At 31.1% G+C, this 70848-nt stretch overlaps 7 protein-coding genes, 1 long non-coding RNA gene and 2 pseudogenes across 28 annotated transcripts; 7 read left to right on the forward strand and 3 right to left on the reverse strand.

Moving 5' to 3' along the window:
• Positions 1 to 4713: 4713 nt before the first annotated feature.
• LOC149519772 (uncharacterized) lies at positions 4714 to 9401 on the reverse strand. The gene is made up of 6 exons (XR_016339460.1): positions 9306 to 9401; positions 6948 to 8023; positions 6558 to 6626; positions 5938 to 6026; positions 5611 to 5842; positions 4714 to 5095 (listed from the first exon to the last, which is right to left on the reverse strand). It is a non-coding gene; the product is annotated as an uncharacterized LOC149519772 (long non-coding RNA).
• A 1247-nt stretch (positions 9402 to 10648) lies between these two features.
• Positions 10649 to 14786, forward strand: LOC111283278 (uncharacterized). 3 transcript variants are annotated; one of them, XM_022871732.2, is made up of 7 exons: positions 10649 to 11109; positions 11270 to 11340; positions 11681 to 11789; positions 12110 to 12192; positions 13241 to 13399; positions 13950 to 14051; positions 14330 to 14786. In XM_022871732.2, the coding sequence occupies exons 1-7, from the start codon at positions 11037 to 11039 to the stop codon at positions 14480 to 14482; spliced, it is 750 nt and encodes a 249-aa protein (XP_022727467.2). In that variant the 5' UTR covers positions 10649 to 11036; the 3' UTR covers positions 14483 to 14786. The 3 variants fall into 3 exon arrangements, with proteins under 3 accessions (XP_022727467.2, XP_022727468.2, XP_089614690.1); XM_089758564.1 differs by lacking the exon at positions 10649 to 11109 and adding an exon at positions 11438 to 11470 and having other exon boundaries at positions 11283 to 11340; XM_022871733.2 differs by lacking the exon at positions 11270 to 11340 and having other exon boundaries at positions 10680 to 11109.
• Positions 14787 to 15704: 918 nt separating this feature from the next.
• LOC111283279 (uncharacterized) lies at positions 15705 to 17596 on the forward strand (annotated as a pseudogene). The gene is made up of 3 exons (XR_016336928.1): positions 15705 to 16407; positions 16720 to 16881; positions 17418 to 17596. The product of XR_016336928.1 is annotated as an uncharacterized LOC111283279 (transcript).
• Positions 17597 to 19818: 2222 nt separating this feature from the next.
• Positions 19819 to 21385, forward strand: LOC111283277 (putative aspartic proteinase GIP2). The gene has a single exon (XM_022871731.2). It carries the CDS (start codon positions 19952 to 19954, stop codon positions 21245 to 21247), a length of 1296 nt encoding a protein of 431 aa, XP_022727466.2. The 5' UTR covers positions 19819 to 19951; the 3' UTR covers positions 21248 to 21385.
• Positions 21386 to 25243: 3858 nt separating this feature from the next.
• LOC111283825 (stem-specific protein TSJT1-like) lies at positions 25244 to 27842 on the forward strand. Its single transcript, XM_022872452.2, has 5 exons — positions 25244 to 25640; positions 26302 to 26542; positions 26659 to 26779; positions 27091 to 27200; positions 27600 to 27842. The coding sequence occupies exons 1-5, from the start codon at positions 25339 to 25341 to the stop codon at positions 27660 to 27662; spliced, it is 837 nt and encodes a 278-aa protein (XP_022728187.2). The 5' UTR covers positions 25244 to 25338; the 3' UTR covers positions 27663 to 27842.
• Positions 27843 to 28631: 789 nt separating this feature from the next.
• LOC111283482 (small nuclear ribonucleoprotein SmD1b) lies at positions 28632 to 31654 on the forward strand. Of its 3 annotated transcripts, none has more exons than XM_022872068.2 (5): positions 28653 to 28797; positions 28938 to 29014; positions 30207 to 30398; positions 30516 to 30610; positions 31428 to 31654. In XM_022872068.2, exons 1-4 carry the CDS (start codon positions 28784 to 28786, stop codon positions 30575 to 30577), a joined length of 345 nt encoding a protein of 114 aa, XP_022727803.2. In that variant the 5' UTR covers positions 28653 to 28783; the 3' UTR covers positions 30578 to 30610; positions 31428 to 31654. The 3 variants fall into 3 exon arrangements, with proteins under 3 accessions (XP_089614692.1, XP_022727803.2, XP_089614691.1); XM_089758565.1 differs by having other exon boundaries at positions 31486 to 31654; XM_089758566.1 differs by lacking the exon at positions 31428 to 31654 and having other exon boundaries at positions 28632 to 28797; positions 30516 to 30934.
• Positions 31655 to 34253: 2599 nt separating this feature from the next.
• On the forward strand, positions 34254 to 36806 carry LOC111283480 (protein trichome birefringence-like 11; annotated as a pseudogene). Its single transcript, XR_016341018.1, has 4 exons — positions 34254 to 34703; positions 34830 to 35217; positions 35347 to 35505; positions 36232 to 36806. The product of XR_016341018.1 is annotated as a protein trichome birefringence-like 11 (transcript).
• Positions 36807 to 37191: 385 nt separating this feature from the next.
• On the reverse strand, positions 37192 to 37903 carry LOC111283481 (antifungal protein ginkbilobin-like protein). Its single transcript, XM_022872067.2, has one exon. The coding sequence runs from the start codon at positions 37814 to 37816 to the stop codon at positions 37403 to 37405; it is 414 nt and encodes a 137-aa protein (XP_022727802.2). The 5' UTR covers positions 37817 to 37903; the 3' UTR covers positions 37192 to 37402.
• Positions 37904 to 44022: 6119 nt separating this feature from the next.
• Positions 44023 to 47494, forward strand: LOC111283642 (uncharacterized). 14 transcript variants are annotated; one of them, XM_089758569.1, is made up of 8 exons: positions 44023 to 44142; positions 44247 to 44333; positions 44826 to 44881; positions 45067 to 45124; positions 45549 to 45630; positions 46060 to 46283; positions 46876 to 46962; positions 47153 to 47494. In XM_089758569.1, the coding sequence occupies exons 6-8, from the start codon at positions 46194 to 46196 to the stop codon at positions 47363 to 47365; spliced, it is 390 nt and encodes a 129-aa protein (XP_089614695.1). In that variant the 5' UTR covers positions 44023 to 44142; positions 44247 to 44333; positions 44826 to 44881; positions 45067 to 45124; positions 45549 to 45630; positions 46060 to 46193; the 3' UTR covers positions 47366 to 47494. The 14 variants fall into 14 exon arrangements, 12 of the variants coding, with proteins under 12 accessions (XP_089614695.1, XP_089614693.1, XP_089614705.1 ...); XM_089758567.1 differs by having other exon boundaries at positions 44247 to 44881; XM_089758568.1 differs by lacking the exon at positions 44247 to 44333 and having other exon boundaries at positions 44052 to 44142.
• A 2174-nt stretch (positions 47495 to 49668) lies between these two features.
• LOC111283544 (aluminum-activated malate transporter 8-like) lies at positions 49669 to 53073 on the reverse strand. Of its 2 annotated transcripts, none has more exons than XM_089757965.1 (6): positions 52659 to 53073; positions 52393 to 52533; positions 51440 to 51616; positions 50567 to 50679; positions 50293 to 50436; positions 49669 to 50179 (listed from the first exon to the last, which is right to left on the reverse strand). In XM_089757965.1, the coding sequence occupies exons 1-6, from the start codon at positions 52939 to 52941 to the stop codon at positions 49841 to 49843; spliced, it is 1197 nt and encodes a 398-aa protein (XP_089614091.1). In that variant the 5' UTR covers positions 52942 to 53073; the 3' UTR covers positions 49669 to 49840. The 2 variants fall into 2 exon arrangements, with proteins under 2 accessions (XP_089614091.1, XP_022727865.2); XM_022872130.2 differs by having other exon boundaries at positions 51440 to 51712; positions 52659 to 53071.
• Positions 53074 to 70848: the final 17775 nt, after the last annotated feature.

Raw genomic sequence — 70848 nt, forward strand, 5'->3', positions numbered from 1 at the left:
CTCTACCTATAAAACCATAGAAGTGGTGCCACTTCAACAAAAAGAATTGAGGTCTCTCTTATAAATATTTGTGAATAGAAGAAGCACATAGCTATAATAGTACTAAAACAGTTATAAACCTCTAATAGAAGAATAAATAAGTATTATGTGCGTTATATTTTCAATTCTAACACTACAAATTGAGGTTTAATCTACGGACACCATCAATTTCGTTATAATTCTAAGATATATATGCTAATTGAAGGTTTAAATCGAAAGATAACTTTTTATATTCATAATATTTATTTGTGTGAAAGGTTAAAGATTAAGTACCAATATTTTAAACTAGTAAGGGATTGTTGGTAGTTTAAAATGTGATGCATCCCACATTGGATAGAAAGAATTAAGTATTGATGAATAAAATTAATTTTTGTATTAATTATACTCATATTTTAAATAATTATATTTGAAAAAAAATAATTATTATATAACAAATGGTCATAACTATTTTAATATAAATAAATTATTGTTCATAAAAATCATGATTATACAAAAGGTTATAACCATTTGAATAAAAGTTTATGTCTGATCATTTATTATACATAAATTTTTTAGTATAATTATTTCACTATTTATGATTGGAGAGTTTAAGGTTTTGTTATATTCTAGAGGCATAAAGTGTTCTTGATGCCTCAAAACAAAAATTCTTTAATATTATTTCTATTCTCTTTTTTTTTTTTTTTTGCCTAACACTTAAACACTCTATCATGCATGAATTTTTTTTTCTAGTAATTATTAATGTAAGGTTAAAAAAAAAAAAAACTAACTTTACCATAGATTGCTTCTCATCATTTAGCTACTTATTCACTTTAGAAGGATTTATGCTTTCCTCATCTATAATTTTATAATCAAACTCCATCAATCTGTATCAAGTTATTGAAGTTAAGATTTATATATGTAAATAATTAGATAACTCATTTACTGTTAACTTTATAAAGCATAATTTATCTTTATCTCAATAGAAATTTATTGTCATTATCCTAAAAAAGGAAAAGAGATAGGATGCACATAAATTATTTTTAAAAAGTAGTATAATTAAATTACTTGAAAAATTTTGTAGTTAAAGTTCTAAAAGACTTCATAATAAATCTTACTTAAAATAAGGGAAAGCTCATCTCAAACCTGTTTAAATATAAGCTTGTAAAAAAATTGAAAGAAACCGAAGGAAATTAACATCATATGACACTAAAAGTATCAACTTACCAAATTGCAAAACTAAAAAACATCTATACTAAGTATGGAATATAATCTATTCTGCAGAAAATAAAGATACATTAAACATATAAAAACTATTAAAGGAGCAATTAAATCTAACAATCTTAGGGTGCGTTTGGATAGGAAATTTTGAAAAATTTTAAGCATTTTGAAATTTATCAATTTAAAATAAAAAAGTTTATAATTGTATTGTTTGGATAATTATTTTTTAAAAATAATTTAAAGTATTGGAATTTGATAAGATAAAAAAAATAATGATATTAGAGATAGAAAAGACAAACTACTAAAAAAATATGTGCAATTTGGGTGTCATTAGATTTGAAAAAATATGTAAATATTATTAATAATATGAAAAATATTTAAAAAATAAATTTTATAATGAATTTTGTAGTTAAAATTGAAAAAAAAAATGAAAACAAAAACAAAAGTTGCGTAAAAAAAATGAAAACATAATAAATGTTGATTTTTTACTATAAAATCAAATAATTTCATAAATAATTTCATAAATTTAGGAATATATACTATTTTCATTTTCTTGGAAAATGAAAAACATGAGTGAATATATATTTGGTAATTGAAGATGAAAACAAATTTTTAGAAAATAAAAATAAAAATGGGTTGAAATATGAAAACAGAAAAAAGATGTTTTCAATTGTGAAAACAAGAGATATACATTACTTTTTCTTATCTTTTGCAAGTTATCATATTTGAACACTTTTTAATGTCATTAATTAATTAATATATATTATATTTATAATTAGATAACATTAATAATAATATCATTAAATATTTTATTTATTTCCTTTTTTATATTTTTAGAAAATAATTTTTATTTTTATTTACCAAACACATTTTTAGAAAACAAATAACAAAAAAATTATTTTCTAAAAAATAAAAATAAGAAATAAAAGAAAATATATATCCTTTCGGTTGGGGTAGGCCTTGACCGGTTAAACACACCCCAATTGCCACCGTTTATATCCTTTTCGTAGCATTTGATATCATTTTAAAAATTATAGTAATTTACACATAGTAATTAAATCATTATATTTGATAAACATTTGATGATTTTATGTGACAATGATCTTGAATCACAGAAAGTGATCATATTATTATCTTGAAAAGTAATTTAATTTTTATGCAAAAGGGTGAGAAACTTTTATTACCGAAATAAAGTAAAATGTAAAATTAACAATCGTTAATATTGCTCATTTAATGTGAGTTCAAAATTTCCATTCTTTTAAAATTATAATTATTTTATATTATCATTTTTTATATTTTCAAATTAATATTCATTTTAACAAGTTCAAAAATAATTTGTAAGTTTTTTTATATATAATTTAATTATTTTTCTTTTCTTTTATTATGAATTTAATATATTAGATTTATTTTTTAATTCAAATATTTTTACATAATTTATATTATAAAAATTAATTTACCTATCAACAATATATTTATTAATTTAATAATTTAATAATATTTTATTATAAAATAAATAAAATATTACTAACGTTTTATAAATTATTATCTTTAAATAATATTAACATTATTAATTTATGTAACTATTACAATATGATAGTTGTTTTTATACTTTTAAATAAAATAATATTTATTTTTTAGTAATATTAAATACAATAATTTTTATTTCATAAAAATTAATGATTGTTAATTAAATAAAATAATTTTAAATTATAAGTGATAAGATCATGTTAATAATAAGATGACTTTGATGATTATATTATTATAGTGATTTTACAAAACGTTATCTTTATGCAATAGAAACGAGGGAAAAGGTAGGAATTGTGAGAAAAAACTTTTTTTGACTAATGATTTGGGTTTGAGAATTGAATAATCAATTTTGCTTAAAAAATTAATTAAAACAAAAATGCAATATGGAAGAGTAAGAAGGTGGGGAGTCGTAAGAATTTCTAAATAGATGAAAAAATCCCCCTTTGGCTGTCGTGTTGAGAATTGAGGATTTGTTCAGAATTTCTAGATAGATGGAAAAACTTTCCCTTGGTTGCTGTGTTGAGAATCGAGGGTTTCCTCATTGCGTTTTGGTTACCAACAAAACTCTTCCTAATGACAAGAAAATAAATGAACATGAAACAAAAACGCTAAGACAAAACCCAAGATTGGTAGAGTGTTCTATCATTTGCTTTGAAAAGTTGCCTGCTGTTAACAACCTAGAAACCGTAGACCAAAGTATACACACACACATGTAACTGTGAGACATGATAGATTACGAACTCATTTGAAAGCTTACGAGACTCAAATTAGGGGTTATTGATTTTGGGTTCTACAATTAAATATCAAAATTATTGTATTATAATTAATATTAATATATTAAATATAAAAAATAATTTTTTATTAAATTTATATAAGATTTTATCAAAATTTAAAATTTTATAATTTTTATATTTTTATGATTTTCGTATCATGTAATTTATTACATCTAAAATTATCAAATCTATAAAAAAAAAAAAAATTTGCTGGAATTTCAGAGCAATTTTGGAAGATGTCTCGATCGAACCAAACCGCCCTTAAAAATAAAGCATGCGTCAAACCATATCTTGTTGTAAAGCTGTAGTCTTTTACTTTGTTCCCCAACTGCTAACTGTGCCCATCTTGGAGACCTTTTTTCTGCATGCTTTGCTTTAAGCTGAGTGGTGGGTTGATTCTTCATCACTGATTAGATCCTTTAAACGATCATTAAAGAAAAATTCGAACTTTACTTTTGGACTTTGGGGCAGAGAATACATAAATCAATCACAAAAGTCAAACATAAAGATTTTTTGAACCAACTTTGAAGAAATTTGAAGCAACTCTTTATTCACGTTTCTGATCCTTTGCTTCTATCCAATGCGATAAGATCATGCCGAAGGAGTTCTAGGAATTGCGACTCAGAGTCCAGAAAGCAGCAAAAAATGTAGCGATTCAATCATTGATGGGGAATTTTCCATATGAAAACAATCCCATCCCATCGATTCGTGAGGCGAAATCGGCAGTGAGCAGTTGTAGTCTTATGGGTGGATTGGTTTGGCTGCTATGACTTATCTCCCAATACTAATGAGTAATGATTGGCAGGATACGGTCATGCAGATAAAGGAGTCGCTTGAGCGTGAAGAATAATGCGATACCACTCGATAAGGCAAAGTTTTTCATGAAAACTGTGTTACGTAAATGACAAAATTAATTGATGGCAAATCTGTAGCAACTATCCCATGTTGTGACACATATGGCATGTTGATTAGGAGCTGATCATTTGAGGCATTATGGACTATACCTTGCCCTACTTGATGTCAAAGTTAGTTGCATTCCAACATTCATATGATCTTTGCCACTTGGAAACCATTTCAGTCATTTTTGGCAGTACTAGTGATGATTGACTTTATTGGCTTTATGTGTACCCCACTCTATCCAAAGGATCTATGCACATTTTAGAAATCTAATTTCTAGGGCCTTGGTTATTGATTGGCATTTATTAATCCTTAAAATCTTGGAAAACAATGATTCCAAAGTTTTCCGAATTTGCAATGCAGATCCCTTACTCCTTTATTACTTTGGATTTTGCTTTTGTTAAGAGTATGAAGACAAGGCAAAAATGGAGGAGTGTTAGGGCCAAGATTTGGTCCAAATAAGACAATCTAAATAAAGCCCAGAAGCTTGAGATTTTGTATTTGGGTTAAATGGCTCATGTTCCATTGACCCAAATCAAAAGAAAAGGACATACCTCGGGGCCTTCAACCTTGTCTAATTCCCAATGGTCCTGCATTTGATTCCAGACAGAGATAACTGAGACTCCAAGTCCAACCATGGGTTCCCAAAAGAAATCAGCTAACTGAATGTAAACATGGACAAAACAAACCGGTTGTTGGCAGACTTTATTTGAACTCAAAAGCACATTAGAAACAAGAGAAGCAGAAAAAGAAACACGCACTAGCCATATTTATGCCAGTACTTAATCATAACAACAGAAATTATCTAAATTTAGATTAATACGGGTTCCTCTTTTTTTTTAAATGGTCAGTTATATCTAGCAAAGGTCGTGGGATCGAGGGCATGGTCACATTTGAAGCAAGGTGGCATTGGCTGAGGTGGCAACCGCAACCACCACCACCACCACCACCACCACCGAAACACTACAGTCTAATGGATCTATTCTGGGCTTTGTTTTGACTACCGTTAATTTGCTTCCACTTATCAATTATACGCTCCCTTTATCAGAAGCAAGCATGCAAGGAGGATAACATTAGCCGTTGTTTTGGAAACTATTTTTGAAACTACTATAATCGTTTTGGTTATATTTTCCACAAAAGAAATGGAACTTGGATAGTCTTTAGTTGGAGTAATTACCTGGTATCTGACCATGAAAGTAGTAAAAATACTACTAACTAAATAAGCAGATAGGGCAGTGGCATATGGACTATCTATGTAACTCTGTGCAAGCCGTTACATGATATCATTTAAAGTCCTCTGCTCTTTAATAGCTAGCTGCTGCTGATGGATTTATCTCTAGTAACTTCCCCATCATCCATTCAAGAGTTTCATTTATCATTTGTTCATGGAGAACATAGTGACCATATACCTGCAAATTTTTGCGGGAAATTTTATTCAATTCAAAAAACATTTCCAAGATTCATGTTATAACTATCTTATATAGCAAGGGCATGAGACTAATACCTCAAGAAAAACAGATTAGAAGGCGCCTCCCAATCTGCTTTGACTTAATTCCTGTACTGTAGAATTTCCACTTGAATGCAGTGCTACAACTACAAATATATATATTATAACTTGGAAAGATGAATAAATCCAAGATCAACAATTTGTTTCATGCTTGATATCATTGCAATTTACACCGTTGCATTACAGACTGACTAGCGTGTTGGGAAACATGAAAAGGGAAAAATGTAAGCAATTAGAATCTAGAAGGATTGATTGACAGCGTCCACCCCTAATCTTAGATCATCATGTCCCTAGGTTTTCTTAACCCACAAAGCTAATCAGTTAAACATTTAAATAAACCTAAGGAGATATTCTGCAATATGCCTTCATACAATGATGAGTGACAACCCATAGCATCCAAAAACAAATATATATAGTAAGCAAAGAATGTGACCAAAGAGTGAAGATTGAATGTTGGAGCAAACTGCATCTCTATTGCATATGATCGTAATGAAATGGTGTAATGTATAAACAGAAATATTCACGTAAGCAGTTTTCTACTTTTAATTAAAAAAGAAAGGACATGCATAAATTCGCACATATAGCATGACATTAACAAAATCAGACAAAAAAACTACCTTTATTTGCAACTGTAGAAACTTGACATGATCAATAAATCATCCAGTGCGGTTGCTTGACCATGCTACCTAAAACAAATGTGACAAATCAATGGATGAAAGAATTTTCCACAAAAAAAAGGGACCAAAGCTCCTTATGTGCAATGTTGCCGCTGTAACTCTTCCATGGTTCCTTCGGTAGATTTTTGTGCATTTTTTATGCAACTTAAACGCAAAGACAGCTAATTTATGAGACAACTATGAGTAAAATGCAATGGAAGATGAGCGAGAAAGTCTTTCCCAGAATACAAGGAAAATGAGATTATATACTGATTTAGCCTCCTAATGGAAAAAAAAGTAGATGTGCACCTAGGTTTTTCACTTGTTCATATAGATATAGAAATAAATTACCTCTTAAGAATTTGGAAGCTGTTCCTGCAATGATTGATAATTTCAGCAATTCGTTAACTGCACTGCTGTTTATATAGAAGAGAAATAATAATAATAATAATAATAATAATAATAATAATAATAATAATAATAAATGTATGTAAATGTTTGAAAATCCAAACTAAAACAATGAGACAGCGTCCAGATTCCAAACTCATGCATATCCAAAGATGCAAGGGTAATAACCATCAATGTGTGCGTGCTCAGATTCACAGTAGTACTAGTTTGTTTAAAGGCTAGGATCGATGATAGCTTTCACGATCACTTGCAGCAGCTCTTGATTTGGGTGCACTGCAATGTGGTTACGACAGGGAACTGGGTGCAGAAATGGTTTCTTCATCTGGTTGAAGTTGAAAAACATTACAATCATCTTCGTTTGGTTCTCGCATTCAGAAAGCATGATTTCGCTGATAGACATGATGTTGCATTATCAGTAAATCCTGCTAATTCTAAGTTTGAGCAGGTTCTTGCAGCAAGAGTCTCAGATGGATGCAACATAATTATGGAACTCATACTCCGAGTTTGGAAATTTGCACACAGATAATCTATATTGTGGCCTCAAAAGTCTTTCCTGTCAGACATAATCAGTTTTTTGAAATTAATAGCGAAAGTGTTTTATCAAATATAATCGCTACAAGAAAGAAGATGAGAACGATCATTTTTATGAGGCAGTATTCTTATAGGCTTGTTGAAGCTTCATGATTGCTGATATTGGTAGTGCAAGCAGATAGCTTTGACTTCCCATGCTCTGACTTAAGGGAGTAGCCGTTGGGTCCAGGGCTGTAAGCCTTTTCTTCATTGCTATGGAGCAATTCTCTTTGAATCTCAGAGATACCATCAAGAACATGTATGCCACCAACTGGACAACCAATGCTCTCTTAAGGCATCTGCAGTATGAACCCTTTCAAGATTTCCTGTTAGAAATTCAACGTAACAGTTTGGTGTTTTTGGGACAATCAATCCACTGAGATAATGACTGGGGACTGGGCTGGTTCGCACTTCTTCCAGCTGCCACAGGAAAGAGTGGTTTGGATCATCTACAAAGTCATAAGAGAAATCATTGGCACTCCCACCAGAATTCAGTAACATCAAAGGGTTCTCCAGACCAAGTTGTCCCATATCCCCAGAAGTAAAATCAATCTATCCTTAACTAGTAAAAAATAGATAATAAATCAAATACTACTAAAATAAAAATACTTATAACTAGTCCATCAACGTATTGCAGTAAGAAGCATGGAAAATGACACTTAGTCCCATCAAAAAGATAAAAACTTGAGCATATTGATTATTTTAGCCTATAGCCAAAGCTTGCTTAGTTAAATATAACAACAATATCATAGCAACAACCAAGAACCAAAAATAATATAGTTCCACCTTTTGCAAGTGAAGTACAAATAAACACATACTGCATGGCCAAATTTTCAGGAGGCACTTGGACTATGCATGATTATGATTTAATCGGCATTTGGATAAAGAACTATAGGGATAGTTGAAGATTGATAATCAGGAAATGGGAATGTGGGTGGTCAAAACAAAGTGGGTGAAATAGATAAAAGAGCCTATAATGAAATGAAACAGGTGCAATCGATCTGGAAGTACTATACAATCAAAGATTTAACACCATCAATTATTGATTACACTAAGAAGCCAAGAACATGTTCTCCCGTTCACTTAGTTGAAATCAACTTAACCAATTGCGAGAAATTAAAACAGGGCAACAACATGAATCCTATGGATGGCTTCAAATATAAGCATAAAATGAACATAGTAATAAATGTATCTTATCTCATGAGAGACAAGTTTATGTCAAGAAAGAGTTCTAAAGTTAGCATTTAAGAGCTGTTTACACTCCACAGAGCAAGGGAAGTCAACAGGGAAAAACCAAAACTTGGACTGAGAAAATGACAAAAACAACCATGAATTTGCTATAATTTTCTCCATCTTTTTTCACAATCCAAAAAATAAAACAAAATTCAAGAAAAAAAAAAGATTTTTAAAAAATCACCCCGCCAAAGCAAAGAAACCCTAACAAACAATGATAAACAGCCAGCTCGTATGCAACCATATTCAAACAGGAAGCAAGTCAAGAACACAAACTTAAAAAACAAAGTAACAAGTTTCCTACTATTAAGATTAAAAAAAATACCCATCAACGTGAGATCAGATAAAATGAACAAAAATAAACAAAAAAAGCTTAGATTCAGAGTTGAAGAATGCTTCAGTCATGAATAGTTAAGGCAACTCAACTATAGACAAATGCAACGTGTGTAACTAATTATATTCATATATTTTTACAAAATAAAACTGAGAGCAACTTACATTGGTGATGAAACAATGGGATTTTCAGAAATTTAGGGTTCAAGGGGAAAAAGAGAATAGAGAAAATGGGCAGTGGGCACGGCAGGTTCTTTGGCTGTCACCTTTGCTTGGGGCATTGGTGTCGTATGTACATTTTGTAAGAGGTGGTGAAGAAAATGGTGAAATTACTATTTTACCCCTATACTGTTCTAGTGGCAGCCAGGCTGGCCATATCAGGCCCAAAACTTTGGAAAGGCCCATGTTCTTCATAAATTTATATTTTTTTATATAATTATATTAAAAATTACTATTTTATATTATTGATGAAAATTTTAATTATATAAGCTGATTAAAATATCATCACGTAATCCTTTTATTTATTAAATTTTAAATATACATAATTTCATTAACACTATTTTAGTTAATTTTTTTTTGTATTTTTATATATTTTAGGAGGTAGGTTGGATTGGATTGGTGGATTTGTTTGTTCATAGCCAATGAATATATGTATATTTAATTAAAATTTAAAAGATTAAAATATTAAAAAAATTCCTGAATTATTTTATTTTTTAAATAAATTTTTATATTTTTATGACCAAATAAATTTTTTATTTTTTGATTTGTATTTAAATAAATTTTTTAAATAAAATAATAATTTCTATTAACAACTTATTTAAATACAAAGTAAAAACTAAAAATTTATTTGAATTTAATAAAAATAAAAAAATTTATTTAAATAAAATTAAAAATTAAAATAATTTTTTATTGTCTTAGTCAATTCAAAATACATTCGTTTTATTTTCTTATATAATTATTCAATTGTGATAACGTATTTGTAATGTCTTTCGTAACAGCAAACTCTTGCTTGCTTCTAAAAATAACTTAGTGATTTTCCGATTGGAAATTTGGAAAAAAAAAAAAAAAGAACTGAAAATCAAAAGGATAGGAAGATTTAATTATATAAAAATATAAATTAAGGATGAATTAAGATTTAGTTTAATTTATATAATATATTTTAAAAAATAATATTCAGTGAATTTGAAATTTAAAATTTAATATTATAAATTTTATTATTTTTTAATTATATTTTATAAAAAATTAAAATTAAAATTAATTCTGAAAGACAAAAGTGAAAAAGATAAGATTTGAGAGAGGCTTAATTTCACCACTAAGCTAAGTAATAAATCAACCATTTCAAATTTCTTGCATTTAAAAACAACAAAAGCAATTTTTTCAAAACAAATAAAATATTTATTCAAAAATGTAAACCAAAATTAATATAATAAATAACTTAAAATGTAATTAAATTACTTCACGCAATTATAATATTTAATAAATTTATAATTTTAATTTTAATCCATACAATTTCAAATATAATCTTATCTCAAACTCCTGTCTTTGGAAAAAAAAAACAAACTCTTATTCTTACGGAAAGAATCAAAGAGAAACGACCTTGTCAATTTTCAGCTACATCAAAATTGTAGGTGGGAACAATCCTCAAGCTTCAACACCGAACCGACTGAGTATAATATCAAGAAGCAAGTTTCATTTTAGGATTCAAGCTTTTCTACGTATTTTGGCCTGAAATTCATTAGCATTTAGCATCAGAAAGGGCATATTCCTCTGTTTCCCAGTTCTTTATAAGGATAGCCTCCGTTTGCTTTCCTCCAAAAAAAGGTCACGAAAATAGCCATCAATCACAGTTCTGATCATCGCCTAAATTAGTCAATCACCAAAGATTCAATCACAATCATGGCTACTCCTGAGGTTCTGCAAAGAGAAGACGACCTTCTCCTGTCATCTCCCATGATCGAGCTTAGTAAAGGTAAAATTTTTATCTATTCTTTTTGTTTTATGTTCATGATGAACTGAAAACCCAGATTGATTATCATATTATGTCGATGAAATTATACCCTTTTTGAGAAAAGTTTAAAGCTTTCCCACTTGGGAAAAATTCAGTGATGTTTGTTTTAAATTTTCGGCAGGAGAAAATGGCAAATCTCGTGGGCTCTCGATTGAGAAGAAGATTGAGCTTCTCGAGAGCTTGAACGGAAAAGTAACGTTCTTTATCACTGCCTAATCTGTCCATTGTTTAGAATAATGTCCCATTTGATATATTGATGATGAGATCCATTTTGTGGATTCAATATCAGAAAATAAACGATTGAGCTTACATTGGTTTGGTGGTAAGTGTTGGAGTGTTGTTTAGCCTTTTATTTGCAGATTTCTAGGAAATTTGAAATGTGATCCTTCTTAATGAAAATTTTGCCTAAAAACTGTTTTTGAACTAGCTCATTTATGAATTTCGCTGAGTTAATGGTTTCATTTCTGAATTTGTTTAGGATATTTCAAGAATAAGCTATTCATTCCCCTAAATGATTGTTTATTTGCTGCAGATTACAAACCGGCGTTCTCGGAGATGGTTAAATGATCGTTTGTTGATGGAGCTTGTTCCCCGCTTGAATGCAGAAGAAATCAGAGGCTTATTTGCTCCACCACCATGGGGTAATGACCTGTCCTGCTGAAGATCTCTCATTTTACTCTATGTACTGTGTTACTAACCACCAAGTCTTGCCTTCATGAATCATGATGTCTAATACTTGCTTTCAGATATTAAGAATATGGGCAGGAAGCATCATTATATGAGTACAATAGTAACTTAATAGGTCAATGATGATAGCTGAAGGGATGGGAACATTATTGTTGCTAGCATACTTTAGATAGATTTGTCCTGTTCACTGAAACCACAAGTAGCCAACCACAGTAGTTTCTTTTGCTTTATTCCAGGTCTATTATATTGATATGGACTTGTAATTCATTCACAGGTGATGATGTGCCACCATCAGCATTTTGCATGGCTAATGTGGGAGAATGGGACAAATTTAGGAATATAGACATGGATAAAGAGGTCATTTTGCTTCCCTTATTCATGAAAGCTTTTTCAATCTTTTAAAAAGTTTCTGTAATTGAAGAAGATATCCTGAACCAATTTTCAATATTGGGAAATTATCTCTAAAGGTAAGTTTATAAAGTGAAAATTGTATTTCTTTGCATGCCTCTGCTTTATTTGCAGCAATACTTATTGTTGGGCTAAAAGCCTCCAATCCAATCACACCAGCGGAAGCGAAATCAAACAATAAATCAAACACACAAGAGACAATAATTTAACGTGGTTCGGTCCAACTGACCTACATCCACGGATGAAAAACAAGATCTACTAGTTGTAGAGAATTACAAACATACATCAAATCATCAATCTCACTCAATAATCAATACTCATAAGACACTCTCAATCTCCTCTAGTCCTATGGAGTATTCTCAACCCAAACAAATACAAACCCAAACCTTTGTGCACCATTTCAACACAACCAAACACATACCCATATGCTCTCATACATCATACCTATGTGGACCCTCTCAATCTCTTCTAGTCCACTCACAAACAAACATACACACCCATAAGACATAGAGCCCTAATACTCCTATGGGGTGTCTATCCCACAAAACCCTACAACTCTCTTACATCTTTTTCTCATACCTAATCCTGTAGAGACTTCACCTATTTATAACCATATAAACTTGCCCATTAAGAATCCCTCTCCTCTTAGAATTCTTCTCCTGTAAGTCAAACTTGCCTATTAAGAATCCCTTTCCTTTTAGAATTCTTCTCTTGCAAGTCAAACTTACCTATTAAGAATCATCTTTCTCTTGGAATTCTTCTTTTGCAAGTCTTCTTGTCCATCAAGCAATATCTGATAAATCCCAAACAAATCTCTAACAAATCTCAAACAAATCTCTTATGGGATTTGAGTCAATATTCCCAACACTTATGTATCTCTTAATGTCATTTATGTTGTAAGTTAAATTTACTGTTTATAAGCTAATCTGGATTTTAGTGTTGGATTGGCATGTCTGTGGCAACATGCTTATGCTATTTGCCTCTTCCTCTGTGTTAGGCTAATATTATTGGTGTCATTAATAATTCATCTACAAAGAAGAAATTTCACACCGATGGTGATAAGATGGCTGTCTTGAATGCATGGCAAAGAATTGATTGTAGAACAAGGGAGGCTCTACGACGTAGCTTTCTTTCAGAGCTTATTGCAGGCTATGAGGTACATGATTTTGCTTTTGCTTCTGACAGAATGCTTATTATTATAGGGGTCTTCACTCGACCTTTTGCTTTTGATTTGCTTACAATACTTTAGCTACCACCTCATTTGCTTTTCCAACGTGCAAGGGAACTGGGGAGGACTGGGCTTGTTTAATGTTAGCATGTATTATAGATCCCAGGTTGATATTTATGCTATAATCAAAGGCCTAAGTTTTGGTTGAAAAGGCTTAGTGCGGTTATTCCAGGCTCCAGATGTGTCTCGTGAGAGTTGGGTTGTATATGCTTGAAAGGCTTTAAAAGCAGATTTTTGGTTGAAAATTTTTTGCCCTTGACTACTAAATAAGTAAACAACTAATGTATGAGAGGGAAATATAGTTTGACATAAGACCAACCTGAGTTAGAATAGTCTCCAGGCTTTGGCTTTGGTGAAATTGTGAAAGGCTGAGGTGGCTGGATATCCAACTTTTGTATATTTTTATGTATCTCCATAACCTTGTTTAAGTACCTAATTTTTTACTCTTATGTGGAATAAACTTCCTTTTCACTTTCAGGATAGCATACGGACATTCATAAAGGAAAGTGGGGATGGAGATGACCTCTCATTACAGGTCCAAGATCCTTTCCATAGATTGTTGCTGCATGGTGTCTGTGAGGTAATCCTTTGCATCCATTTTCTTTTTCTTTCAAATGTAGAGGCTTCATTAAACACTAACTAAGCAGTTAGGCTTTGCAAAATGCTGTCCAAACTTGATGTTGGGCTATTTCTATTAATATGGAAAATATTGTTTAGAAAAGAGCTCTGCTATTTGATTCTTGTATTATCTGCTTTAGCAACTCCTTATGGTGGTTAAACTTAAGTATGCTCTAACCAGTGCATTTTTATTGAAGATTTCTTGCGTGGTGGAAGTGTACTAACCCTTTCCTTGAACAGTTTTACAACTTGATCTCAGTAACGGTTACGCAGACGAAGGATGCAGAGTCACTGAAGGTAACAAGGATAAAGAAAAAGAAGACAGGTGTAGTTGATCTCCCAAATATCACATTGTCCCATTTCCTGAAAATGTCAAAGGAGGGCATTTGGTAGTTCTACTGCCAGGAGTTCTCAATTCATGTTCATAAATAAAGAAGTTGTGTACAATGCTGCATTCTAACTTAATGCATCTTGATGATGAAGTAATATTGGCATTAGTCATCACCTGTAAATGTAATTTTAGACCTATAGCTTTGTAAAGCTGGGGTGGCTGAATTCATAATTTCTTCCAGTCAACATAACATGTTGACTGCAGGTTTAGGGTTTAGTTAAGACATGATTCTTCAACATTGTTGTTGTATTGTTGTTGTACTTTATAATGGCTAATAGACATGATGCTTCAACATTGTTGTTGTTAGAGATGTAAATGATACATTAGTATTCGTAAGTTATTCGGGTTTAATTCAGATAAAACTTGAATTCGGCTTGGTTATTATTTAGTCAAGCTCAAGTAGCTTGATTTATCGATCGAGTTAAATTCGAGTATTCTTATATTTAATCCTAGTTATTCGTGAGTCTAATGAAGTTTTTATATTTTAATTATTTTAATTGATAAAATATATCGAATTCGAGCTTGAGCAGAAATAATTGAATTTTTGTCGAATATAAAAATCGAGTTTATTTTTACATATTAATCGAATCTAATCGAACGAGTTCGAATAGTTCGATTTTTATCTCAAGTCGAACTCGAGTTAAAAAGATAAAACTCGGTTGAGTTTAAGTCAAGTTTCAAACCTCAAATTTAGAGTCACGCTTGAACTTAATATTGTATCGATTCAAACTCAATTGATTATATTTCTAATTGTTGTACTTTATAATGGGTAATCTTGTATCAAATTTCCTCATCAACAATGATTGTTTTTGTGTGCCTATTCTACGGCTGAATAGCTCATGTCATTTGTGGCATCTAAATCTCTAAATCATGTTCAAGTTTCCATAATTAAACTTAAATTGAAAAATCTGAAATAGATAAAATTAAATAATAGATTGGGTAATTTTAAACATAATGTAAAAGTGTTTAAAATTTTAACAAAATATATATGAATTTAACAAAAATAAAAATATATATATTTTGGTTTATTTTAGTATTTAATACAAAACAAATATAATACCAATACATGAATAGTTTAGACTATTAAATAATTATAGGTTATTGGTTTTTTTTATTTCAATACAAAACAGAAACAATATAAATGCACAAGAATTGTTTAGACTAATAAATAATTATAAATTATTGGTTTTTATTTTAAATACAAAATAGACATAATATAAATATACAAATGGTTTATATTACTAAATAATTATAGGCTTTCGTTTTTCTATTCCCAATTCTTATAATCAAAACTTTGTTGGAATTCTCCAATTGATATTGGATAGAGCATGTCAGACCAACTGGAGGGAAAACCTCTCACCTCGCAAGGATATCTTGTTTCCCCACATGCATCATTTATAGCTTCACAATAATTGTCATATGCTCCTATTAAATGCTTCGTGGGTCGACAGCTAGTTCAATAGAACACGAGCACTCGACTTAATTGTAAATTGTAAGTGGTAATATAGGAATGGACTGGGGGCACAATGCCAATTCATTTCTACTTGGATTTTGTATTGATTTTTCATTCTTTCCTTTCCTTTCCCAATTTTGTGTTACATATCCATATTCTACTTTGCTGCATGTTAAGCTATGTGGTCATGCAACCTTAGCATCTGCACACACTCTCATTATGGTAAATTCAAACATAATTGAATTTGACACACTATCTGGAATTCTAACAGCTAAAACGGTTCCAGATGTTAATCCAGCCTATGTCTCCAATATACAGAATGGTGGAGTGCTCGAGTATTTTCTAATTAAACTGAATTTTCCTAGCGTTCCCATCACTGAATTCAATTCTGCTGAGGTTTCAGCTATTTCGAAAGCCTTGAATGGTGCTCCTCCGATTGTTATCAAGAGGACAACTACCGCAGATGATCTCTTTGTAATTCTTCCAATATTTTGTTTCTTTCTTTTCTCGTCTCAGTTTGTCTTTTCTAAATTAGATTGATTTACTTCCAATTTCTTTTAAGACAGGTAGAAGTAACTTTTGAAATAGAAGTATGATTAAAAGGAGTGGCATAAACCATCATCTTGTTTTCATTTCTGTGCTTATTTATTTATTTTCATAAGCCAAGAGCACTCTTATTGCTGTCAGGTTTGCTGTTATTTTTATGCTTTCATGTTTGTTATGATAGTGTGGTGATGGGGGATTTGTACTTAGATCTCTTTTTCTGAAAGGACCATTCATTTGCAGGTTGTGCTTCCATCCAGAAAATCTGTTATTGAAATTGAACCACTGTTTGATGACACACTGAAATGTCCTGGACGAGGCTTAATTGTTTCAGGGGTTGCTCCTCCAGATTCTAAATTTGATTTTATTAGTCGGTGTTTCTGCCCTAAATATGGTATTAATGAGGTGATATATTACACTTTATCTCAAACAATTGCTATTTCTTCTAAGCGTCTACTTTGTTTAATTCACTTATCCTACACTTTGTGAGGATATCCATGGAACATATAAGATGCTTGACTCTAATGTATTACGTTCTCAGAAAGAACTTTTTGATGTTAATTATCAAATTTGTCTGCTGTAGCTGATAAGCATCAAAGCCTGGAAAAAGAAATGAATGATTACATGCAAAAATAAAGAAAATAAGTCAATTGATGCCAAGTTTTTATTTTAGCAATAACATTCCAAGTTTTGTGAATGTAAAAAGTACTTGATAGCTGGTTGAGTACCGACCAAATTTTATTCTGATAGAGGCATGATAAATACCGGCATTCATGCATATATGCTCAAGGCATCTATAGCTTGCCCGTTTCTCTTTGTCCATTCATTGATGGATCATTATTTGTCTAGAAGATGGGTTGTACAGATGCTGCCATGATAAAACTAGTGCAGACGTGCTTATATTAAACAACTTGTTCATGTCTGTTTCGCATATCGATCAGGATCCGGTTTGTGGGAGTGCAAATTGTGCATTGGCACCCTATTGGAGCCAAATGCCGAGAAAGTGTGATTTCATTGCACATGCGGTATCTCTCCCTTTCTTTTCCTTTGAATCATTCAATGAAACCAATGCTGCTGTCACTTACACTTTCATATTGATTTTGCGGTTTACTTTGCTTAGGCATCACGTAGAGGTAGAATTATACTTTACAGATAATTTCAAATACGATATAATAATACAAAATAAAAATGATACAGAAAAAATCATATATATATTTTAAAAAAATGTATTTCATGTTTATTCGTATTGATGCAAATTTCAACACGATATAATTCATGTCATATATGTGTTGATTCGTCTAAACACGTGATACAACATAAATAACACATTTAATTTAATTTTATCATACAAGTATACGTTTAATATGTTTAATATGTTTAACACATTTTTTTATATTTATTTTAATTTAATATAAATATATAAAAATTATTTAATTTTTAATTTTTTAAATTATGATACTTAATTAGCTATTTAATATCATATAAAAATTATTATAAAATTATTTTTTAACATTAATAATATAAATATAACATAAATATTAATATTAGTCTTATATATTATTAGTTTATTCTTTAATCTTTAATAGTTTATCATTTTGAATTTGATACTAAAAATTAATATAATTATATAATATAAATTAAAATTAAAATATATATATTAAATACGTATTAAATGAGTATTATATTTTTTTATTTTTTAATATGTAAATATTTTTTATATTATTAATATATCAAATTTATTAAGTAATAAATTATGAATAATTTATAATTTTTATTATTATTTTATATATTCATATTAATCGTATTTATTGTATTTATTTATATATATTTATATTAATCATATATATTTATATTATTTATATTTATTCATATCATAATTAAACGATTTAATTATTTATATTAATAATATTATATCGTATGTCACATATATATATATTAAATATATTATATTCATATTAAAAATTTAAATATATTTTATAATTTATATTATATTTATATTTTAATAATTCATAATATCAAATATAATATGAACCACACGCATTGTCAGGTTTAGGCGGAATGTTGAAGATTCATTTAGATGAGCAGAATCGTAGAGTACTTCTGCGAGGAAAAGCTGTTTCTGTGCTGGAAGGCTTTATTTTGGTATGGATGTTAATTTCTGTCCTGGATATCTGGCGTATTGCAGGTTCTAATGATAGTTCTGTGTGCGATTCCCTGTAATTTTAATTAATAGACTTTTAAGTTGTGGTCTATTCTTGATTACTTTGCCGTGGGACAGCTGATAATATGATTCTCTTTGATCTCTACCAAATACGGCACCAAATGTAATGAGATGTCATCGAAATTGAAAACTTATCTCTGAGAGCACCGGATGATTATTTAGTTTATGAATTGAATTTCTCTGAGAGCACTCTCGCATTTGAGATTGACGTGCTTTGAATTATGAAGGACTCACAACATTGTCACTGCATTATTTCATTATTATTAGAAGACGAAAGAATTCATATCAGCAGACGGGGAAAAACTTTACAGTTGGTTTATTACTATTTTAATCAATTCTCACATGTTGACAGAAACCACAATAGCACTTTTAAATCGAAGATATAGAACTTATCTAATTCAAAATATTTCAAGAAGTTTAGATGATGCTCACGAAATCGAGACAATTTGTTATCAAAAGCAACAGCTACAAGATTTCTTACGATTACAACACGCACTAATGCTAGCCGCAATTTTCCATTTCAATTGTTTTGAGGACACAGAGATACTTGCTGCTCCATTATAATAAATGATACATATTACAAAACTAATCCTTCAATCGCTGAAGGAAACTATATGAAAATGAATTTATTCCTTGCACGAAATAAATTAAGCCAAGTCAACAATCTCCATTTTACTAATAGTGGTTGTCTGCTTTATACATGCTCATGGTTTAAATATTTCACTAAAACTATCATCTAATAGCTTAAATAAATCAACTGGAGAAGAATGAAGAATCTGAACTCAAACTCACTCTTACAAATCAACAATATCTTGATCTAATAGTAAAAAGAGGAATTATTTGACATGTAAATTTGGTACAAACAACCCTACTCTTCATCTTCAAAATAAAAAATCTTTAAGATAAGGAAATGATATTAATAATAGTAAGAAGAAAAAAGCTCTAATCAAGATAATCAAATGATATATAATTTCTTTGCTAACGGATTAGGAAAATGGTCAAAGTCAAAAGTCCTCTTCCAGGCTACCGCGTCCGGAGAGCCTGGCGGACTTTGCTTCTAGCTGGCAGCCTGCTTTGACCTTTAGCGGGCTCTCGGCCCTTCGCGGTGGCTTGTCCGGACGCCACATTAGTTGACATTGATTAAATTGCAGGGGTATATCAAGTCATCAGCAAATCTATAAATAGAGCTGCAATTCTACTTGGTCTCCATCCATTTCCCTTTCATCTCTCCTAGTACAACATATTGAGATTAACATGGCTTCTCTTCAATATTTTCTCTTCACTTCTCTGTTACTGTTTTGTTCCCCTTCATTAGCCCAACAGTCTTTCCGTCCAAAGGCCTTGGTAATTCCTGTCTCTAAAGATGCCTCCACACTTCAATACCTGACCACTATCAACCAAAGGACACCCCTTGTGCCCGTAGACCTTGTGGTTGATCTTGGTGGCAGATACATGTGGGTTGATTGCGACCGGAATTATGTTTCATCAACATACCGCCCTGCCAGGTGCGGTTCAGCCCAATGCTCATTCGCTGGAGCAAATGGCTGCGGAGATTGCTTCTCAGCACCAAGGCCAGGGTGCAACAACAACACATGTGGTGTCAGTCCTGATAACTCTGTGACTCACACCGCCACTTTTGGTGATGTTTCCCAAGATGTTGTGTCTCTCCAATCAACTGATGGGAAGAATCCTGGAAGAGTAGTCAGTGTACCTAGGTTCCTTTTCGCCTGTGCACCGACTTTCCTGCTTCAAGGTCTTGCTAGCGGTGTTGTGGGCATGGCTGGGTTCGGTAGAACTAGGATTGGACTTCCTTCACAATTTGCTGCTGCCTTCAGTTTCCACAGGAAATTTGCTATTTGCCTCTCATCCAATGGTGTTATTTTCTTTGGCGATGGTCCCTATGTGTTCCTCCCTGGAGTTGATGCATCAGAATCCCTTACTTTTACACCACTCTTCATTAACGCTGTTAGCACAGCCTCTGCTTTCCCTCTGGGTGAACCTTCCGCTGAATATTTCATTGGCGTGAAGTCCATCAAGGTGAATGAAAAAGTTGTCTCATTGAACACAACATTATTGTCTATTGACAGCGAAGGTGTTGGCGGCACAAAGATCAGCACCGTGAATCCCTACACGGTCCTGGAGGCTTCAATCTTTAAAGCTGTCACTGAGGCCTTCATTAATGAGGCTGCTGCTAGGAACATCACCAGGGTTGCCGGTGTGGCTCCATTTGAAGTGTGCTTCAGCTCAAGCAATATTCTAAGCACACGCTTAGGTGCAGCAGTGCCATCAATAGATCTTGTGCTGCAGAATGAGAACGTTTTTTGGAGGATTTTTGGCGTAAACTCGATGGTAGAGGTTAGCAGGGAAGTGTTGTGTCTTGGGTTTGTTAATGGTGGCTCAAACGCAAGGACTTCCATTGTTATTGGAGGGTACCAATTGGAGGACACTCTTCTTCAGTTTGATTTGGCAACTTCAAGGCTGGGATTCAGCTCTACCCTCTTGGGCAGGCAAACTACTTGTTCCAACTTCAACTTCACATCCAACGCTTAGATGCCACGCCCCTGGTCAAAATATGAATATAGAGTACCAAACAGTATAATTATGTCTACTTTTAAAAAAAAAATTGTAATTCGGATATATAGAGAAAGAAATTATAAATAAAAAATTTTAATTAAATTTTAAATCAAATATTGCATAAATTAATTGATAAGAATCTTTAATTAAAAAAAAAAAATCCACTAACATTTAGTCAAAACAAAAACCATGTGCTGTTATTACTCTATCCAGAGTTTTTAGTGAGTTCACTGTGAATGGATAGGATTGTTGGGTTTCTGAAATAAGGAAATTCCTAAAGATCATTCATACATAGATGGCAGAATATATATAATATTGTTCCGTTTAATTAAATAAAATCTGGTGTACTGATCAATCATTCTAGAAAAGTGTTTTGGATTGGTTCTGACTTTTGATTCCAGGTTCCACGCTTCTTCCAAATTTGAATAGTATAATTTCAATAGTTTATGGTTTTGGAAACTTTCTTGTTTTTCGAACGGGGATAAATTTTTTTTTTTTTAATGAATGAATGAGGATAATTTTATGTATCAAATCCAGAAAAATGAAAAAAAATTCATCAGAATACTATATATCTGTTACTATATATATTAAAATAACCTTGCTTAAGGTCTCAATTGCTTGACGAGTATATATTAAAATAACCTTGCTTAAGGTACTAGTTGCTTTGCTTGACATATATTAAAAATAATGAAAATTTGATAAAAAAATAGTCTAATATTAAAAATAATGTAAAAAATTGATGAAGAATAGTCTATCTTATACCAATAGTATTTTATTTAAAATTATTGTAATATAATTAATTAATTTTAATTCAAAATTATATTAAGTCATTTAAAATTTTATATAGAGTCTACACTTATAAACGATAGACTTTTATATAAATTTTTATTAAGATTAAATAATTATAAAATTATAATAAAAAATTATTGTTGACATGATCTCTTATCTTAGAAGTGATTACGGTTTGAATCGGATCAAATTCGATTTAGTTTTTTCATATAATGCATAATATTATAATTTTTTTTAAATCTAATCCGAATTCAAATTGATCTTTTATTAAAATTGATTCGATTTGAATCAAATTCTATTAGTTTGATTCATCGATTTTTAAATTTTAAATTTTTTATATAATATTTTAATAAAAATTTTAATATATTTAAATAAATTTATATATAAAATAATTATTTTTAATTTATAAAAATTTAAATATATATAATTAATAAAAAATATATAATTCAGTTCTATTCAATTTTTTTTATTTTTTATATTCTGATTTAAATTTAATATACATATATATATTTAATATTTAATTTTGATCTGAATCAAATAAAAAAATAAGCTTGAACAAAATCAAATACTATAATTTTAAATTAATTTTCAATTTTTTCAATTTTTTTTCTCAACCCTGTATGCAACCCGGCCAAACTCTAATTCCATTAAATTCTTGTCAATTTTGGGTGAAGTTGGTTTAAACATATGGGACCAAGGAAATGGCCAGCCACCTGAAGAAGGAAGTGGACTGGGGCTAGAAAATGTGTGGAAATTATCTTATTTCCATTTTGCCGTTTATTCTAAAACCTATTCAGAAAGATTTCCAAATTTTTAAACAAAAGATAATGAAATAAGTACAACATAGAGTAAATTCGCAGGCTCACCATACTCCAAGCCAATTTTCTGAGATGGAGGCTCAATTTAATTCGGTTTTTGTATAATTGAATAGTAATAAATCTTGCTCCTATATTATTTTCATTTGTTCATCATTGCAATTTTCAGATTAATTAGCATGCCTGTAACTTTAAATAACATTCAAATAATTCTATTTGTTTTAGTTACAATTTAGATTTTATTACACTTTCGATGCATTACGATTAAATTTATTGTATTTTCAGTTGAATCCAAACGTTTATTTTAATAAAATCAAGTAAAAATAAATTTTTTATTAAATTTTTTTAATCATAATTATAATAATTTTTTTAATCGTAATCATAATAAATTTTATTATTATTTTTAATTTTATTACGATTAATTTTATCATTCATTTAATCGAAACCTTAATTTTTAATTAATTATTAAAATTTGAAAACTTCACTTTTAAAATATGTTGTGGCTTACTCAATATGATGATCTAATCAATAAATTATTATCTTAATTGTAATAAGGTTAATATTAAATCGTAGGTCTCAAATTTAAATTTCAATAATAATTTAATAAATGTAAAAAAAAAAAAATGATGATGATGTATGTGAAAAGACCATATGACCTAAGCCCGCCTTCTTTGCGTATAAATGTTAAGATTATCTATTTTCAAGAAGTGTTTTGGAACGCAAATATAGGTATATGCTATGTATGCTTGTATGTTGTATATGTACATGATACATATGATTCTAATAAAACCGCATACACGAGATTGAATGTACAACCATTTTGACAAAAAGCACATGGCAAATAACCAATGAATATCATTTTGATTTGTTTATGCAATGTAGACCGGATCAAATAAGAATCCCAATCGTCTTACGTTACATTTGATTTATAGTTAACCATGATTATTTAGGGAAATTAATCAAAGTAGGATCCTTGTGGTTTACATGGGAGAAGTTGCCATCATGCTAAAAGATGTAAAAGCAAAAAATAAAAGCCAAGAGAATTGCTTCTCATATGTGGATCCAGGGGCCTGGACAATCGTATCATCTACATATATTAGCCGCCTGGCAGATCCATAAATGTAGTGGATGTCCCTATCTCTTTCCCTCTTGATTAGATTCTATTTGATCAGAGATTGTTTAATTAGATTTCGTGTATTCCTGATGAGATTCCCACTTTGATTGAATTTTATTTTCTGTAATGACAACGATTACACGGATTAAGGCATTAATTGGCTTCAATCTGGAAGCAAAGGAAACAGATAAATAGACTGAGCAATTAAAAAAATTAGGAAATGGAAAAGCGTAGCAAGCACCAATGATTCCCTGCTTTAAGGAACCAAAACAATGAGCAGACTAATTGAGATGCTAAAGCAAATTTATTAACTCTTATTCAACAGGTCTCCCGTTGAATCTTAACACCTGCATTCTTCATTCTTATCCCATCTTCTCTTTATGGTTTTTCCATTTTTTTTTAATAAAAAATTAAAATAAAAAAGAAAGATAAATTCCATCTAAGTCTTTAAAATTTAAATATAATTCAATTCAAGTCCATTAAGTTTACATGTGGACACTTTACCCCACACTTTTCAATTAATAGGATAAAATTTTTTTTATCAATTATCTCTTAATTATTTCATTAATAGTTTTATTATAATATCATTCTATCTTTAAAAAATTAATATCTCCAAATATTCACATAAAATAATAATTTATAATAATAATTTTTGTTATTTTTCTTAAAAAATATAAGATATATTAATAATATATAAAAAAAGATTTTTAAGTGCAAAATATAAAAACAAAATTTACAATTATAAATATGTTAATATATAAATATGTATAATAAAATGAATATATTAAACATGTAACAAATATTCGATATAGAACAAATTAAAAAAAATGAATATGTAGCATATAATAAGAAAAAATGTTTGGTTGAAAAACAAAAGCAAAAATTTGGTTAAAATTTGCTTAATATATTTAATATATTTATTTTGTTTTACATATATTTACATATTAGTATATTTATAATTGTAAGTTTTTTTTATATGTTGCATTTAAGAAATCTTTTTATATTAGTAATATATTTTATGTATTTTGCAAAAAAATAAAAATAATTTATTCTGATAAAATATTATATTATGTGAATATTTGAGGATATTGATTTTTTAGGAGTAAAACAATGTTTTATTGAGATTATTAATAAAATAATTAAAAGATAATTGACAGAAGGGCCTTTTTGTCCTGTTAATTAAAAAATTTGGAACGGAGTGTTCACTTTTTAAATTAGTATATTTGAGTTGAATTATACTTAAATTATAAGGATACGATGGAATTTGCCCTTAAAAAGGAAAAAGAAACTTTAAACACAATGCCCTCAAAAACTGTTTAAACCTTGTCTGTTTTCTTATAAATGGTTGTATGATATTGACAATGCCACTTCCCTGTTACCAGTCCACATTCATAGCAATTTGCATTTTGCAGAACTCCCGAGAGAGAAGCAGGGAGATAGCGCATACGATGCTAGGTGTCTTTGGCAGTGAAATTGTAACGCCACCAGAGGAGCTGGTGGCTGCAGGAAACAGCAGTCCATCCCCCAGAACCACCGCTTTGGCTTTGATGAAACGCTACATCAAGTCTAACCCCTCTGCAGTTTCCATACAAATTGGTGACCAAGCTAGCTTGGCTTACTCTCGCCGGAATGAGTCTCTTCTACAACCAAGGTAAGATACAACATCTACAAATATCCAAAAAAAAAAGAGAGAAGATCATAAACAATTAATACAAATTAGTTCCATCAAACATAAAAAGGTTGCATGTCTTTTGATCGTTCTGGTCAGATTCTTGATTAAAAATAGGCTTTCATCACCATCTTCTCCTTTTCTCTATGGAGGGTTTTCTGGGTTCTAGTGCCTCTTTGCTCTTACAATTACAAGACCTCTGAATCAAGAGAGGAGCTTGTAGTTAATCATAGCAAGGATTCATAGATATGTAGCTTATCTAAGGTTCAAATTGAAAGATTAATCTGATAATCTTGGGTTTGATATAGAGCAGGCCTTCCATTTTGAGACCGGGGTCCATTGAAAGTTAGCATGAAATATTCAACTACGGATCACATTGCATGTTTCCCACGTGTCAATTATTAGAACTCAAAAGTTTTGCAGTTGGCTTGTTGTCTGTTTCTACTGATACGTAACGTGTGAGTTTTACTGTTTTGCCAATAACCTGCAAAAAATTAATAAACGGAACATGAAAAGAGCAGTGGAACATACACTTGAAGAAAAGAAGAAAGGGAGAAAAGAGTCATAAATTGTTGACGAGTGATCTAAATTATGGTTTTCTCTTGTATCTGATGATGTGAATGCAAATCGATGTTGGGTGCAGATCATTTGGGGTCAAAGATGATATATTCTGCTTGTTTGAAGGCATGCTCGATAACTTAGGCAGCCTAAGACAAGAATATGGTCTAGCCAAGTCTGCAAATGAGGTGATGCTGGTGATTGAAGCCTACAAAGTGTTGCGTGACCGAGGCCCTTATCCTCCCAGCCATGTGGTTGGCCACCTTGCTGGCAATTTTGCGTTTGTAGTATTTGACAAGTCTACATCCGCTTTATTCGTGGCTTCTGTAAGTTATTTTGGTAATTGGTATCTAAATGCTTGGTTAAAACTAATTTTTTTGCTCGCATGCTGCCTCAAGTACTGACCATCGGTCTGTTTAACATTGGTTAATACAAAAAACAGGATCAGTCTGGCAGGGTTCCCCTCTACTGGGGAATTACTGCTGATGGATTTGTGGCATTTTCGGATGATGCAGAGATGCTTAAAGGTGCATGTGGCAAGTCACTTGCTTCTTTCCCTCAGGGTATCATCTTTTTCTTCCTTTTGGAGTTTTAACAGTTCAATAGTTGGATTATGTACCCTAGATGCCCTAAGCAATTAAACATTCCCTCTCTGTTTGGTAATAATGCCCTGTACTTTGTAGTTGAAAATATATATATAAACCTACTAGAGAATTGCCAATTGTCATAAACATATTCTGGACATTGAAATTTATGTTTTGCCAATGTTTATGCATGCTTTTGTTTTTTGCAATTTTTGATTGCTTAGAAGTGGTTTTTTTTTAAGAAATTGATGGCATTAGTAATTAATGAGGATGCTTCCAATGGTTTATAGGATGCTTCTTCTCAACTGCAGTAGGCGGGCTACGAAGCTATGAAAATCCCAAGAACAAGATCATTGCCATTCCTGCAGCTGATGAAGAGATATGGGGTGCAACATTCAAGGTAACAAATTCTGCATTCGCTACTTAATTCATGAGTCTTTTGAAAGGTAAAGTGATAAACAGCATTGCTAATTGACGAACAGCCACTTTGGTTTTTTTTTGTTTTTGTTTGTAGAAGAGCACTAGACTGTTAATTTTAATGGTTAAGATTTAAATTCTGACAATTTCAAACATTAAAAAAAAAAAAAAAACAAACTTTTTGAGTGGAGTAGCCAACTAAGCTAACTGACCCATAGCGATTAGATTTTATATACGAACTATAATCACCCCTAAATGCCCCGTCTATGGTTAACTTATATCCATCTAGCCATGCATCATGCTATGGATAGAGTAATTTTTCAGGATTAATATTGTGTTAACTACCAGTTACTTTTAAGAGAAGCGTGTAATTGACTTTCAGGTGGAAGGAGCAACAGTTGTCGCAGCCAGAGTAAATCAAGAAGGAACCCTGTTGTTGTGGTGATAATGGAAGAAGTGGAAGGGGGAAAGCCAGGGTGTGCCAGGGACTTCAACCATGTGAAAATTTGTTAATTTCACTATCATCTGTGTAAATGGTTTGAGTGAGACCCTTTCACTGCAATCCATTAAATTAGTACTACTAAATTACAATCACATAATAAAGCATGTCTTGCCTTTGTCCTTATGCTCAATTTTCTTCTCTTGGAGGATGGAAAGGTAAACGTCTTTTTTCCTTTTTTAAAGGTTACAAAAATCTTTGAATTATAAATTAAAAATATTACAATCAATCAACCCTTCCAACATATATTTGCATTCAATTAAACTCTTATTTAAATAAAAAAATTAACACCATTAATTTTTTTTACCAACTAGTATCCCTTACAATTGTCAATTTTCACTTCAATTTGCAGTCCATTCAAAATAAAAATTAAGGTAATAAAATACGGAATGGACCAATTGGAAACAAGAGAAAGTTAAAAGTAGGGTTAATTTAATATTATTGTTTCGAATAAAAAAGTTTGAATCGAGAAAAATGTATAAAAAAATGTGATTAGAAATTTTAAATATTTGATTTGATATTATTATAAAAAAATGTTGAGTAAAATTAAGTGTTTAATATTGTTATGAAAAATGTTGTGGGTAATTAAAATTTTTAAAAATATATAATAATAAATATTAGAAAATATATAGATAACGCATTTTTTCAATGCAAAAGTATATCTTGGAGAGCTTTTGATTTAGATTTGCAAATTAGGTTTTTAAACTGATAAATTATATATATTTTTTATTATTTAACATTAAGATTAAGTCAAAAATAATTTTTAAATATAAGAACTACTTTCACCTGTAATGCTAAATTCTAAATTAGAACTAAAAATAAAAGTACGTGGCATTGATCTTTTTGGGTAGTAAAAACTTAAGCGCTAGGCCCAAATGTAAAATAACTATTTCTGGTACGTCGTCGTTTCAATAAACTCTGAAAGTCAAAAAGGCCTCTTGGCGGTGGCCCGAGCCCTAAATCCCCCTCCCAGAGCAAACAGGCCCCCTCTCTCTCCCGCTTCTTTGACAGTTCGACTGGCTCTTTCGCTTTTTGCTTCAAGCCTACCTCTCCACTCTTTCCTCAACATGAAGCTCGTCAGGTCAGTTTATCTGTATCTTTTTCTATTTTCTTTTTACTAAGAAAATTTGCTTCTTTTCTTTGTGTTTACGAATTGATGTGGAAAAAAAGAACTTTTTAGATTCTTGATGTAATGGTTTTGATTTGAAAAAAAATGAGCAGGTTTTTGATGAAGTTGAACAATGAAACGGTGTCGATTGAGCTCAAGAACGGAACCGTTGTTCACGGCACCATCACAGGTTCCTCGCTTTCCCTTTTCCTCTTCTTTTTCCCAACATTAGGGTTTAGCTAAACCCTAAAGCTCCGTTCCGTTCAGCGAAGTTGTAAAAGCTTTTGATTATTTGTAAAAAACTCTTGTCAATGTGCCATCGTTACGAGGTTTTATTGTTTTCTCTGTTTTTTTTCTTTCTTCTAAAATGAGTAATGCCAACTATAATCATAATTCCCGTCTAAATTGTGTATTCTGTGGCTAGCCTTTTCGTTAAATTTGTAACTTTAAAATTGGGAATAGATTTAGTTGTTCACAGCTTTGCGCCTAATATCACTTATGTTACCTTTTAAGATGAACTAATTTTGGACTTAGTATGCTGTTGAGTGGTGACTATGAATCATTTCTGAAAGGCAGCGTACTTTTGATAAACTATTCAAATGTATAGATTGGTTTGCACATATGACGTCTTAATTATGAGTTAGTTACTGATACTACATGAAATTGGGTTATTTGCAGACTTTCGTGTATGTGATTAACCAATTCCTGTCTGAACAATTTCTTTTCATCTTGTTGTTATTGGATGACTTTCTGTACCTTTATTAAAGAACATTGTTAAGCTCTTATTTTCTACTCTTTGGGTTTAGGGTTTGATCTCCTTAATTATGAGCTTCTTACGAGCATAATCTCCTAATAGGAATCTACTGTTTCTTAGCATTAATAATGACAAAAACTATGAAGTCAATTCTCCTTCTGTAAATGATACAATTGTTTTCTTTGTCTTAAGTGATCATCACTTTCGGCACTTTAAGCTCATGATGGTTTCTATAGGTGGAGAAATAGTGATGATATCTAACAAAGAAGAAACAATAATTTCTAAGAGGATTTACTTGGATACAAACACAAAAAAAGAATGTGTGCCTCTTTCTGCTTGAAGTCAATATCCCCTTTTATAACACGTGGCAGTAATATATTTAGTTGTCTATGACTACATTGCTGGATTTCTAGGTCACTAATATGCTGCTACGTCTCTCATTCTTTGTTATTTTGTATTTCTCTAATCAAAAGTTTTCTCTAAATGTTTCTAACTTGGACAGCATCGGTTTTGACCATGCATATTAGATTTTAAAGATGGGTAAATGGACTTTAGTGATTTCCTGATTGAGCATACACATGTTGGCATTGCAAGTTTCTGACTAATTGATTTACTATATTTGTTTTAGGTGTGGATATCAGTATGAACACCCATCTGAAAACAGTGAAGCTCACATTGAAGGGGAAAAATTCAGTGAGTTTGGATCACCTTAGTGTAAGGGGTAACAATATTCGCTACTATATTCTGCCTGACAGCTTAAATCTTGAGACATTGCTGGTTGAAGAGACACCTAGGGTGAAACCCAAGAAGCCAACAGCTGGTATTGCCATTTCTCTCTGGCTCCACCTTTTCCCCTTTTTGAATGTCCTACTTCTATAAGCTTTGTTTTCTCGAAGTATTGTTAGTATTGATCCTTCTAATGCATTTCCAAATTCAGGGAGGCCTTTGGGACGTGGTCGGGGTCGTGGGCGTGGGCGTGGACGCGGACGAGGCCGTTAAATAAGTTGTGCTGCTTCCAAATTTTTGTGACAGGTGTTGTTACAAATATTTTACTGTTATGTGAGATTATTAGCCCGGTTTGGATGGCTTAATTATGAATCCTGAGATTCCCCACATAGGATGATTTGATCTAATGCGAATAGCTGATCTGATAATCTTGTTCCTTTTTTACCATTTGTTGCTTGGAGACTGAATGGTATCCTAGTTTTCCATTTCTTTGCCAAGTACCGTTTGTACTTCTCAGTTTTTTAGGTTTTCACTTTTGGTTAAATATGTAATTTACTCAATTTCTGTTAACAACTTTTAACAATTTTGAGGTGGGAAATTTGATGGAATTTACCTTAAATTAGTGCTAAATTTGTTCAAAAAATAGAATTTGAGTTTCTCTTTTTCAAATTAAAAAAAAAAAAGAAAGGAAAGAACTCTGTGTGCTTGTTCTTACTTAATGGAAACAATAGTAGAATTGGTGTATCTCCATTTTGCAGTGTAAGATTGCTTGAATGTATTTTAGTTGAATTGAAAACTCTCTCCATCATGATTATCATTATCCTATAATAATTGTTCTGATTTTTGTAGCCCAAATTAATGGACATCATACCTAAAATCATGCCAAGTACCCTTGCTTCCCTTGTTTTAGATTTTGTTTTTTCTTTTACATGGCTATCACCTTCCAACCATTTTTTTCCCTTCTTTTTGAATGGCAATTTTCACTCACAGCACCTTGAAGATGAAGCAGAACTTGGTTAATTTAAAGTACTTGTTAACTTCTAGTTTCTTCTAGCATAAATTTATGGTGACAGGTGCAACCATTTCTCTGTTTACCTGATTTTTCGTGGGTGGTAAAATGCAGCAATCTATCGGATTTAGATGCCTGTCCTGAAATTGAAATCTCTTTTTTCTACGATCAGGCGGCAACACTGGCACCGCAATAGGCATAGGACAAGAGGCGGCAGGGTGCCGTAGAATAAATGAGTAGGCTTGTCTCAATGTTGAGCCAATTTAATTTTTGGCTATCCCTATTTATGTCACCTAAAGCTTTCCTTCCCGTTCTATTTTAATACTAATAATTCCTTGTCTTATCATTTAGCTGTTATTGCAATTGTAAATTCGATGATATAATATAAAAATATTATTATAAAATATAAAATAATATAATTTAAAATTTTAAAAAATTTTATATAAATTTCATAAAAATTAAAAATATATTTCATATTTAATATGTTAATTATAATTATAGTTGATAATTTTGTTTCGGTATCGGTTGATAAGTTTTAGTTATATCAAAATATGATATATTTAAAGATGATTTTTTGTATCAAATTTGATATTAGATAATATCAATTATTTTTATTAGTTTTGGTTTGTTTCGGTAAATTTTGATGAAATAGCATGTTGCGGTGGATATGAAAATGTAAAATATATTTTTTAATTTTTAATTTATTTTTTATTATTTAATTATTTTTAATCAAATAAAAATAAAATTAATTGATAAAATAATTTTTAAAAAGTGAGTTTTTTATTTTTTTTTTATTTTAACTTATTTTTTCATACTTTATTTTTTTAAACCAAAGTTTTATGATTTTGTATTTTATTTTTTCAACCCAAAGTTTATAAATATTTTAATTTCTTAAAAACAATTATATTCCTTTTATAAAGATTAACAATTATAAAGTTTTGATTAATTTTTTTCATCTATTTGTTTTTATATTAATATTTATATGAAAAATATTTATTTAAATATCATAATTAAGTGTTTAAAAATATTTTAAAAATTTTATGATATTATTTCTTTTGTTTTTTAAACCTATTTATTTGATTTAAATATATTGTATATTTATTTGGTGATTTGTTAATAATATTATAATATATAATTTTATACATATTTATAAATATACTTGTACTAAATAAAAAAATCTAAAATAATATATCGAAATAATTGATATCGATATAATTTTTTTAAAAAAGTCAAAATATTATTGGATATGATATTAACAATCTTAATTATAACATATAATTTTTATATTTTATATATATTTAACATAAAATAAATATGAATAAATATACAAATGTTCAAAATCTAATAGTAATTACAAGCTTCCCCTATTTATTTATTTATTATTCTTTTTAAGTCATTTTCTTTAATAACTCCTTTGAGTCACTACTGCATCCATCAATGCAAAATCTCGCACGTCGCGGGTGTGTGTGTCCTTTCATTTCTGACTCCAAAAATGTCTTCCACTTTTGTATTAGCCTTTTAATGAAAAATGAAAAATTAAAAATTCAAATATAAAGTTCGTTTTCATCGCATAAATTGAAAATTTTGTGCTCAGAGCTCAATATTCTTTTTATAGTAGTTACGTCCAACTATATATGTTCAAAATGCTACTATCTTCCAAGAAACTTTACGGAGAGCACGAATCTGTGAGCATAATTCAAAATTCATATGAAAATATTTAGAACATTAATTTAAATAATTACGGATTTGTTTGGGTTTACATAATTGATAAACAAAAACGACAGCAATTTTTCAAAACGATTAAATTCTTTTTTTTTTTTGTTTTTGTTTTTAAAAGTAGTTTTTAATATATAGACATCGTTAATTAAAGAGAACATAAAATTTCAGCTAATTTTACTAAAACTTTAAAATTCTATCCATTAAAGGTTTAGTAGTTTAAAGGTTTACACAATCATCAAATTATACCGACACAATAAATGTGTAGGTTTACACGTAAGTGATCACAGTTAAATTATTTAAATTTTTATATTTATTTTATATTATAATTAAATTTATCGATATATTTTATTAAATATTAAAATCATCGATTAATAATAATGCATTTATTGAAAAATTCAAACATTCTTGTATTTGGATAATATTAATTTGATTGTTTGATTTTAAAAAAATATAATTTAAAAAAAATTTAGATTGATTAATTTTACTTTGACGTAGTCATGATCTTCAAAAGCAATTTAATCATTTAAATAATATTTTAATGATGTTATCTAATAAAATCATCTAATATTAAATTATAGCAATCTTTATGTCCCTAATCGATATAAGATCAATCATGATTATAAGTATAAAAGATTTTATCGATAATAAATTTCAATATAACTATATTTAATTTGGATTTTTTTGGTTAAACAATAATCCCAATAAATCGTTAGAAGATATAATAATAAAAGAAAGGGGAATTAAAATACTTATTTTTTTTCAAAAAATTATTTGATAAAAAAAATCATCGCATTGTTATTTAACTAGTGCATTGAATCAAGGCCTCTACTAGATTTTCATTTTCCTCCATAGATTGCAAATATATGTTGAAACAATTGCAAATCTCGAAATTCTCCTTAGCCTCAAATGTCATACCACTATTATGTCGGGCGACTTCACTTTTTTCCGGTGTTTCCTAGCCACGACCGCACTACCGACAGCATGAGGTCCAAACATTGCCGCACTTACAATCCTGAAATAGAGATTTTATCCCCGGCTGCTGTAAATTTGCTGGAAACGAAGCTTTCTTGGCTAAACTGCATGGGCAAAAACATGTCCTTTTCCTTGAGTTTTGACGTTTTAGGGTGTTAAACTCCACACTTCGTTTCTCTCCAAAATCTTTCTTCAAAACTATAAACCGTGCTTGAATGTAATTTTTTTTTTTTGTTGCAGTTCGTAAGGATGACGTAGAACACAACTATACAAGACTTAAACACGTTAATCCATTTAGATTTTTCCAAGAAACTCAAGCAATTTAACCTTCTTGAACCCTTTCTGGCTTTTCTTGGCTTCACTTTGGTTACTTGTCTCTTCATTGCTTGCTTCTTTTACTTGAATTACCAGGCTTTCATCTTCCATTTATTTCCTTGGTTTGGCCTTAATGCTGCTGCATCATCAGCATTACAAGCAGAAGCAACAGCAGTGAATGTGAATCAACGTCTTGGGTTCTTGGAGGAAGGTGGAAATAGTTGTGATATCTATGATGGGAAATGGGTTTGGGATGATAACTACTCTTTATCAGAGTCCAGATTGCCCTTTCATAGATAGTGGTTTCCGGTGTATAGAGAATGGTGGGCCTGATAGTTTCTACACCAAGTGGCGCTGGCAACCTAAAGGTTGCAATTTCCCCAGGTCCTTTTCTCTTTTCATTTCTGTTCATCTTATAATGGAAATTAAAAGAAGAAAGTATAGATTGATTGCAGAAAAGTATAGATTGCTATTTTTTTTAAGGTCTGGTCTTTTCTTTCTGGAAGACAGATTTAATGCAACGGAGATGCTCGAAAAGCTAAGGAACCGGCGACTTGCATTTATTGGTGACTCAATTGGAAGGAACCAATAGGAGTCTATGCTTTGCATGCTTAGCTCTGTTATTCCGAGTAAGGATTCAATAAATGAGGTGAACGGAAGCCCAATCACAAAGCATAAAGGCTTCTTGGTTTTCAGGTTTGCGGATTATAACTGCACAGTTGAATACTACAGAGCCCCATTTCTAGTGGCCCAGGGAAGTGCTCCACGAGGAGCTCCAAAATGTCTTAGGATGACTCTAAGACTAGATCGTCTGACCTGGACTCACCAGCAGTGGGTTGATGCAGATGTGCTAGTTTTCAACAGTGGTCACTGGTGGAGTCAAGAAGACCACAAACCGGCAACTATCATTTATGATCTGGTTTATACACATTTAGATTTGTGCGTGGCTGATCAACTATGAGATCTAGTTGATCGTGCATGTTGAATCTATCAAATGATGTCCCTGATCTTTCAATTTATTTGTCAGTGGCCGTTATTTCCAAGAAGGAACAGAGGTGAACTTAAAGATGGACCTGGCAACGGCATTTTGGAAATCAATTGAAACATTACTTCACTCTGTTCATAGTCAAGTAAATACAAACAAGACTCGAGTTTTTTTCCGAACCTATGCTCCAACACATTTCAGGTTTTACCTCTTTGCCTTTTTTAAGTACTTTGTTTATTTATTCAGTTATTCTTCATCTTTCTACCACTGATGTAGAGTTCATTTTGATTTTTGATAGTTCCTATCCTTCCTACTCTAGTTTCAGCTTGGCTTTCAAACATGGAAGATCTTTTTCTGTTCTATGCATATTCTGGTAACAGCAAGATGGATATGAATATCAAGTATTATCGTCACTCATCATCTCTTTCCCTCTTAGAAAATATTACTATTGTTACTTCTTTTGAGCACAATACCTCATTTGATCTCTTAAAAATTCAAAAGAGATAAGGAATACAGTGAATAGAACTGACATTTTCATCTATAGCATGTTACTGCAGGCATAGGGTTCTGCTTTTAGATCTGGTGTTTCATGCTGCAACAGTTGATTAGATCCCTAAAGTTAAATGGAAAATCAACAAAACAATAAACTCCACCAGAATAGAAGGACTTCAACTTTAAGCTCATATGTCAAGATGCAGTCGGCTCAAGTAACCTGAAACGTTGTTGATATTAGTGTGATATAGGGTCCTTGCTGACTAAGAGGTTGCAATAGGCTGAATGCTATTTTCGGGATTTTGGCCTGGTCACCATAGTTTGAATGTGTTCTGCTCACTTTATACATCTATGGGCATTAGTGTCACTATTCCTTCTGCATCAAACTTATCATATCATTAAAGGAAATGATTGACCATCGGTTTGATGTAACAGAGGTGGTGCCTGGAACAATGGTGGACATTGTCACCATATAAAGCTACCCGATTTTGGTCCATTTCCTGATAAAACTGAAAAACGCATTGAGATGGTATGCGATGTATTGTCAGAGCAGTCAGAGTGTTTACAGGTGATGGAAACGATGAATGTGACTCCCATGGCATATCAAAGGCCAGATGGTCATACAACTTTGTATCATTTTGGGCGAGGAAACGAATCAAATCAGAACCTGCCAGCGAAGATTGTAACCACTGGTCTTGCCTGGGGCCCCTGATTCATGGAATGAGCTTCTTTATGCACTTATCCTCGAGTGGGAGTCTGTTCGCCCCTCCACTCCGACTGTACGTTCCCAGGCTCCATTGTGATGCTATATCAAAGTTCCCTTAATATTATTGACATAATACGGAGGAGTTTAAGTGCACAAGGAAAATAGTCCATATTCCTGACAAATGTTAAGCCTGAGAATCTTGTACAACTGAAAAATGACATTTAGGCAAATTCTTCCTCCCTAATTCCAGTTTTGTTGAAATGTTTGTTGAAAATTGAAACCCTTTTGGCTTGGTCAACAGAAAGCTTATTCTCTTCTCACTCTTGGACACAGGAACTCGTACACAAGTATTGAATGGTTCATTGCAGTTTGTATAAGGAGATCGTGGTAAAGAAAGGACGAAATGGCAAAAAACAGGGGCACCCCTGCCCTTGGTATTGTCTCTCTTATAATTTCCAGTTTTCATGTATAGGGAAACTGCTGTGTTTCTACTATAATACTACAATTAGAATGTGATGCAAATCGTTAGGTTTGATGGGCTTTTTAAAAGTATTTTCCTGTGTTGGCATCCAACCATATGGTCTTATACCTGTTTGCATCACAATTGTTTATTTGTGTTATCTCGTTCAAACTTCAAATTCGTGTGCCAATAGTTAATGTTTTCCATTCAACATCAATAAATCAAACGATAAAAAAAAGAAAAAAGAAGCGTACTTGAACCTTTATTATGATTACAGAAAACCCACAATTTCTGTTGTCCCAAAGAACCAGAATTACATGAAAAAAAAAAAAAAGTGAACAGCTGAACCACAAGTCCACAAGCGAAACAGGAATGATTACATAAAAATTGCTGAGGTTTCAGTGTTGCAAACACGTGCTAGAAAACAAACACTATTCCAGTCAGAAAGCTGTTGTATCAGCAAATGGATATTGCTCATACCTAATTGTACAATCATGAAGCACCGAGCGAGCCCCTATTCGACTTTGACAAGTTCCAAACATGGTTGTTTTAGCAGCATCCAAACAAGTTGCACAATCCGAGCTTGTGAGGTTTTGGTTACAAGCCGCATGACCATAGGCAAAAGCATTAGGATATGGGGAGATGTTGAAGTAATCGTAACCTTTGCGGGTAGGCGTGACAGTCTTCAATTCGTCAAGGACATAGGCCAAACTGATGGCAAAAGGATCGCCCTCGGAATAGACAACCGTGTTGCAGAGAACAGTTATGACGGTTGTATTTGGAACACTTCTGACATTACTGCATAATAAAAGGAATGCGATCGTAGCCGCTGCCAGTTTTGGAAGATAACCCATCTGACTCTTTCTTTTTCTTTTTTTTTTTTTTCTTGCTTGCTTCAATTGTTTCTGATGGCGTCCGATGACTTTAATTGGCTTTCTTTTGTCATTGGTTTCTCCATCCGCACCAATGAATGGAGGCATAAGACATTTTTGTCCTTAGGTATTTGTACTTTTGGAATTGTCTTTTGACCATACGTTTCCTAGTTGGCATCCATTTTTTTTTTTTTTGACATCAACAATTTTTTTAACACCTCAATAATTGTATTATAAATTTATCTTTAAATAAAATTATTTAAATATTTATTAATAAATTATTAATTTTCCTTCTTACACCATTTTTTCATCATTTTCTCTCCTTGTCTTCCTTACTCCTTTTTCTTTCTTCCTATCAACATGATCTCTTATCAAAATTCACAACAAAAAATTAAAAAAGTATTTATAATATCTTATATATTATCAAAATGAAAAACATAAACAAAATGAAAATTTCAAAGATGATAATTGGGTAAGTTAATTTTATTCCTAAATTAGCACATTTCAAAAAATACATTTCTAAAACATAATTTTAGTATCCGAAAATATATTTATAAAAATATCTATATGTGACTAGATATGAATTACTGAAAATGAATTTCAAGAAGAATTTTTATATTATCAGATATACATATCTGGGATTATTTTGTAATTTTTAAAAATTTATTTTCAAATATAATATGCAATGTATTGAAGATTAATTTTCGAAAATGTATGCAGTGTATCAAAAATTCATCTTTGAAAATGTATGCAATGTACCAGAAATGTTATTTTCGAAAGTAATAATCTAATTTTTTTTTTTTACTTGCATGTAGAACAATTTGAGAATTGTACTAATAGAGTGAAATAAATCATCACAGAATTTGGATATAAATATGATTGCAGTTCTTCATTTACAACTAAAGAGGGAAGACTATGTTTTTGAAGTAAACTTTAAAAAGCATAAAGATTTTGTTTTTAATGTTAGTTTATATAGATGTAAAATGTAACAATTTAAATTGTTGTGCAGGTGTTTTCTAGTAGGGAAGTATTGATTTCTTGGGTAAAACAAGTGGGAAAAGATATTGGTTTTGTAGTTGTGATTAAAAACTTTAATTTGAGAGGTTTAAGTTAAAAACCTAGAATCAGATTGGTATGTGAACGTAGTGAAAAATATATGTAACAAAAATAATAAGGTAAATGTAGAAGAAACGCAGCGTAAGAGAAGAAGAATAAAGAAATGTGATTGTCTATTTCAATTATATGGGTTTAAATTTGCAAGTGATGATGAACGGGGTGTAAAGGTAGTCTATAGGTTTTACAATCATCTAACAACAAAATAATTAGATGGACATTCATTTGTAGGTCAATTATTTGACGAAGAAAAAACAATAATGGCTCATATGTTAAATAATATGGTTAGACCTAAAAACATACTGTTAACCCTAAAACAACATGATGAGAATAATGTGAGCACTATAAAGACTATATACAATTAACATTAGAGATATAAATATGTTGAAAAAGCTGGTGGATCACAAATATAACAACTTATGAAAAATTATTCGATTGTAAATACATGGAGTGGCATAGGACTAACGAGTCAAATTATTGTGTGAAATATTTGTTTTAGGCTTCTTATTGGTATAGATTTGTTGCATGCTTTTTCAAGTACCCTAATTATGGATTGCACCTATAAAACAAACAAATATTGTCTTCTTTTACTTGAGATTGTTGGTATGACTTTAACTGAGATGACAATTTTTATTCCATTTGTGTATATAAAGGTCGAACGTTATGACGACTATAGTTGGGCATTGTTTATGTTAAAAAATTGGATGTTTTTTGGTACATTTTCTAATGTTATTGTTATTGATAGGGATTTGGCATTGATGAATGTAATACAGGCTATGTTTTCTAACATAACAAATCTTCTGTGCAGATTGCATATTGTAAGAAAATGTGCTTACGAATTATAAGAAGTTTTTTGAGTTGAAAGAGAAGTGGAAGGCATTTATGTTAGGTTAAAGTGTCCTTGTATTCTATTCTACCCATGATGAGTATGAAAGACATCTAAATTCATTGAAAATTGATTACTAGACTTATCTAGGTGCAATCAAGTATGTAAAAGAATAATGATTGACAAAACTTAAGGAGAGATTTGTTACTGCTTAAGTAATGTACTTTGAAAATGTTACAATAAATGGATATGATTTCATTTATTTTTTTTATTAATATTATTTAGATTTGCATCATTCATAACAAAACAATTAATCTATTATACATTTATTAATTTGTTGAGGGTTGAGAGTGTGCACATATAAAATTGAGGAGACATTTTAGATCATCTTTAAAAGATTTTGAATCATTATGAAGTACAATTAATGCCTTTATTGAGCTGTAACATACAGAGATAAATGCTTCATTTGAGAGAAGTCTTATTGTTATCGAGCTTACTTGTAAACCTTCATTGTTTAAAAAATTATGAGGTTTGGTATCTAGGATTTCATTCAACATGATATTCATGCAGACAAAACAAGCAAATCAAGTTGGAATTAACAAGCAATGTTGTGGTTGTATTATCATAAGCATACATGGATTACCTTGTGCATGCGAAGGGTGAGAAGTCTAATTTTTTTATTTGAAGTGCATTATCATTGAAAAAAGTTAGATTTAATGTAAAGCCAAATGTATGACATATCTGAAAAGTTAAACATTGCATTTGAGGTTAAGCGAATCATAAAATGCTTCAATGATTGTGATGATTTCAATAAATTAGCTATGAAAAAAAAATTGTGAGAATTAGGTGATCTGTCAACAATTGTTTTGTTTCCACCACTAGAGATTATTAAGGCAAAAGGTCACACAACTATTAAAGCAGATAAATCTATGCAACATGACTTGTCACATTAGGAGATATTTGTATAGGATAGTACATCATAACCAACCACTATGAATTCAGTGAAAGTGATGACACAAATCGATATACTTCCTATTTAGTGTTCTCATGGTAAATAAAAAATGTGATATTTATCTAGTTTTCTAGTGGAGTTACATCCATATATACAAACCATCATTTGATGTTGATGTAGTGGATATTATGGTTTTGGTTCTGATGTTGGATTGTTTGGATTGGATATAGATGGTTGGGTACAAGTATGACAAGATTTGATTAATGAGCTAATTCAATATCTTAGCGAATATGTCACATTATATGAATCTATGGAGTATGTTGAAGAATTAGTAGAAACCTTATATATTTCGACACTTGTTTCTTATATGAAAAGTGGATGACATTACCTAATATTAATCATTTGATTGTTTCTAGATATAATGTTATACTAGTTTATATCAGTTTGAGCAATGCTTAACCTATCTCCTTATTAGCTTTGTACTGCCTATACCATTGGAGCATAAAGTCATTATGATTAGATTTGTAAATAATTATCATTTAGTACAGGTACTGTTAGTTAGATTTGATATTTTATCATTTTTATTATTTATAATCACATTATAATTGATAGTTATCATATTTATCTATTTTGTGCAGGTGTTCATGAAGCTGTTCTCACCAATACCTCCAATTTCATGCAATTGGCATAGAATTCGATATAAATATTCTTAAGGATGAGAGGCTTCATATTTATTGCGTATAAAGGATTTCAAGTTAGTGTTTAGCAAAAACTCTAATGTGGCCACCCAAGAAACTATTAAAATAGATTGATGAGTTTAGATGGACATATTTCATTTATTAATATGTTTTATTTGATGGTTTATATTTTTATATTTAGTAGGTTGGAGGAATGGTTTGTATGTAATCTAATTGGCGTATAATCCTGTCCAAGTGATATAGCTCAACAATAGCCCGCACTTTATACACCCAGAAAAATAAGCAATTTTTGGTAATGAGTGATGCTATTATTGTGTTTCATAAGGGCTCTAACACAACCAAGCTAAGGGTAAAGCATTCGGCTGCTTTCATAGTTGCTGTAATGAATCAGTATACATATCAAGCTTCCATCATCGAGCATGAGGCTTATGATCAAAATACCCCATATTGCCTACTGGACAAAGCATTGAAAAATGCTCATAAATCTATGCCTGCATTTACATTAAACAAACATAAATTACATGTTATATAAAATCAAATAAAAAAATATAACTAATTTATAAATCATTAAACTAATGTAATATATTTACCTAAAGAAACGTAATATACCAAAAATTTGATGAACTTAAGCTCTGCTCGTTGTACTAAGTGATCTGTGTAAATACATCAGGTAAGTTGTCCCCAAGCATATGTACTAATGGTGCTTAAGTCGCTTAATAGTTGTAAGTACGCAACCAATACTTTATCTCCATTTTTTGTTAACAAATAATGTGCACTTTAAGAGATGGAGCAAAAAAGCTTTGGTGTCACACCTCACATCTCGATTAGAAGTATTATCAATAACATTTTTAAATGTATCCAACAACCATTATAGCCTAACAGATGCATCATGAGAAATTCTAGTCTTATTGGCTACCATAGCCTCTAATATTTCAAGCAACCTCACTAACAACGCTTTCGCTTTATTCATCATCAATTTTTGAATTGATATCATAGTCCCCTAATGGGTATAGGGAGAATCGTGTAAACATCATCCAATGTGATTGTCATATCACCGAATGGTAAGTGAAAGGTATTTGTGTCAGGTTGCCTACCAACTTTTAACAAATGCTGAAACTATTGTATTGTTGAATAAACGATAGGTGTAATCAATTAATGGCAGCAATTTTGACCAAACAACGTTCACATAAATATGCTACCCAAAAATATCTAGATGCCAGTGTTGTAACTTTGCCCTATGGTTGATTACTTTTAAGGTACCTTGTTCTTATAATAATAACAACAAATAGAAATTAATTATTAACTTTACATATATTAAGTAACAAAAATAAGCATCAGTCTTATTGAATTTATTATTTGTCATTCCATATTTGTGCTACAATATAAGTGTTGAAGCTTTGAAGTAAAGAAGTATCCATAAACTTTCCAAAAAATGGCTCTAAGGGATGAACAACTAGATTTACGAGATAAAAATTTGGTTACATTGCGAGATAAACATTAGGTTGCCCTATCAAATCAATAATTGGCTTGTATGCATGTTCATCAACTCATCATCTCCTTTCAAAGGCAGTTGGATGCCTTCAAGTATTGGCTGCAGCACGTCCACCACTTTGACAAACACAATTCCTTTTGTTCGTAACATATTTATTTTTACATATATTAGATGGTTAATACATTAGCTCTCTAAGCAAATATAAAAGACTCAATGCATGCATAATGATAAAGGTATGGAATATGAAACTTATTGTGAGATTTTTAAGCTTCCAGATATAGGGTGTCAAAATTTGTAAAAAATTTTTATACATACATTTTCGAAACTTTTAAAGGTTTTCAGATATGCATTTTTAGAAACTCTAAAAGGATTCTGAGCATACATTTTTGGGAACTTTTAGAAACTTTTAGATATGCATATTCGAAAACCTTTAAAAGTTTCTAAAAATAAATATTTGAAAACTTTTCAAAGTTTTCAAAAATACATTTTTAGGAATTCTTCTAATATTTTGGAATGCATTTTTAAAAACTTAGAAGAATTTTCAAAAATTCATTTCCGAAACCTACGAATCATAACACCAAAATTTTTTGAAATTCAACATAAAATCAAATGAACTTAACATAAAAACACATCAAGAAAATGGGGATTTAGTGTCATTTTTTTAGTGGTGTTTTCAAACAAGTGTTGCTAATAGCCATATCTTTATAAACTTAGTAGTGTTGTTTGTCTAAATGTCACTAAATAAATATTTAGTAGCATTTTGAGTAAAAATACCACTTAACTTTAAAATTTAGCGGTGGTTGCAGTTTAAAATGCCATTAAACTTTCAAATTTAATGGTGTTTATACAATGAAATACCGTTAAATTATTATAAAAATTTATTATTTTTGAAATATTAATTTTTTCGTTTATTAGCGATGTTTGGAGTTGTAAATGTCACTGATATTTAAAATTTAATGGCATTTATATATAAAACATCTGAATTTAATGGTATTTATATATAAAACATCGCAAAATGACTACTAAAAATAATTAGAATTTAGAAAATAAAATTTTCTAATAGTTAAAAAAAATGGAAACACGATGTTTGTGTCAAATAGAGCTGTTTTTTTTTTTAATAAACGCTTCAATTTTGCAAGAATTAGTAGCTTTTGTTAGTACAAACGTCGCTAATTAATCATCAAAATTTTGAAATTGACCCAGCCCCTTTCATTTCTGCCGAAAGCTGTAAGTTTTTCCTTTATTTTCTTTTGATTTTTTAGTTTGAAACAACAGATTTTCACTCTTTTTCTGTTCCTTTTCCTTTCCTTTTTTTTTTTTTTTTCTATAAGATTCCTCATCTGCTCACGACAATGGGTGTCATTCTGACACAGATGAAAGATTCCTCATCTGCTCATGACCCTCTTTTCCCATGGCTCGTATATTCTTTTCTCTTTTGTTTTTTAAAAATTTAGGTTTCTCTGAATTGTTTGCTATGAATTCATTTTTTTCCTAACTAATTGCAAATCCATGTTGAAAGAGAGAGTTTTTGGGTAATGAGTTGGTATTTGGAGACATAGTTTAGAATAAGAAGAAAGAGAAAGGTAAAGTTAGTTGGGTTTGTGAGAATTGTGGGTATTCAGATGGTTTGTGGTCATTTTAGGACGATGAAGAGGTTTTCAGAAATGGAAACTAAGAACACAGGGTTGGAATTTTCAAAAATTATGGTGCGGTCTTGGCTACCAAAGGATGCAGGGGATGTGGAACCAGTTAGATTGGTTGATGTTGAGTGTGGGATTAAGAAGATGGATTACCAAATTCCACTATAAGTTCTTTTTTTCTTTTTTTTTTTTTTCAACTTAAAGGATTTGAAAACATTGTACTTAGGTATATATGAATATATGTTTTTGTTTGGCATGCTTTATATTTAGGTTTGGACCCTTTGGAAATTAAGTTGCTAGGGTGCTTGGTGGTGGTCTTGTTTCAGGTTTGGACCCTATTCATAATCTTTCTGTTGTTTAGTTTTGGCATTATTACTTCTAAAAACTTTGAAGAAAAGAAAGAAAACGTGATAATGTGATCTAAATGTATCTTAAATAATTGCTTAAAGTTGAAATTTTGAGTTCATAATGGAATCTTATTTTATGTGTGTATACTTTTTTCTGTTTACAGGTTCATTGGTTTTTTTAGTGGTGATCCTGGTGTTGGAAAGAGTACTATACTTTTATAGGTACAAGTTTGTAGCATTTGAAGGTGTTCATGCTTCTTTTGTTATCTTGTTCTAGATTGTTTTTTGTTTGAAAAGGAAACTCTTCTATCATAAACTTATATTGACGTTCTTTTATTGGAAATAGCTATCTTATTATAATGTTAAGTTCACTTCTTACTTGAAAGATGGCTGTGCTAATTGTTGAAGGGCATGACTTAGATCAACTTGTTTCAATTGTATATGTCTCTGGCGAATAGGTTAGTTTTTATGTAGTGTCAGATTGATCTATCAATATCATTATGCTCAACTGTTCATACTTTACTAGGTTATAATTTGCATGCATAGATAAGTCATTTACCTTGGCATTATAATAACACTGCCTATTTTACCATGAATATACCAGCATTAATTTGAGTTAAATTCATTTCTGCCTTTGTCATGGCAGAGTGTTGAACAAATTAGCACAGAGCTGACTGTATGAAGATTGGAGCCACTAATCTTTACCTATACTCTATACTGATATTGAGGTAAATAATTCTAAAAAAATGCTTATAATTGAAAATTCTTTTCACAAAATATGATGTGAGAGAGTTTGCTTATATTTGTTGCATGTTTCTCTACTTTTTAGTCATATTCATAGTTAGTCTTCTTCCAGCCTTCTGAAATTTATTTTAGGGATGCCAAATGAGTAAGAAAGTTTACCCTGGAAAAGTGGCCTTTTCTTCTTTGAAGAACTCGTCAAGGAAGTCTAACTTTGTTTTCTTGTCTTCTTTGAAAGCTCTAGAAACTAATGTACTTGATGTTGAGAAACTTGTGCTTTTCACTTATGAAGAGATTCTATGTATTTTGCACTCCTTTGTGCCCATGTTTGTTGAATTCTACTCTAGAATTTAGAGTGCAAAACTTGAATAATAAACAACCATTAAGTTTTTTTTTTTTTAATTTGATTCTTTTAGGAAGTTGCTATCAAAAGAATGACTGCAACATATTCAGAGGAATTTATGGAAAAGATGAAAGTCTTGTGTAAGTTTCATTATGCAAATCTGGTAATGCTTTCTGTATGATAAGCTTGCTTTCTATATGATTGGCTATGTTGCAAGCGATAATAAGCTATTTCTTATTTATGAACATGCTCAAAAAAGCTCCCTTAGACGCCATTTACATGATCCGCAGAACAAAGGTAAGATTCTAGCAGTGCTTTCTTAAGTTTTTACAATTTTTATTTAATTTTAAGAATGAATTTCTTGAGTTTTTATATCATTGTTTTTAAAAATTAATTGATAGCATTACATAGATTAAAAAAACTTTTAAAATTCTTGGAGGGCCATGGCCCCTTCATTCCCTTATACAGCATCACCACTAAATGTATAATCCACCTTTTTGGATGTTATCTTTTGCACGTCATAATCTGTTTGATAGATTGAATTTTGTCATTTGGTATAAAATCCTCATGTTTGGACAATTTTAGGCATTATTGCTGATTTTTTATCTTGATGTTTCTTAAAGTTATTTGCATAAGCTCATGGTAGCTAATAAGGTAATAAGGATGTTTCGAAGTGCCTTACACTTGTTGCTGTCTGGAATTGCTGTTGATAAAAAATGAACTATCTACTTTTTTGTTCTTTGACCTTTTCCCTTCATATTTCACTGTTTTTATACCTCTATGCAATTACTTTGTCTTTTTTTTTTTTTTTCTTTTTATTTGGATGATGGCACATTTATTTAAGATAAAGCTAGATAACCTAGTCCGCTGTGTGCAATTTATGTTACAGACGTGTCATAAACATAGAGTCATGCGTTGTAATCTCAAACCAGAGAATTTTCTATCTGCTAATAAAAAGGAAACTTCCCCATTGAAGGTAATTGATTTTGGGTTGTTTGTCTTCTTTAAACTTGGTATTGCATATTAACTATTGACTATTTGAGCTATATAAGTGTATTTCCCCTTTTCCATCTTTGGAAGTTAAATTTAGACTGTTTTGATTATCTTTTTTTCTATATTATGCTCAAATAGCTGAAGTTTGCTTTAAGAGTGCTTTTTTTAAATAGGTTCTTATGAATCAGAGGTTGATGTTCGGAGTGATGCAGTTATCCTCTATATTTTACTTTGTGGTGTCCTACCATTATGGGCAAGTTGGTCTTTCACTTAACGAAGTATTTGCTTTTGTTCATTTGACTTTATGGAGGTTAGAGCTCAAGACAGCTATAGAGGCAGTGTGTGCTTTTAGAGCCTGTGGGCAAAAGATAAGAGAGATATCATGATAAGGTTTTCTTTTTAAACTCTTCAATATTATGTGATCAAGAGTTTGATGTATTCTTTTGCTTACATTTTCCCTATCTACTCTTATGTTTTTAGAAAAATAGATATAAATAATATTTGTTGTGTTTTCATGTAGAGATGTAAATAATATTATTGTATTTATAATATTTAGTTTATGAAATTCATTTTTATTTTTTTCAATATTTTTTATTTAATTATAGTAGTAAATATTGAAAGAAATATAAAAAAGTAAAATTTTCAATTTAGCATCGTTCGTGTTAAAATACGCTGCTAAATTATTGAAATTAGCAGCATTTTGGACATAAATGTCGTTAAATTTAGTGGAATTTATCGATATAAACGTCGCTAATTTGTGTAATTTCGTGATATTTGCGATTAGAAATATTGCTAAATTTAGTGATGTTTTTTGATACAAATACTGTTAATTTTTGTAATTTAACGATGTTTTATACTTCAATGTCGCTAAATTTAACAATGTTTTTCATATAAACGTAGCTAAGTTAGCAATTTTTTTTTTTTCATAAATTGTCATTATTTTTCTTAATGCAAGTTTAGTGGATACGATTAATGACATTTTTTACAAACATCATGAATCATTTAATGTAGTTTATAAATATCGTTAAATGTGAAAAAAAATGTCATTAAAAGACTTATTCTGTTGAAGTGAAACAAACGAATTACCTCAAATTGAAAGCTTTATAACTTAATTTTTCTTGATTTTCTTTGATTTTAGGTTGATTTTTTTTTTTTTTTTGAGAGAATTGGGAGGGGTGTAAGGGAGAGGGAGGATGGGGGTGAGTGTGTTTATTGAAAATTGAATTTAAAGTGTAGGGTGTAGTGAGTAAAAATGAGAAATTTTAAGAAATGAAACGTTAAAAGAAACTGTTAAGGTATGAATAAAACCCTTTTTTTTTTTTTGACTCATTGCTTATTTTACTATCAGAGAGCACTGAGCCTCCGAGGCTCGTTTCTCTCTAGAAAAAGATTCGCATAGCTGTTATAAGCTCAGGTGCTGATGGCCGTCCTGTCTAGAAAGACCCAATTTGGGTTGCTGTTCTGAAATCTGAACTCTGAAGTGAAAGACTCTTTCAAAATTCTAGAAGCTGCCCCTTCTATTTTTTTGCCCTTTTTCTTTCAGAAGCTTCCATCTGGATTGATGCTTTTTATCTCTTAGAAACTAAGCAGCAGGATATACTAATTTAAACAAAGATCAGTTCAAGCATTGGCACCAACTAATCAGCTCTTCGGCCCAAATGGAGTTAATATTATAACGGGCCACGGCAGGCACGGACACAAGGTTTTCTCAAAAGAACTTTGCCCTGATAAAAGCTGATTAAATTTGTTCAAAACATAAATTGTGGTGAGATCCGATTCACATTTATATTCATATTCAGTGGATTATGATTGGTTTAATTAATATGACTACAAATACATTGTAAATGGATTTATTAGTTACTACAAAAATAAAGCTAGTAAGCTCATTTATAAGTCAAATGCCCGGTGTATATATAAACTCCTCCATTAATTGTTTACAAAAGCATTTTTCCCCACCCCCAATATCGTAATTATCATCTAATCTAATTTTACTAAGTAGAGAAATTATTAATTCAGATAACATGTATATTAATTAGATTCCAAGAGATTATGGTTTAAAAAAACTTAAATGTATAATATATATTTTTAAATGAGTTAAGTATATAGGGATCGAAGAAAATGATAAATTAAAAATTATAAAAAAAGATATATAATTTTTTTCCAAGAAATAATCTCTATTTGCTTTATTGGGAATTAAGTTCAAAATTCATGCATAGCCAGCCAAAAACTTTGGCATATATCATTATATGTAGTAAATATATGTAGAGATATCAATTTTATCCATATTCAATGGGAAATATGATTTTCTATTTAAATGGGGATGAAAATGATATTACATTGTGGGTATGGAGATAGAGATAGATATTACGTTGTTAGTATGAAGATAAAGATGTGTATGATTTTAAATTTTTATTAAGTATATAGATGAAGACATGTAATATAACACTGATTTCGTACACATATCTTACATATATATATATTTATATATATTTAGCAAAATTTTTTTAATTAAATAATATAAATTATTATTTTAGATTAATTAGAATTAATAATTTCTTATTGAAAGAATATATATTAATATATATTTATAAAAAATTACTTAAATATAAAAGATACAAATAAAAAAAAGTTAAATTTTTTTAAAATTTTTTTTCAAAAGTTATGAGTACAAATATTATACATACTCATTAAATATCATTGTGGATAGAGATAAATTTAAAATTCTTGTTGGATATAGATGAATATAATATAAATCCGGAGATAAAAATGTGGAATGTTCTAACCTCTCCGTAACTTACTCATTAACATTCCTAAATTACTCGTTAACATCCTTGAATATATGCACATAGCTTAAAATAATTTTATGATAAACTAATATTTTTATGGAAACCTCCAAGTTTTCCAAGTTCTTCCACTTCTTTTGCCAATTCTTCCATTTTTTCTACCATCTCCGTCAACGCATATACGAAGCTTGCTAATCCAAGCCTATCAATATTCTCCAAATTAGTTCCGAATGTGGAAGGAGTCAGAATGAGACTTAGCTCTAGCCTTACTGAATTCAATTTTGGCACAATCGTTTCTTCAGATCGACATTGTATCATCTTTCCGATGCTTTCTCCAAGTTCTTTTAGCGTCCATGCAAGTGATGCCATAATTGCTTCATATGGTTCTATAACTGATTGTTGAAGAGTTTCTGATGCCTGATGACAAATTTGAAATGAATTAAGCAAAGAATTTGTTAAAAAGTTTCCCTAAGACTAAGAATCATTGTGAAAAGCCTTAATTCATTCAATATTTGATGAAAAATTTGTACCTGGGTAGGTGATCTAAGGCGACCTCTAAGTGAAAGGATGGTTGTAGCCAAATCTCTTAGGTCCTCTCCTATTTTTAGGTATTTTCCCCATGGGTAGGAAAACCCAAATTTTCCATGCCATGGTTCCCATCTTGCAAAATTTACCTGCACAAAATTTCCATTAACTGTTTATCAAAAAAGAATTGGGCTATATACCAATGGATGATCATAAAGTTCTTTTGAGAATGTATTGAATAGTGAGTTTTATAACAACAGAAAGAAAGAAATAACATACCAATGATTCATCCTTTGTCTTCGACTGCAATACTAATTTACAATTACTACTGAAATTACCACAAAACTTTTTTTCCTTCTCCTTGACATTTACGAAGTATTCCTTGGAGAATCCTACAGTCAATGAAACATATAACATGAAAAATTTATGGTTAGAAACTTAGAAAAAGTAAATAGATTTTTTAGCCATGATTCATAAATATTAAAACCATAAAATTACATATTTAAAGTGTTATTATATTACATCTATTAAATATTAAATTTTTTGTGGTGTTATATTTCAATTGTACTCTTTCATTTATAATCAATTAATTTTATATTAAATATTTAATATAATATTAAAAAGCAAGTTTTGTTATATGGTTATCTGTGATTCTTATCTTATACCCCTTATGAGTACATTATATTTATATTTATACGTGATGAAAGTTTATTTATTTATTTATTTTTTTTTGAGTTTATCACATGTAATTATATTTTTAATGTGATAAAAGTTTGTTTAAATAATATTGTCCAACATCTATTAAATATTAACATTTTTATGACATTATTTTTAAGTTGATATTTTTTCTTGCATAACTAATTAATTTTAAATTAAATATTCATGCATTTCCAACCATTTTTGTACTTTATGAAATACGTCCAGAGATAATAAGGCCCGAAACTAGGTGCGGTCCACCCAAGCAATCTGGGATTTACCCTGCGTAGCCTTAATTAGTTGTAAAGTTCCATCTACCCTAAGCTTGGGCTCCCACCAAGGAAAAGGACAAAAAAATGTAGACCCAAAGATTAATTATATATAGATATAAATTTTTTTAATAATATTTAGGTAAAGTACTATGATTGTACAGTTAAAAGAATTTAAATATTATACCTTCCAGAAAGCAAGCAAGGTCTTCAAATCTTGAGACTAAAGAGTCATGAAGTTCATCACTAGCCCAAATGGGAAAGACGAGCAAACTTATAAAAGTGCAGATAGCGAAGCCCATGACAATGGCTGAGAGACGCTGACGGGCTAATTCCAGGACTTGTTCTGCGCGTAAACCAGACACTACGACCAGATTGAAAGTGAGAATGAATATTAGTGCTCCGTACTCGTATTTTTTCTTAATGTTAGGCACCTGTCGAGTGTACGTTGCGGCCGTACCTGAAAAAGATTTAATGACCCCATTCTCATGCTTTTAAAATTAAAAATCATGAGAATGACTTTAATCAAGTTTAAATTACAATAATTAATAACACTTGATGGCACTACTTAATGATTGGTTCTTTACAATTAAACATGGACCCACTTCAGTGCTCTTTACTGGAATATAAGCACTCTGCTTTTTGGCATTATTATGGTGTAAGGGAAAATAACTTTATTTATACTTTATATCTGTTGGTTTTAATATCCCTTATTTTAAAAAATTGAATATAAAATTTATTGGTATTGAAAATTTTATATTTTATTCATTCTTTTTTATTTAAAATTGATAAAAATTAAAATTTGATTATTAAAAATAAAATTTTAATATTTTATCGATAAATCATACCGACAATCACATAAGACAATCACATAATTATGTTTTTTTATATGAATGAAATTATAACTTAAAAAAGAAAATACATGGATTGAAATTTTAATATAAAAAATTATTAAATATCATTTTTTAAAAAATAATTATATAAATTACCTAAACTAAACCTCTCACAAACATAAATATGTTGTTTTGCTATTGCTAGAATATGACATGTGTTTAATTATATTTATATCCATCTCCTTATCTAGTGAAACTTTGACATTGGGCGGAAAGAAGAGGCTTTTAGCTAGCGCCGCAGTCTTACCAAATATGAAGACAGCAATAGCAACAACTATAGCTTTGCCAACCCCACCGACCGCTTGAGCGAAAGATGCAGCTAAACAACCCAATCCACCTCCTAGTACAGTCCCAATTCCACGATTTAAGCCCTTGCTTAATGTAGCGCCTGGCAGGTATGATTATTACCAAATAATATGAAACACAAAAGTGAGCAAAACAATGTAAAATCTTGTCATAATTCTTGGAAAAACAGAGATCAACTACATACTAAGCAAGCATATATACACAAACCTGCAAAGAACTCGAAGATAACCACCACAGTAAATATCGCCCACATGGCATTTTCTCCAAAATGCTCATAGAAAGGATCGAGTATATAGAGAAGAGACACTAAAACGAGAGCAACACCAACCTTGATACTATGAATCACTTTTCTAATGCCATGCCTATTCCTTTTCTTTTCTCTAAGAAATGAAATAATGGGTTGACAAGAAATATCGAATTTTTCCTTTTCTAATTTGCTGGGAGCAACCCCTTCTGATCCATCTGGAATAACTATAACAGTCGAGCCCATTGGCAAAAAAAAAATAAAAATAAAATACTACTCCCTCTTACTCTTTTTAGGATTGATCTTTGTTTTCCTTTTTTCTTTGTTGAATTTCACTTGCTAGTTAAAGGGTTTGGGTGGGGATTATATATATAGCCGTATAGCCTAAAGAAATGAAGCGTGAAAATTAAATGTTTGCATGTTGTAGCGGATCTCTACATCGATTGTTTTATGAATTTAGTGCCCTAGTCATATGGCTTTAGTGGAACACATCGCTCTGCACGACACACCTTTGGATGTCGAGAAAGATATTTTCACAACACCTCATCAAATTGCCATGGCCACCATTTGACCATACACATTGGTCAGCTCGGCACGATACACCTTTGGATGTCGAGAAAGATATTTTCACAACACCTCATCAAATTGCCATGGCCCCCATTTGACCATACACAATGGTCAAGTTGTTTAAGTGGAGCTGTAGTCGTTGTTATTGTTGTTGTATTTTTTTTTTTGTGCCATAGAAAAGAAAGGAGTTGTAGTTGTTTAATAATTAATAATTTAGTGTATATACATGGGTAAATATAAATGAAGCATGAACTATATTAAAGCTTTTGATGTAGAGCAAGGATGCCCTTTCACTATCAAATGGACTGATGTCACTGTTTAACTTAGATTTTTTTTATTTTTTATTCCAATTTAGTTTAGATTTTAATATAGATTAGATTTCAAACCTGCTTTTTGCTTGCGAGAGTAAAAAAATAGTTGTATATTAATTTAAACATTAAAAAAATATAATCTTTAAAAAGTTGAAGAGAAAATTTTAACTTGAAGGAATTGAAAATGATTATATACAATTTGAATTGTATTGGTTGATAGAAAATACTTGACGAAGAGGTGACAAGACTTGGCTAGGTGTGAAAAGAGAAATCAAAGTAATTATTATCTTCCTGTTTAACGTTTTGATGGTTATTTCCAAGAATTGGATTTAAAGTCTATAAATATTCAACACAAAAAAAAAAAAAAAAGTGCTTAGTAAATGTTTAGTACCAACATGAAATTTTGTAAATACAAAAGATGTAGATCCATACATCTTTTAGATTAGGATAATCTAGAAACATACATTGCTAAAAATTAAGACATGGTAAGTATATAAAATATTAAAAGGGAAAGCAAGGAAGCAAGAAAGTAAAAGATGTTTGTAAGGCACATAAGGTTTAATAAGGTAAAACATATTCATTCTTGCCTTGTTCACTTTAGGAAAAACACCATTGAAAATCTACATTCGTTAAGAGTAAACACAACAATTTAGATTCAAATTTTAATTATTTATTAAAATAATATTAAATACTTTTCAATACTTTTCAATACATTCACAATCACCATTTGCTTATTGTGTTAGGAAGAAAGACCCAAAGTTATCATGACAATGTAACGTCATACCAAAACGTTCAAGTTTGACAATAAGTTCATAGTAACTAAAAATTTATCATAGTAACTTTCAATTTTAAATTACACTATCAAAATGACAAATGTTCCAAAGTTTTAACAATTTCAAATTGCACAAACAATACACTGTAATTGAATTTTTGATAAATACCTCAAACACCAGCACATTAATACCAACATTAAAATATAAAAAAAGCAAGGTTATTTCAACCAGATATCTTAACACACATCTAACCCCTTAAAGGGAAATTCACTTCATGCACGTACACAACATACACACAAGGAAAAGTGGGGAATTGATTCTCATAAACCATATTCTTCTTAGTTTTGGAAAAGTATCGGTAAGCTACCTGTCTCAATTGTAAGAGTTGTAAGATCTTTTTTATCATTGGATGCATGACATTGATACTTAAAACAAACATTCACAACATGCTATTATTTAAAATTTAGAATCATAAACCAATAAAATGTCACAATAAACACATACCCATGGATTCAAATGATAAAAGAAAAGCTTAGCTTCTGGATCGACATAGAATCCTCCTTTCAACTTTGCCTCTCACTTCAATTGAATCAACTCTTTTTCTTGACAGTTATAGATCACATAATACAACTTAAGTGCTTTTAAGATTTGATAAAAACAAATTTATATAAATACAAACAGAAAGAAACCAATGATTGTATGTTAATTTATTGGGGGCTTGTCATTCATAAAGTGGATATTAGCATTGTCTAGAATTTGTAACTCTAGCATTAAGAAGCACCACTGACTTAAAAAAGAAACTAATGACTGTATGACTATTAATTTCTATAATAAAACTTTACCATGGACACATTTCAAGAACTGATAAGAGAATTTGAAATTAAAAATGTAGATTAAACTTTTTGATCACACTTATCTTCTTATTATTCACATGGCTACTGCATTTCATAGTGGCAGTAGAGTTACTTTGACTACAATGCAGATGACAACATGTTTTATCATTTCAAACTAATTAGAGAAATATCAATTATATCAATGCAGTCAAGGAAGCAACTTTATGCACTTAAAGATTTTTCCATTCCATGCATATTTAAAGCCATATTAAATGGGTATGATATGATAAAAACCAAAATAAAAAAATCGCTGGACTGCCGGTGTCCATGCAGCTTAAGTGTGTGTTAGTCGTTGTATTTTAGAAACGAATACATCGATCAGCTGTACCACCTTTAGAAGCAAGCAGCCTATGCAGATGTGGAGACCATGCAATTGCTTTTACAGCAGCAGCATGCTCACAGTATTTCAGGATAGGTTGAGTGGAATGTTGATTCCAAATAAAAAGCAACATATGGATGAGAGATTTGCCATTCAATCAGTTGACTGTACGTCTGTTAATTTCTTGGGGGCCTGTCATTCATAAAGTGGCCATTAGCACCGTCTAGAATTTGTAACTCTAGTATTAAGAAGAACCACTGACGCAAAAAAGAAACCAGTGATTGTATGTCTATTAATTTCTATAATAAAAGTTTACCATGGACACATTTCAAGAACTTACAGGAGAACTTGAAATTAAAAATGTAGATCAAACTTTTTGATCACTCTTATCTTGTTACTATTGACATGGCTACTGTGTTTCAGATTGGCAGTAGAGTTATTTTGAATACAATGCAGTTGACAGCATGTTTCATCATTTCAAACAAATTGGAGAAACATAAATTATATCAATGCAGTCAGGGAAGCAACTTTATGCACTAAAAGGTCTTTCCATTCTATGTACATTTAAGGCCATATTAAAGGGATATGATATGATAAAACCCAAAATAAAAAAATCACCTGACTGCTAGTGTCCATGTAGCTCAAGTGTGTGTTAGAGGCTGTATTCCAAAAATGAATGCATCGTTTAGCTGTACCACCTCCAGAAGCAAGAAACCCATAAAATGAGACCATACAATTGCTTTTATAGCAATAGTATGCTCACAGTATTTCAGGACAGGTTGAGTGGAATGTTGATTCCAAACAAAAAGCTGCATATGGATGAGAGTTTTGCCATTCAATTAGTTGACTGTATGTTTGTTAATTTCTTGGGGGCTTTTCATTCATAAAGTAGACATTAACACTGTATAGAATTTGTAACTCTAGTATTAAGAACACCATTGACGCAAAAAAGAAACCTGTGACTGCATGTTTGTTAATTTCTATAATAAAACTAAAAATTAAATTCAAAATTAAAATTAAAATCAAATTTTAATTTTAAAAAAATCAAAATAAAAAATTCCTAGATAAAATAAGGAGTCTATAATACTTTTTACAATTTTTTTTTCTTATCCCATGAAAGTATGTAAAAAATGTCACATAGCATATATGGAGTACATATGTTTTAGGTCTATATATGATCTGGAAGCACATTAATTAATTTAGCTCGTAGAACAGGGGCTGGCTAAAATCGTACGAAGTAGAAATGTAGGTCGTAGGAGCAAGGGCTCAAAGTTCATGAGAACCATTTCAACAGGGTTTCAGATAATTCCACTCCACTAAGAAAGAGTGCCATTTATCAATATCGCCATTAGATGAGTCCACAACCCCCACATACATACACCATAATTTTCAGAAGCAAGCCTTTTGTCATCCTAATGGTTACAAGGAGAAGTTGCAATGTCATGTCATGCCGGAGTAATTTGATATCTGAGTCCTTTTTTAGGACAGTTCCTCTTTGTCGCATGATTTTCTATGTAGGTATAAAATTTGCGCTGCTCGCTAGTATATTTTTGCAAAGATAAAGACTATAAGATATTTTGATGCTATGGAATTGTAAATTTAAGATAAAATTAATCTTGCAATTTTTTTTTTGGAAATTAAACTGAGAATATTATTAATAGAAAAGCATTACAAAGCTATAACCAAGCTATTAAATTAAAATTTCTATGAACTCTTAACAATAGAGAAGGTAAAATGATTGGCTTCCATGAACGAAAAAAATTTCCTTACATCAGCATATAAATTATACAAATTTTTGTTTGGTAAAGTTTTAATCAACTATATCTAGTATAACTTAGAAGCTTATTTGAAAGTAAGTCAAAAGGAAAATATTATTTCAAAGAATATTTATACAATATACCTATATTTATATATTCGAGAAGTATATTTATATACATGATTAGGATAAAGAGATTGAAGAAACTAGGTTGTTGATAATAGAAAATGGCACCAGAAAAACATAGTGGAGAATGTTGCATTTTGCCACTTCATATTGTCTGTTACGTGATTAAATTAATAGTGTAATTGCCATCCTTTGTGTCACTGAAGCGAAATAGAAAGTGCTTCATTACTTGATTGCTGATGACCAAATGTTTGAATTTATTTTATAATTCTGTTTGATTTAGATGTATGTATCACTCTAATAATTATATTGTTCATCTAGAACTGCAGCTCCACAGGGATTGATCTAATCTAGATATTATGACTGATTATGATCATTCAGCTTTGAGATGAGATCAATGAGAACTAGTTGATAATTCTTCACCAGAAATCTAAATAGGATAAAAGAAAAAAAAAAGAAGAAACTGTTTTTTGGCTGTAGCTCAGGTGTCGCCTGCTTACTGTTCTGGCAAGAAGAAGATCTTCTTATTTTGCATATTCTAATGTTTTAATGAAAACCCTTTTTCTTTTACTTTTCTGAAAAACAATGCACGGTTTCTTTATTTAATGTGATAAGCTCCATGCATTCAGGGAGATGTAGACAATACATTTGCTTGGTTAGGTGGAGATATATAATTGAATAAGAGAAACTAATATCATAATATTTTATTTAAGTATTAATTAGTATTTTTTTTTATTAAAGAGGCCATAACTTGGTAATAAAAAAATATTATAGGTGATGAGATTATAATTTGAATTTTATACATGTTGAATATCACATCTTAAACCCTTAGTTTAGTATTTATTATTATTTGTCTTAAGGTAAAGCACTTAGGATCGTCTTGATTTGGGAATAAAACACTTTATGAGGAACCTTTTAAAATCTTCAGTGCTTTCCTTGTTCACTATGTAATTAGAATCGACAAAAACATGCTATCCTGGTGAATCCTCTAACATTTTCCTAATTTCTTGTCCCTTCTTTAACCTAATTAATTAAGTAACTAAAAAAAGTTTTCAATTTCAATTTTAAGCCCTTAGGCTTATAGTATATGCTTTCACACCTTACCTACCCCACTTGAAGTGTTTCTCTTAACCTAACAAAAGGAGGGTTTGCAACGAATGAAATCATGCATATATCTCCACTCTTGGAAAGAGCCTTTTTCCCTTTTTTTTTTTAAATTAAGCTTGAGCTTGGGATCCTATTTAATTTGCATAATTTTATAACTTGTTTAGGTCTCAAAGCAATGTCGTATATTTCTTTATCCATGTAAATATATACTACAAATTTCAAAGGATGATAAATGTTCATTTGTGTATATTTTAAAAAATATTTGATTATTTAATTATTGAAACAATTCTTATAATCTTATAAATTTACTTATAAAACTATTGAACAATAAAAAATTTTAAGACTTCGCTCAATAAATTTTTTTTTTTCGGGTCAATATAACCAGAATTAGCAACTTTGTTCAAAACAATAGATGAATGTAGAATGAGATTATTTCGAATTAGCTAACTCAATCTTGATGAAGTCTAACACACTATGAGTATAAATATATATATATGTATGTGTAGACACTCAATTTGATTCAGGTCCGGATCAATTAGGCTTGATTTAAATGGGTAAGCTCATTTTTAATTTTTAATTTTATTTTTTTTAATTTTTATTTATTTATTATTACGATTATTATTTATTAATATATAATTTATTATTATTATTTATCTATTAACATATTTTATTATTTATCTGTTAATATATATATTTATTATTATTTATCTATTCATATATTGTTATTTATCTATTAATATATATTTTTTATTTTTTTTCTTTTTTTTTTCTTTCTTGATTGATTCCCGATTGGGATTAGGATCAGAAAAATTGGAATTCTGACGTGAATTTGGGGTTGACAGAGTTGGGATTGGATTCAAAGATTGAATCCAAATCTCAGAAGGAGTTGGGATTGATCAGAAACTCTTCTGATCAATCCTTATAAATAGGTGCTGGAACAAAATAGAAAAGACAGAGAGAGAGAGAAAAGAGAAAGAAAAATGGGCGTTCAGAAGGAGCAAAAGCAATTTTAGGAGTTTTCTAGAGATTTTGAAAGATTTTTAGACGAATTTTTCTAGAAATTTTTGAAAATTTTTTTGATTTCGATGAATTTTTTGGCGAAGTTTGAATTTTTCGGTGACTTTTCTGGCACTGGTTAAATTTTTCGACCAATTACCCAGTTTTCGGTATACTATTTTCAGAAACCAATCAACTTTCTAGTGAACTTCCGACGAAAAACTTAGATTCCGATGATTTTTTCAGAATCTGACAAGATTCAACCAGAGTTCTTGGTTCGGGTAAAGAGAGGGAGGAGGAAATGAAGGGAAGAGAGAGAGAGGGAAGGGGAGATCTGTTGAAAAAAACTAAGGTTAGAGCCTTTTATACCCTGTCAAAATGATGTTGTTTTGCGCTTAAGAAAATCCCAGGATCCGTGCGTTCCCATTTGGGCGACCCGACCTGTAGCGCACCCGATTCAGCGACTTGCTTTTCCACTGAGCTCGAGCCGAGCCGCGTGCTTCCGAGCTGCGTCTCCGAGCCATTTTCTTCCTCAAGTCGAGCCGTTAAGCCAAGCCGAACTGAGCCATTTCAAGGTTTTTTTTTTCATTTATTTATTTATTATTATTATTATTTATTGATTAGATTAGAATTATTTAATATTTCTTATTTTATTTTATTTTATTCTATTTTTATCTTTATTTTTGCTTTTATTTTATTTTATTTTTTGATTTTCTTTAAATAAAAATTCTAAAAAAAATATTTTTGAGGAGAAGTTGAAAGTATCAATTTTTTTTGAAAATAAGTTTTCTAAAAAATATTTTTTTTGGGAAAAGTTGAAAGTATCAATTTTCCTTGAAAATAGGTTTTTTCTAAAAATATTTTTGAGAAAAAGTTGAAAGTATTAATTTTCTTTGAAAATAAGTTTTTCTAAAAAATATTTTCGAGAAAAAGTTGAAAGTATCAATTTTTCTTGAAAATAAGTTTTCTAAAAAATATTTTTGAGGAAAAGTTGAGAGTATCAATTTTCTTTGGAAATAATTTTTTAAAACAAGTTTTTTTTTGAGGAAAAGTTAAAAGTATCAATTTTTCTTGTGCAAAAGCAATGAGTTTTTAAAGAGAAAATTATTTATATTTAAAGCTGAATCATTTTTTTATTTCTTTTCTTTTTTATTTTCTTGAATTTCTTTAATGTTAAATAATTTGACGATAGAGCCTCTGCAAGTGAAACAGTAGTCTCATTGCATATTCTTGAGGTGAAAATTTTTTTTCAATTTTTTGCTAAAAGTCTTAGAGTCAATTGAGAATAATTTTCAATAATTAATTACTTGATAAATTTTTAAGGCTTATTGGATAACACAAAATTAAGTTGGTACCATCTTTCGTTGGATGTTGTGAGGGTACTACAACCTTTCTCACACGTAACCGTACTTTCGAACCCTGTTCTGGTTACTAGACTTGAACCTATTCTTGTAGGGACCCTTAGGCTTAGGTGTTTCTTAAAAGGATAGATTCCTTAGGTGGCCAATCGCACATAGATAAAAAAGATTGGTGACGACTCCTTCAAGCTAATGTCTAGATATAAATCCCCGGATCTAGACATTATGATAGTTTGGCGACTCCACTGAGGAAGTTTGAGAGTCAGGCTAGCAAATAAATTTGTGTTATCCAAAAGCCTAATAAAATTGAACCTTTTTGTATATATTTTATTATTCATTCATGTTTATTTACTTTATTAATTATGTTATTCATATGTATAACATAAGCTCTATACCCGAGCTCCATCCCTTTAAGAGGGTGTAAAGTACCTATTACTTTCATGAGGTTTAATGCCTCCGCAGTGGCTAGCGAAACACTTTCATTCAAATTGAACCTTTTTCGCTTGTAGCTTGTAATGGGTGAGGATTAGGGTGCCTTACTAGTCTGTGATGGACAATGATATAATGAGCAATTTGGGAACCTTTAGACTTTAACCCCATACCACATATAGTGAACCTTAAGAGTGCCTAACCTATAGATAGAACCATCATTCTTCCCTTTTAGAATTGACCAAAAGTATATGGTTCATTCCTCTTATTCTGTGCGATGTTTTAATTTACTTATTTATTTATTTATTTTTTTTCTGGGCATACTAACCTTTTCTTTCATTTTTTTGCATTAGTTCATGCTCATATCATAAAGTTGCATAAAAAACATTTGCTTGAAAGACGGTCTTCAACAAAAATTTTTCATGGACTCCACAGAACGACTAGTTTATTCTTCATCTATATTAGCTCCTTGCGAGTCACTCAACAAAGTAAGGGTCCAGTCAGAAAAGATTCAACTAAAGATGGAGGATATTGTTTACTAATCGGATATGATTCTACCTTGTCTCAAGAAACATCTGTCCTCCTTAAACAAAATAATCTGGAGGGTTTGGTTGATATATGGAAGAAGATGAATCTGTCGAGACAAGAGCAGTTTTGCCAGAGACATGGGCATATAGCACACCTTCTCATAGTAGTTGTCAACGATCAACTAATTAGAGCTGTAGCCCAATTCTGGGATCCTGCATATAAGTGTTTCATCTTCAATGAAGCTGATATGACACCAACCATCGAAGAATATTTGACTTTGTTGGGTTTGCACCTTAAGGCTTCTGATAAGATATATGTCAAAAAACACAAGTCAGGATTTTGTAAGGGTTTGGCTCGACTCATAGGGATAGACAAAGAAGTTGTGGATTCTTATACAAAGAAAAAACAAGAACAAGTTTACCTACCGTGGAAGTTCTTTCATGAGTTTCTATTGCAACATGCCAACGAAGAACATAGGTTAGATGTATTTGCCTTAGCTATATATGGAATGGTGATATTTTTAAAGGTTTTGGGTTATATTGAGATAACGGTGGTTGACTTTTTTGAGAGTGTGATCAACGATTATAACCCTTTAACAGTAATATTAGCAGAGACTATTAGATCTTTGAGTTACTATCATCAAAATGGAGGGCACTTTATAGGCTGCATATAGTTGTTATACTTATGGATGAAAAGCCACTTCGAATGGAAAAAAGGTACTTTCTCAAAGCTTTATGTCCACAATCGAGCTCCGATCAAGGAATTCTGTAAAAGTGGGTGGTCAGAAAAAAAGTCTAAAAAGGAGTGGATAGCTTTCCTACAAAAATTGACCAGTGTCGAAGTAAGATGGTTGGTCTCGTGGATGAATCGTGAACATATGTTATATCGGTGTGGAGATAATACAGTGGTCCCACTTTTGAGTTTATGAGAAGCGACAAATTATACACCACTCTTAGTGAGAAGGTAGTTCAGGGTAAAACAATTCATTCTTATGACGCATGGGCTTCATCAATTAGATTTCTCTTACAGCAAGTCAAAAGTTTTTTAGAGGAAGAATGTGATGATTAAAGCATGAAAAAACCTCTGAAGAGTGAGTCCTAGATTGTTTACTGATAAAATCACTCTAGGTTATTTGCCTTGGAGAGCAAAACGAAGACAGAAGATGGTATTCACTTATGAAAGCTTTCAACCGCCAACAAAAAAAAAAGCTTGAAGAGACACCATCAAAATTAGAGCTTGCGACAAAAGAGTTTGAGTCTGAAAAGGATAAGTTGAAGCAAGAAATCCAAAAGCTTCGAGAAGAAAAAGATCAGTGGAAAGATAGAGCTGAAAGACATGAAGCCTGAGTTTACAAGATTGCTAGAGAACGTGATACAGCTGTTAAAGACTTAGCAGAGCTACACTAAGAACATAAGAGGTTATGTGTGAGAGAAAGGGCCAAAGAAATAATAATTGTTGAGCTGACTGAAGAGAATGAAAGATTGAAACAAGAACATGCTGAATTGGAAAAAGAAAGTACCCAAGTACAGATAGAGAATAACATGTTGAATAGCTACCTAAGTAGGTTAAGATAAAAGTTGAATGAATAAGAAGACCATATTGCTATATTGGTCAGAGAGCATAGAGAATTATCATACCAAGTCTGGTGTGGTAAAAGAAAGAACATAGGAAGACAAAATACATTAAGCACCTAACGACCTAAATTTGTAAAGGGGTATGCAAGGCAAGAGAGATGGTAAAAGAGGCAGAGACATTGAAACAAGTGGTGGTCCCAGTAGAAAAGCATGGGTAGCGTCTATTGAACTTCATTGAAAAAGCCAAGGCCCAATATGAGTAGATCAAACAATTTTATGGTTATAACTCTAGGATGATAAACTCAATGTAAATAAAAGTTTTTTTGGAATAAATGAAATCTTTTAATTAAATACCGTATTAAGGTAAATGTTCTTTGCATACATGCATTTTCATTCATTGCATTCTCACTCATTATACTTAACAAAGTAACCATGAGATAGTCTTGCTAATTCTAAGATATGGTATTCAAGGTTCAAGGATAGCTCCATCTAATGAGAACCTTGTCCATCGATATAACATAAGAGCCAAAGCCAGACAAACAGAGCAAAAAAATTTTTACAGATTTGAAAATTTAGAGAAAGCACAGGAAAAGATTGAGAATGAGTTGAGCAAGATTCTAAATGCTCTCAATAAACTGAACAAGAGAAAAAAATAGAAGAAAACACAAGCCAATAAGGGCTTCCATCACAAGAAGTGGTTGACCCTTTGTATCCTCCAGGTTTCGATCCATAACAAGCCTAGCCCACGTAAGATATTCTGTCATAACAGTTTTCATATCCTGTATACCCCGAAATACCATCAGCCTCAAATCTAGTGCATTACCATAGCTATGTAAATCCTATCTTTACTAAAAAAATAGTAAAACCGATTCCTGATCTAGATGACTTGAAAAAGAAAGAACAAGAAAAAGCAAAGGTGACAAAGTCTCAAGAAGATCTAAAGATTAGTATGCTTAAACAAAAATTAAGGGCTGTAGAAGGAATTAGATTTTATAGTTCTGTTGATGCTGCTGGGCTGTGCATAGTCCCAGATGTAGTCATCCCACCAAAATTTAAAGTATTAGAATTTAAGAAATATGATGGTACAAAGTACCCAAAAACTCATATCACCATGTATTGTCGGAAGATGACAGCCCATGCCTATAATGAAAAATTACTAATGCATGTTTTTCAAGATAGCCTTACAGGTTCTGCTGTCAGGTGGTATGTCTAACTGGACAGAACCCGTATTCGTTCTTAGAGCGATATGGCTCATGATTTCATCAGTCAATATCAACATATTATAGATCTAGCTTATGATCATTTATCTTTACAGAACTTGGAAAAAAGGCAAATGAGTCTTTTAAGGAATACGCCCAGAGATAAAGGGATATAGCTTTTCATGTACAACCTTCTCTGACTGAGAAAAAGACTACAGTGTTGTTTGTTAGCACTTTAAAACCTCCCTATTATGAAAAGGTGATAGGGAATGAAACAAACAATTTTACTGATATAGTAATTTTGAGAGAAATTATTGAGAATGCCATCAAGAATGGTAAGTTGGAAAGAGGTGAAACATCTAGCAAAAAAACCCCAAATAAAAAAGAGACTGAAGTTTAGGCTGTGAGCTTTGATAGATAGTAATTCGAGGGTTATCAACCCTACTCACCACAAGGATACCTTTCATATTATCCTGCTATAAATAACACTTCTCCTTACCTATACCAACCATTCGCATAGTCATCTTATCCCCAAACATATCAACCTCTTCTCAGACCTGAAAATGTCACATACAGTCTCGACACTCAACCTACCTCAAGACCTCAGACTCATCTAGCCATCCTAATGAGAGGTTATTGAGAGCAATGAACCACTCGTGAAAACCTGTATTTGACCCAATCCCTATGACCTATACGAAGTTATATCATGAGCTTTACAATAATCATCTGATTGCTCCTAGTAAATTAGAGCCACTCAAGCCACCTTACCTTAAGTGGTATGATCCCACAGCCCATTGTGACTATCACTATGGGATCGCTGGTCACTCTACTAAAAATTATACTGCCTTGAAACATAAAGTGTAACGACTGATCAAGGATGGAATGATTAATTTTGATACAAGAGGGGTAACTACACCAAATGTTAGCGGTAATCTTTTACCTAATCATAATGTGAATGCTTTAAGTGATGAATAAGAGTGCTATCTGAAAAGTGAAGTGGCAGATATAAAAACACCTCTTAGTTAGCTATTTGATATTTTATGAAAAGCTGACATGATACAACCAGTGAATCTGCACAGTTTTCATGGATTATATATAGCAGGCACTAGTTGTAAATATCATAATAGGATAGTTGGTCACTCAATCGAAACTTATGAGCAGTTTTACTAAAAGGTACAAAAGCTCTTGGATTCATACCAGATGGAGGTCTACGAAAAAAGAAAAGACTTAGGAAGTCTTGAAGTATCCATGACTGATAAGCCTACAAAGCTGTTTCTAAAGTCGGTGATGATTCATTGTGGGAATAAGCCAAAGTCAGTCTTAGATAAACTCATTCTTAGGCTGATAACTTTTAAAGCTTTGACTCTATTCCCATATAAGGATAATAAAATTGTACCTTAAAAATATGGTTATGATACAGTAGTTTAGGGGCAAGAAGAAGATGTTTCTAAAGCTAATGCCTTCAATATAATTGGTGTAAGAGGTATCACCCGAAGTGAAAGATGCTACATTCTAAAAATATTAGAGAAGGCTAGAAGAGAGAAAGCCAAGGTAGGATAAGGATGAAATACTCCTGAAGTAGAATATGAGGAAGATCGCCCGAAGTCGGTGTCAAAAAAAGAGGCTTGTGAATTTCTGAAGTTGATAAAACATAGTGAATACTCAGTTGTTAAACAGTTGAACAAAATACCAGCATGAATCTCATTATTGTCACTGCTATTGAATTTAAAACCACATCGAAATGCCCTGCTGAAAGTATTGAACCAAGCATATGTGGTACATAATGTATCGGTTGAATATGTGAATCACCTAGCTGAAAATCTAGTTATGCCGAATTACATTTCATTCAGCGATGATGAGATTCCCTTAGAGAGAAGGGGAAATGCCAAGGCTTTGCATATTACGGTTAAGTGCAAGAGCCATATCATAGCTAAAGTCCTTATTGATAATGGCTTCGTTATCAATGTCATGCTTATGTCAACTTTGGCAAGGCTACCCATTGACTACTCTTATATGAAAAGAAGTCAAATGATCGTGAGAGCTTTTGATGGGACCAGAAGAAAAGTCCTGAGAGATATCGAGATGCCCTTGTAAATTGGGCCATGCACTTTTAATGTGAAATTTTAAGCAATGGATATCTCTTTGTCTTATAGTTGTTTACTAGAAAGGCCATGGATTCACATGACAGGAGCTGTTCCTTCTACTCTTCATCAAAAAATTAAGTTCAATATGAAAGGCCAGTTAGTGGTAGTGTTTGGGAAGGAAGACATGCTAGTAACCCAACGTTTGAATGCCCCATATGTGAAAGCTACCAAAGAAGTGAATAAGAGTTCCTATCGATCTTTTGAACTGGTCAACTCTATGGGTGAAGGATTTAAAAATTAACTTTTTTCAAAGATAGTGATAAGCCAAGTTATCAATAAGGGCTGGTATCCGAGATTAGGATTGGGTAAAAACTTATAAGGAATAAAAAAACCCCCGACAGTAGTAGATAATAGTGAAAAGCTAGGCCTGAGCTATGATGTAGTAGAATAAGAGATCAAAAAAAGGCCAGCATGTAAAACAATAAGACTAATGGTTATCCCATACCTGTATGAGACTTTCAGACGTAGAGGATTCATGTACTTAGATACAGAAAAAAGTATGAAAACAGCTTTTGCCCAGTTAACCATTCATGCCATTGAAGATGAAGTGGGGCTTAATCAAGAAGGGTGGGTCCATCTTTGTCCGTCAGATTATGAGCTGAACAATTGGAGTGCCATTGAAATACCTTTGACTTTTGAAACTAATTCAATGAAATTGTACATCCCAATAATTATTGCCCAAGGTATTAGGGTGATCTTTCTTGTTTGGGCTATTTATCTTTTATTATTTTAATAAATATTAGGAATGATACATTTTCATTCATTTCTTCTTGTGTTTTCATTATTGTCATTTTTCCAAATACATCTTGTCAACATATCCCATTTCATTCAATTTCAGGTCCTTAAATAAACATGAAGATAATTTTGATAATAATCAAGAGGTTAGTTTTGAGAATTCAATTAACACTGATGACCTTGATAATGAAGAGAATTATGAGGAATATGTTATGCCTTCGGACCTAATGAGATTGATTGAACAAGAAAATAAGTCAATTGAGTCTTATCAGGAGATAGTTGACTTAATGAATCTAGGAGATGAAGAGAATAAGAAAGATGTTAGAATTGGCACTTCACTTTCATCAGAAGATAAGCAACGTTTGATAAATTTACTTCGAGAATTCATAGATATATTTGCTTGGTCTTGCCAAGATATGTTAAGGCTGAGCATGGAGATAGTTGAGCACAGATTACCCCGAAAATCATAATGTAAGCCAGTCCAGCAGAAACTGAGGTGAATTAAGGCTGAAATGCTACTAAAGATTAAGAAAGAAGTGAAAAAATAGTTTGATGCAGGTTTTTTACAAGTGGCTAAGTATCTAGAGTGGATAACGAATATAGTACCAATTTTTAAGAAAGATGAAAATGTACGAATACGTGTAGACTATAGTGATTTGAATAGGGCTAGTCCAAAGGATAACTTTTCTTTACCTTATATCGACACATTGGTAGATAACATGGCTAAACATTCAATTTTCTTTTTTATGGATGGGTTCTCAAGGTATAATCAGATAAAAATGGCTACAGATGATATAGAAAAGACTACATTCATGACCATATGAGGAACCTTTTGTTATAAAGTCATGCCTTTTGGGTTAAAGAATGTTGGGGCAACATATCAAAGGGCCATGGTAACATTCTTCCATGACATGATGTATAAAGAGATTGAAGTGTATGTAGATGATATGATTACAAAATCTTATGAGAATAAAGATCATGTCACCAGCTTCAAAAAGTTATTTAAGAGGTTGAGAAGATTCCAGCTCAAGTTAAACCCAACCAAGTGCACCTTTGGGGTAAAATCAAGGAAGTTACTAGGCTTTGTGGTCAGCGAAAGAGGAATTCAAGTCGATCCAGACAAGATACGGGCCATTCAAAATTTGTCACCTCTGAGTACATCAAAAAAAGTTTGAGATTTTTTAGGAAGATTGAATTACATTTCTCGGTTCATCTCTCAACTTACCTACAAATGTGATCCCATATTTAAGCTTCTTTGCAAGAATAATCTTGGAAAATAGAATGAGAAATGTCAAGTGGCTTTTGATAAAATTAAGCAATACTTGTCAAACCCTCCAGTGTTGGTGCCACTGTTCCAGGGAAACCTTTAATTCTATACTTGACAGTGTGTAAAAATTCAATGGGATGTGTATTGGGGCAACAAGATGAGTCTAGCCGAAAGGAGAGAGCTATTTATTATCTGAGTAAAAAGTTCACAGAATATGAATCCAAGTATTCCTCATTAGAGAAAATGTGTTGTGCATTAGCATGGGCTACCAAAAGACTCAGACAATATATGCTCTATCATATCACATGGTTCATAGTAAATTTGGATCCAATTAAATACATATTCGAGAAGCCTTCTTTGTCTGAAAGAATTGCTAGATGGTAAGTAATGCTCTCGAAACATGATATTATATATGTAAGCCAAAAGGTAATAAAAAGGGGTGCTATAACAAAATTTCTTGTAGATCGTGCTACTAAAAAGTATGAACCAATGAGGTTGGAATTTTTTGATGAAGATCTAATAACTATTTCCCAACTAGAGAAGGGGAAGCATGAAAAAAAGTGTTGAAGAATGTATTTTGATGAAGCTACCAACGCCTTGGGACATAGAATTGAGGTGATTCTGATCTCTCCAAAGAACAATATTGTCCTATAACAGCAAGGTTAAATTGCACAAATAACATCACTAAATATAAGGCATGTGTCATGGGCTTACAAGCTACTATAAATAGAAGAGTGAAAGCATTAAAAGTGTTTGGAGACTCAATTTTAGTTATATATCAGTTGAAAGGAGAATGGGAGACGAGAGATTTAAAATTTGTTCCATATCATAAGTACATTTTAGAGTTGATAAAGTAGTTTGAAGATATCCAGTTTGACTATTTACCTCGAGAAGAGAATCTGATTATCCATGCATTGACTACTATGGCTACAATGATTCAAATTAATGACAATATTGACATTCAGCCCATCAAGCTAGATGTTAAGGATATGCTAGCTCATTGCTCTAATATAGAAGAAGAGAAAGATGGGAAGCCCTGGTATTATGATATCTTACAGTATATTAAGGATCAGTAATACTTAGTTTACGCAACAGAGAATGACAAAAAGGTCATCCAAAGATTAGTTATGAGCTTTTTGCTAGATGGAGATGTTCTGTACAAAAGAAATCGTGATCAAGTATTACTAAGATGCGTAAGTAAGGTTGAAGCAAGGAAAATCATTAAAGAGGTACATGATGAAATATGTAAGGCACATGTCAGTGGACATATAATGGTGAGATAGATCATGAGAGCAGGATATTACTAGTTGACAATGAAGAGTGATTGCATTGACTATGCTCGTAAATGCCATAAATACCAGATATATGCTGATAAGATTCATGCTTCACCATCTGTTTTACATGTTTTGGCACCACCTTGACCATTCTCAATGTGGGGCATGGATGTCATTGGTCCTATCACCCTAAAGGCTTCTAATGGGCATAAATTTATTTTTGTGATGATATATTACTTCATAAAATGGGTAAAGGTAGCATCGTATGCAAGTGTAACATGATCTGTGGTTTGTAAGTTTATAAAGAGAGAGATCATCTGTAGATATGAACTTTTAGAGAGAATTATTTCAGACAATGCCAATAATTTAAATAGTAAGATGATGCAAGAAATATGTGCTCAATATAAGATCAAGCATCATAACTCAGCACCATACAAAATGAATGGGGCTGTTGAGGCAGCCAACAAGAACATAAAAAGAATTATTGAGAAGATGATCGAGACTTATAAAGATTGGTATGAGAAGTTGTCATTTGCACTGCATGCATATCAAACATCAATGCACACTTCTATTGAGGCAACCTTATTTTTTTTGGTTTATAGGATGAAAGCTGTACTATCAGTGAAAGTAGAGATCCTATCTTTGAGGGTTCTAAAAGAAGATTGAAAGAAGCTGAATGGATTAGAGAACGCTATGAACAGTTAAATTTCATAGAAAAAAAAAGACTGATGGCATTGTGTCATGGTCAGCTATATCAAAGAAGAATGATGAGGGCTCATGACTAAAAGATTCGACCT

The sequence above is a fragment of the Durio zibethinus genome, chromosome 3, assembly GCF_047325235.1.
Source record: "Durio zibethinus cultivar Kanyao isolate XHJ-2024 chromosome 3, ASM4732523v1, whole genome shotgun sequence".
Classification (NCBI taxonomy): Eukaryota; Viridiplantae; Streptophyta; class Magnoliopsida; order Malvales; family Malvaceae; genus Durio; species Durio zibethinus.

Bases quoted from the DNA above. Each gene is read 5' to 3' on its own strand.
- LOC111283278 (XM_022871732.2), top strand. From the start codon at position 11,037: ATGGCTACTCCTGAGGTTCTGCAAAGAGAAGACGACCTTCTCCTGTCA. The intron at 11,341-11,680 runs GTAACGTTCTTT...TATTTGCTGCAG, and splicing joins TCGAGAGCTTGAACGGAAAA to ATTACAAACCGGCGTTCTCG. The intron at 12,193-13,240 runs GTCATTTTGCTT...CCTCTGTGTTAG, and splicing joins ATATAGACATGGATAAAGAG to GCTAATATTATTGGTGTCAT.
- LOC111283277 (XM_022871731.2), top strand. From the start codon at position 19,952: ATGGCTTCTCTTCAATATTTTCTCTTCACTTCTCTGTTACTGTTTTGT.
- LOC111283825 (XM_022872452.2), top strand. From the start codon at position 25,339: ATGATATTGACAATGCCACTTCCCTGTTACCAGTCCACATTCATAGCA. The intron at 26,780-27,090 runs GTATCATCTTTT...AATGGTTTATAG, and splicing joins ACTTGCTTCTTTCCCTCAGG to GATGCTTCTTCTCAACTGCA. The intron at 27,201-27,599 runs GTAACAAATTCT...ATTGACTTTCAG, and splicing joins TATGGGGTGCAACATTCAAG to GTGGAAGGAGCAACAGTTGT.
- LOC111283482 (XM_089758566.1), top strand. The intron at 29,015-30,206 runs GTTCCTCGCTTT...TATTTGTTTTAG, and splicing joins TGTTCACGGCACCATCACAG to GTGTGGATATCAGTATGAAC. The intron at 30,399-30,515 runs GTATTGCCATTT...TTCCAAATTCAG, and splicing joins ACCCAAGAAGCCAACAGCTG to GGAGGCCTTTGGGACGTGGT.
- LOC111283481 (XM_022872067.2), bottom strand. From the start codon at position 37,816: ATGGGTTATCTTCCAAAACTGGCAGCGGCTACGATCGCATTCCTTTTA.
- LOC111283642 (XM_089758567.1), top strand. From the start codon at position 46,194: ATGTTGCAAGCGATAATAAGCTATTTCTTATTTATGAACATGCTCAAA. The intron at 46,284-46,875 runs GTAAGATTCTAG...TTTATGTTACAG, and splicing joins ACATGATCCGCAGAACAAAG to ACGTGTCATAAACATAGAGT. The intron at 46,963-47,152 runs GTAATTGATTTT...TTTTTTAAATAG, and splicing joins AGGAAACTTCCCCATTGAAG to GTTCTTATGAATCAGAGGTT.
- LOC111283544 (XM_022872130.2), bottom strand. From the start codon at position 52,941: ATGGGCTCGACTGTTATAGTTATTCCAGATGGATCAGAAGGGGTTGCT. The intron at 52,534-52,658 runs GTTTGTGTATAT...CATACCTGCCAG, and splicing joins TATCTTCGAGTTCTTTGCAG to GCGCTACATTAAGCAAGGGC. The intron at 51,713-52,392 runs GTAAGACTGCGG...AATCTTTTTCAG, and splicing joins TATTGCTGTCTTCATATTTG to GTACGGCCGCAACGTACACT.